Source organism: Lissotriton vulgaris, chromosome 7 (genome assembly GCF_964263255.1).
Source record: "Lissotriton vulgaris chromosome 7, aLisVul1.2, whole genome shotgun sequence".
Lineage (NCBI taxonomy): Eukaryota > Metazoa > Chordata > Amphibia > Caudata > Salamandridae > Lissotriton > Lissotriton vulgaris.
Genome location: NC_141695.1, coordinates 1,151,431,684 through 1,151,503,772, shown reverse-complemented (window position 1 = coordinate 1,151,503,772; position 72,089 = coordinate 1,151,431,684).

Here is a 72,089-nt window from a genome sequence, read left to right as displayed (position 1 = left end):
ATATTTACACAGAGCTGGGCTGTAGAACTTTTGCTAAATCTGAGCCTCAGCGTCTGATAAATGTAAGTGCTGTGGTAAATATTTGATTTACCGTCCTAATTTCTATGCAGGTAAGTACTTAATCAATAATAACTCAATCGGAAAGAAAGAGACAGAGTCCGTGGTGTTAGAGTTCTTTGGGGTTTTATTCCTTAAAAAGGAATGGTTCTAGAACCGGATATCATATTCCTGCCACCACAGGGGTGCAGGAAGGGATAGAGCCATATTTTATTAACAATACATAGCTTATATACTTAAACCGTATTATAGAAACCAATACAGTAGGCGTAACAGCTGAGAGAAACAAGATAAAACACACATGTGGTATTGATACGTAATTAGAAGGCGTGAACTAGGCGTGAACATAGAGGTGTGTGTTAGAAACGTCACATGTAGATGTCATAAGTGGGTGGCAACAAAAGCAGAATCTTGCAATGTCAGCAGAAATCTGAGGCCTGGATGCGCGCGCAGCTGCATGACGTGTGATTGACGTGAAGCTGGAGGGTGCAGGGGACTTGGCATTTACACTAACGGAAAGAGACAGAAGTCTGGCATGTCAGATCAACTTGTACCATTATCATATCTGATATCTGATGTTTAGGAACTATATTATCTGGACGGAAAAGGTCTCTGGGGCAGAAGCTATTCTATACTGACTGTGAGTGCGTGTATAAGCGTCTAAGTGTCTGCATGAGGAGCGTGGGGGCATGGGCCTTCCATGGTAACAGAGGCTATGAATTATATGCACGGAGACAGTGAGGCCGGGCCCTTTTGCTCTGCAGCTGGGGGGATGTTTACTTAAACTAGTAGGCAGGAATGCATTTTCGAGGAGCGGAACAGATAATTCGAAGGTTGAATTCAGTCTTGGCAGGCAGCAGGCTGAGCTAAACGCGGTGAGCCGCGCAAGGAGTAAGGCAGAGGTCACGGGTACAGAGACAGCCTGGGCTGAGGCTTTCAGAGTCAGAAGGCAGAAAAAAGGCTCGATGGCAGAATTCAGGGCCTACTTCGCCAGAGCTGAAAAACGTGTAAAGTACACCACAAAAAGACGGTGGCATAGCATACTTAGGAACTGAATATTCAACCCATTCAGGGTGGGTCTGAAAGAGGACATGTTGACGTTGGACGCAAATGTATTTGCGTCTTGATAACTGGCACAGGAGGGAAGTTACATGCACTTTAAACTCGTACATGGAGACGGTGGGGTACACGTTAGGGAACATAACTTGACCAAGAATTTATATTTCCTCATTCCCTCCTTGTTCCCTACGGACCCTTCATGATATATCGATCCTCATGAATCGATCAGTCTGTTCTTGTAACATCATTTGCTCTTCTTTCTTCCTTTGGCGGTTTGAGAGAAAACTGGAATGTTCAATGCACGATGTGGCGCACAGTCCACAAATCGCTGGCCCACACTGTAGGCACAGGCAGCAACTGAATACTATGACGAGGGCAATGCCTAGGAAGGATAGGATCTTCCATCCCCAAGCGGTCAACGTTGTCCAGAACCAACCGGACCAAGTCCAGGTGCCTGGATTCTGATGTATCAAACTTGCAATCTTATGAAGACGTGTAATAGCTTTGTATACAGTTGGCGCGTTTTCTGGAATGAAAACACAGCAACTTGACCCGATGACCTTACAAGCTCCACCTCTATCTGCCAAGATGACGTCAATAACAAGACGATTTTGAAGGACAACAATCCGCATAGCAGACTGCTCCTCTGTTAAGTTACCTAGAGCGGAGGCAGTTTCATTCACTACTGCCTCGAGTGTTCTGGTTAATCTTCGTATTAGTTTACTGTTTTGGACGGGGCCTGTGAAGAAAAAGAAGCCTTTATTGAAATCTGTGTATTGCTCCCATGCCGTTTCAGTATAGTCGACAATCGGGAGATCTCTTCTGAGTCTACTCTTTACTAGATTTGTATTTCTATGATAATCAGGAGGGGCTAGGAAAACAGGTGGCAGAAGGAAGGCAATGTAACAGGTACCATCCCAATCTGGAGGTAAGCGTATGTATGCGGTATGGCCACAAACAAAATAGGAATGTCGAGTAGCTCTAAAGGAAGACTTGCCATGATCACTGAATTCGACCACGGTAGTACATTTACTATGACCTAAGTGTACTGAACCCTTCTTTCTGACACATAAGTCACCTGTGACTGGTAATACTGACATAACAGGGAGAACTGGTGCAGCTTCGGATTCAACAGTAAGAATCATGAGGTTAATTGTATAATTACCTAATCCATATACTTCATTTTCTAGATCAGTTCCCGTCCTAATGGGAAGTCCCTTCTTGTCAGGGTAGCAGACGTTGAGCAGAACTAGGTTCAGGTTTCCCCAAATCCAATTCCCCTCGAAAACAGCAATATCAGAATCTAAGGAATTAATTAATCTAAACCATGCAGCACAGGAGCCATTGTGAGTGAACGGGTACGGGAAGAGAGGCAGAACTCCCTTGTATTTCTGATAGGGAGGGAGTCGACCACATATCCAGCAGTTTGTAGCATTGTTAGTCTGATGGGAGTGATGTAACATACTAATGAATGTGTTGTTGCGCAGCGCAAGTCTGTAGGACAGTTCGTGAGGCGGTAATTCACTGAAAGAATGTTCAGCAGAAACATTGTAAGCAGATTGTTCACGCTTGAAGATAGGGTAGTATATGGGAAGCAATATACTCGCAACAATAATCAGAAGACTTAGGAAAAACATAATCAATAACGTCACTATACAGTGACTGCGGAGTGATTTACAATATGTACGTTTCTTGAGTTGTCTCTCTCTCTCTCTATCTCGATCTAGGGGATACATGTCAGAAACTATTTAACCGATTCACCTAGGGGAGGACTTAAACAATTAAACTGTCTGACTTGCTAGATCGAAGCTTTGTGCGGTATTCCTCTTGAGGAGTTTTCTCTCGCTTAGGAATTTTACAGTCACTAGATTCGAGGCAGTCCTTGGAGGGGGTGGACCAGTCTGGTTCTGGCATCAGTTCATTGCATTTTTTAATATGACTCGTGTGGATCCACCCCTTTCTGCCTTCCACCTTGATCGCGGTCCTCGTTGTAAGAAGGACGGTCTTCGGCTCTTTCCAGCGGGGCTCCAGCGGGCTTTTCCTGTCGAAGTTCCTAATTAGGACCGTATCCCCAGGGCGGACATCGTGTGGCTTTACATCAGTGTTGTCAGGGAAGGCTGCGGCAACCTGTGAACGACATGATTGGAGTGCAGACATCAAGGAGGCAAGATAATCTGTCAGCATATTACAATCAACATCTGTAATTTTCTTAGGCATGGGCGTCCCCCACATATTCGGTGGTCTGCCAAAGACCACTTCGTACGGGGCTAGCCCTGATCTCGAATGAGGAACCATCCTCATATAGAACAATGCAACTGGCAGGGCGACTATCCAGTCGACCCCTTTCTCTTTACAGATCTTTGCAAGGCGTGTTTTCAGTGTCTGGTTGTGCCTTTCTACAAGGCCGGCGGCTTCGGGATGTCGGACACAATGGAATCTCCACTGATACCCTAGCAGCAGGGAAACCTGTTTCATGAGTTCGGATGAGAACGGCTGTCCGTTATCTGAGTACACGACACGAGGCAAGCCGTACTGTGGGAAGAATTCTCGAACCAGCTGCCTGGCAGCGGTCGGAGCAGTGTAATCTGGGACTGGATATGCTTCGGTCCAACGGGAAAGTGCACAAACAACTACGAGGACATATTTGAATCCTCGACAACGGTCCATCTGGATATAATCCATCTGGAGGACTTCAAAAGGGTGATCGGGAGGATGAAATCCACCTTGCTCTACAGGGACGCTTTTTCCTGGATTGAATTGACAACAGATCATGCAAGTACGCACTTTCTGTTTTGCTGCTCGTAAGTGTTTGTTGTACCAGAGATTCTGTAAACTGTCTAGCATAGCTTTCTCTCCTAGATGTGCCGGGCTATGTGCTGTATTTATCATGATTTGAACCATTGAGTCAGGGAGAAACCATGTAGATTTTCCCTTCGTCATCCATCCTTGGTCTGTCTGAATCCCTCCTAGTTCAGTCCATTTCTTTATTTCATCTGGAGTGGCATGCGTCTGGATATCGATTACATCTAGGGTGGGATCCCTAACTGACATACACTGTGTCGGTACTATTGTCTTTGTCACATCAGTAGTCTGGGTGTGAGTCAATGCTGTATGTTTTGCTGTCTGGTCTGCCAGGTCATTACCCTGGGAAACAGAATCCGTAACTTTAATATGTGCTTTACACTTCATGACGGATATGCCCGAGGGCAGATGTATTGCTTCTAACAGTGCTTGAATGAGGGGACCGTGTTGGATCTTGGCACCATGAGAGGTCAAAAAACCTCGTTCTTGCCATAACATTCCGAAGTCGTGTACGACTCCGAACGCATAACGGGAATCAGTGTATATGTTAACATTTCTGTTCTTGGCTAGTATACAGGCTCGGGTCAGAGCGATGAGCTCCGCCGCTTGAGCAGACAGTGTGTCAATACGATGTGTTTCTTTGACTTCAGTTTCAGTGGTCACTGCATACGCGGCCACTAATTCTCCTGTACTTGTTCTCATGCATGAACCATCCACGTAAAGTGTCAGGTCTGGATTTGTCAGTGGGACATCTGTTAAGTCTCGTCTAGGCTTTGTTACTGCATTAATGATCTCTATACAATCATGTGGGGCTGGATCTGTCATACTCAAAGGTAACAATGTTGCGGGGTTTAGGATGCTACAGCGTCGGATTTCTATGTGTGGCTGGAATAGTGTCAATTCATAACCTGTCAGTCGTGCTATAGTCAAGTGTTGAGTCTGAGTTCGGTTTAGAAGGACCTCTACAGAATGTGGAACTTGAACTGTTAATGGATGTCCTAAAACAATTGAGTCGCTCTGCCTGATTGCTAGGGCTGTCGCTGCAACTGACTTTAAGCACGCAGGGAGTGCCTGGGCTACTGAATCCAATGTACTTGAAAAATAAGCGCAAGGTTTATGTGAACCTGCTTGGTCTTGAGTGAGGACAGACAATGCTGTACCATCACGTTCTGTAACAAAAACTGTAAAAGGTTTGCTGTAACATGGAGTCGCTAAAACTGGTGCTTGGCATAAAGCTTTCTTTAATTCCTCAAAAACCTGTGTATGTTCCTGAGTCCAAGGAAGGGCAGTCGACGTCGCTGCCTCCTGTGTTGTTAACTGAATGAGTGGTTTAGCTAGAAATGCATACTGAGGAATCCGTTGTCTGCAGTACGAGGTGAGGCCTATGAAGGCCCGCACTTCCTTTTGTGTCTGGGGTTGTGGCATATTTACAATTAACTGAATGCGATCTGGAGTGAGCTGTCTCCCCACTTTGGACAGCAAGTGACCCAAGTACACAACTTGCTGAACACAGAATTGTAGCTTCGAAGGAGACACCTTGTGTCCCTTGTCGGCCAGAAAATGTAGAACCGTCAGTGATGCTTGCTCACATTCGGGCTCACTTCGTGCGGTGATCAGCAGATCATCGACGTATTGCAGTAAGGCGGTGTTAACTGGCATTTGGATACAATCAAGTTGTCTTTTCAGTGCTTGGCTATAGATGCTGGGGCTTTCTGTGAATCCTTGAGGTGCGCGTGAAAATTTGAAACTTCGTCCATTTAAACTGAATCCGAAGAGATATTGGCTCTCTGGATCAATGGGTACACTGAAGAAGGCGTTCTTGAGGTCAATTACAGTAAAGAACGTCGCTTCTGAATCAATAGCAGTCAATAGGGATGAGATATCGGGGACCACAGGGTACTGTGGAACAATGCATTTATTCAGCTCTCGTAAATCAATCACCAGCCGATATACTGGCGGTGCATTGGGATCAGTACGTTTAAGAATCGGAATGATAGGGGAATTACAGATATTGGAGTCGGTCTCTACGACCACTCCTTGGGCAATAAGCTCTTCAATGATTTCCAGTAAAGCCGCTACAGCATCGGGTGGTAACTTGTATTGTCTGATTCTGGGTAAAACAACACCTGGCTTGAGTGTAACACGATATGGTGTAATGTGCATGCAGCCTACATCGGTTGGGCCTTGTGCCCACAAGTGATCCGGTACATTTTTCAATCTGACATCAAACTCTCGTAATACATAGTGACCCTTGAAGTCCCGCAGGAAAAGTCTAACTCCTTCCGGAGAGCAGCAAATCACGGCTCCTAGAGCCTTCAGTGTTTTGATACCTAACAAGTTTTCTGGACATGATTTCGTTAGTAACAGGTCTGTAACACGTGATAAAGGACCTACTGCTAAGGGGACAGGTTTCGATACTTCATTTACAATAGGCTGTCCTGAAAAACCAAGGGAAACATTCTGTGAGCCTGAGAGGGGTGCCCCTGGGACTTCATTATGACTGATTGTTGTGCGGCTTGCCCCTGTGTCAATTAAAAACTTTCTGTCTTTTCCCAATACTTGACTGTGTACATAAGGACCCTCTTGATCTACAGGAATCTCAATAAGAGGCAAACCAAACTCCCTCTCTAGGCTGTTTCATGTGTAACGTGGATAATCGGGGTAATCAGATTGGGCATACTGGTACATCTGCTGTGATACTTGCTGAGTCGCGGCAATAGGCTGTGGCTGTGACTGTGGTACTGCTACGGTCTGTACTGAATGTGGCGATGCATGCATAGGCTGTGTATTCTGTGAAGTCTGCTGATGAACATGATCTTGTCTAGGCGGACGCGGTCTTTCTTTAGTTTTACCTGTTGCTATATTGTGTTTCAAGACTGGACATTCATGTACGTAGTGACCTGGCTGCTTGCAATAGTTGCATGTCCCTTTAACGGGAGCTGCTGAATTCTGGGTCTGGGTCGTACCCTTTCTCTGGCCGTCGGCTGGAACCGACTGGGCCACTAACATTTTCATTTTCGTGTCTTTCATGCGTTTCTTTTAAGCTTGAAATTTCACCTTTGCACAGTGGCACAACGCTTAGCTTCATCCTTAAACACCGCAAGGCTTATTTACAGGCTCCTTACGCTGGCGGCACGTCACTTTTTCCCATGTTAAAAGTGACGCACCTGCAGAGCAACGGCTTGTGAATAAGCCCCCGCTTCTTGCACAAGCGTGGCCAATTAAATCATCAATGCAAGACTCTTTGTGAATGTGTGCAGTCCTGTGTTATGTGAAGGGCAGCACTATATTTACACAGAGCTGGGCTGTAGAACTTTTGCTAAATCTGAGCCTCAGCGTCTGATAAATGTAAGTGCCACTGCGTTTTAACGGCATTACTAAAAAAAAGTTGCACGAAACCATTTGGCCTTGTATGTCATTTAACTAGCCAAATAAAATACTGATGAGCCCGCCTGACATGTTTGAAGAAAGACAATACTTTAAATATTATTCCATAATCGGTGTATACAGTCTCTCGTTGGCGGTGGGGTTGGGTGCAGACACGTAGCAGGGACTGCTGAAGATAAATATTATGATGTCTGGAGCCTGCAAACCTTTCCTTGACCATCCTTGGGAGTGTGAGCCTGACATGTTTCACCCCACCCTCTTCCTCTGTTAAGGAATTATAACAAAGCTAGCCAGAGTTGCTATTACAGATGCCAACGAGGTGTACCCCTTTTTGCGTGCTTCATTTGCGCCGGTGGCTGCTGCTGCCCTATTGTATTTTCATAAACAAGTGCACTGGCTCAGTGATGAACTGAGGGCCTGTTTTATGTGCTGTCACTGTCCAAGTTGGAGACATGGGTGAGCCAGTGAAGCATCCAGTCTGGTTCGAGATCAGATGCCCAGATCTGGCTCAGCCTGAGGGCGCCTGGAGTCTGTTCCGGATTACCAAATAGGCAAAGTAGGCACCGGCCTACGGGCCCAACTACATTCAGGGCCCTTCGACAACGGATTAAAATAATATTGATTTGATCTTGAAAGACAATTACAATCAAGCTTTCTTAAATATTGTTTCCAAAAGATAGAAAAAAATGAATCAACTCAAAGAAACGAAAACATTACATTGAAGACTCTAGGGTGAAAAAATGTATTAATGTAACACACCCATTAACAACTTAAAGTACATAAACCAGAGACATCAGATTCACATAACAGTTTAGGGCATATTTACAACTGAAGTGTCTGAGTGCGGCGTCAATCCAAGAAGGCTAGCCCTGCGCTCCATCACTTTAGAAACGCAGGGTTGAACCGCATTTACAACAATATGGTGCAGCCCTGCATTTCTCCCTGCGCTGATGCTCAATTTAGCTGCCTAGCGCCAACGCAGGCACCCTTGCACCATAGTGCAAGGGTGCCTGTGTTGTGGGAAATGATTGTTTATGTACAGGAAGGTGTCCCTTTCTGCACATATACAATCATAAATAGCGATTTGTGACCTCTATGTGTGCTGCTTGTGCAGCACACACAGAAGCTGCAGCTCGATATTTTTAGAATGATTGTTTATGTGCAGGAAGAGACACCTTCCTGCAAATAAACAATCATACATGGTGGTTTGCTGTTTCTATGTGTGCTGCACAATGCAGCACCCATAGAAACAGCAAAAAAGAGGAGAAGTAAAGCATTTCTCCTTGTTTTGCCTGTTTAAGACCAGGTCTTCCCTGGTGTAAATTTTGACGCTGCCCCATATTTATGCCACCGTTGTAAATACGGAGCAATGTCAAAATCAATCAGTTTTGCTGCAGAACGCCCACTACAGCATCCAATGCCCACCCCTTTCACGCTACGAATAGCCCCTTATTCATACTGTGGCATTAAGTTAAATGGCTCAATGCCGCCTTGTGAATAAGGCAAACCCATATTACTGCAGGAACATAGATAAAAGTGACGTTCCTGTGGTGATAGGGGCTTGTAAATATTCTGCTTTGTCTTTTAAAAGCTCATTGTCTGTTGGCAGTTAGTTTGTAAAAAATCTAGTGCATTGGGTATTAGGAGACAATTTGCGATATTGGGGGGTCGAAATTTCACCTGCCTAGGGACCTCCACAGGCACCCTCGTCTACCGACCCCCCGGACCCCGCCCCCAGTTCAGCAACTCCGTCGCCGCCTTCATCAGCACGCACGCCCTGACCTCCACTGACTACATCCTCCTCGGAGACCTGAACTTCCACCTTGACAACAACAACAACTACACAACCCTAATCGAGAACCTCGCCAACCTCGGACTGAAGCAACTCGTCTCAACGCCCACCCTCTCCGAAGGCCACACGCTCGACCCTGTCTTCTCCTCAAGCCCGCATGTCTCCATCAGCCACACCACTGAACTCCTCTGGACCGACCACTGATGCATCCATTTCACCTTCCTGAAACCCACCACACACCATCGCACCCAACAGATCCCCCGCCGCTGCTGGAGCAAATTCACCGAAGACCAACTACATGCAAACCTCGCCCTCAGCCCACCCACCGAACCCTCCAACACTGACAACGCTGCCCACAGCCTCAAACGCTGGATTGAGGACTGTGCAAACACCCTCGTCCCGCTGAAGAAACCCCCCCCACAGAGACACCAGCAAGAAGGCCAGCTGGTTCACCCCAGAACTCCTAGCCTCCAAGCAAGCCTGCCGGAAACTAGAAAAGAAATGGCACAGCAAACAAACTCCGGACAGCTGCTCAGCACACAAGGAAGCCATCCGAAACCACCACCATCTCATCAGGACTACCAAGAGAACCTCGTTCAAAGACCCCCTCGACAACAACGCACACAATAGCAAGGAGCTCTTCAACATCGTGAAGGAACTCTCCAACCCCAGCTCCAACACCAACAACATCCTGCCGTCGCAAGCCCTGTGCGTCTCCCTCGCCACCTTCTTACACCGCAAGATAGCAGACATCCACGACAGCTTCAACACCCAGACATCCCCAACAGACAGCAACACAACAGAACCTCTGCACACCATCCACCAACACCCCCTGCTAGCCTGGGCCAGCGTGAGCATCAATGACACCATCAAGACCATGACCACAATCCACACCGGCTCCCCGTCAGATCCCTTCCCACACCACGTCTTCAACAAAACAAGCAGCTCCATCGCACCCCACCTGCGCAACGTCATCAATCTCTACCTCGAGACCGTGATCTTCCCAGAGAGCTGGAAACACGCCGAGATCAACGCCCTACTGAAAAAACCCAAGGCAGACCCAAGAGACCTCAAGAACTTCCGGGCCATCTCCCTGCTCCCCTTCCCGGCCAAGGTCATCGAGAAAATCGTCAACAGACAGCTACCCCGATACCTCGAAGAAAACAGAATCCTGGACCCTTCCCAGTCAGGGTTCCGCAGCAACCACTGCACCAAGACTGCCCTCATCGCCGCCACCAACGACATCAGGACCCTGCTTGACAACGGCGAGATGGCAGCACTCATCCTCCTAGACCTCTCCGCCACCTTCGACACCGTCTGCCACCGCACACTATGGGCACGCCTCCACGCGGCAGGGATCCGAGCCAAGGCTCTGGAATGGACCACCTCCTTCCTCTCTGGCAGAACCCAGAGCGTCCGCCTTCCTCCTTTCCGGTCCAAAGCCTCAGAGATGATCTGCAGCGTACCCCAAGGATCCTCCCTCAGCCCGACACTGGTCAACATTTACATGGCCCGTTCACAAACATCGCCCGACAGCACGACCTCAACATAATCTCCTACACTGATGACACTTAACTGATCCTCTCCATCAACAAGGACCCCATCACTGCCAAAGCCAACCTCCACAAAGGAATGAAGGCCGTCGCTGACTGGATGAAGACCAGCCGTCTGAAGCTGAACTCGGACAAGACGGAGCTCCTCATCCTTGGCACCAACCCATCAACCTGGGACAACTCCTGGTGGCCGACGGCACTGGGAGCAGCCCGACACTCACCGACCACGCACGCAACCTGGGAACCATCCTCGACTCAACGCTCTCAATGACCAAGCAGGTCAACGCCGTATCCTCCTCCTGCTTCAACACCCTCCGCATGCTCAGCAAGATCTACAGATGGATCCCGACAGACACAAGAAAGACAGTCACCAAGACCCTCGTCAGCAGCAGACTTGAGTATGGAAACGCTCTCTACGTGGGAGCCCCGACCAAGCTCATCAAATGACTACAATGCATCCAAAACACCTCGGCACAACTGATCCTCGACGTTCCACGCCACAGCCACACCACCCCCCACCTGAGGGACCTGCACTGGCTCCCCGTCAGCAAGAGGATATCCTTCAAGCTCCTCATCCACGCACACAAGGCACTCCACAAGACCAGCCCAGCCTACCTCAACAGTCGTCTCTCTTTCTACATCCCCAACCGCCAGATACGCTCCACCGACATCTCACTAGCCACAGTCCTGTGCATCCGAAGAACAACCACCGGCGGGAGATCCTTCTCCCACCTCGCCGCCAAAACATGGAACACCCTCCCACTGAGCCAATGACAGACCCAAGACCTGCTGACCTTCAGGAGGATGCTCAAGATCTGGCTGTTCGATCAGTAACGGCACGCGTCCCCCCCGCCCCCCCAGTGCCTTGAGACCTTCCCAGGTATGCAGAGCGCTTTACAAATGACTGATTGATTGATTAATTGATTGATTGACGCAACTCCAGCAATTCAATGGGAGGCCTATACTTAATGTGCTGCGTCACTCCTTACGCCTGCTACAAGGCGTAAGATTTTGACGCAGTGGCATCCTAGAAGTGGTGCACTGAAATCTACAACTTCTACGAGGCTTTCCTGAGTAGGAACGCCCACCCTGCATACAGGCCCGGACTGGCCGTTGAGGGCACCGGGCAATCCCCCGGTGGGCCGCATGGTTGGGGGCCGGTTTTGGGCCCCTGGGCCGTTTTTGTTACAGGGCCGTTATACTGCAAAAACGGCCCTGTAACAAAAACGGCCGACAACCGGCCCTGTCACAGACCTCTCCCCCTCCCCTCTCCTCCCGGAGGGGGGGAGGGGGGCCGGCCGAGCACTTTGCCAGGGCCGGTTGTGGTTCCCAGTCCGGCCCTGCCTGCATACATTCTACCTGACGCAGGTATAATGTAGTGCAGGGCTTTACAACTTGACGCATCTCCTAGATGTGTCACATTGTAAATGGGCCGCAACTTGGCACTCTGTATAAGCTGCCGCTGCGTCCCAAAAAGTGATGCAACTGCAGCGCAAAAGTGACACAAGGGGCTTTTAAATCTGCCCCTTAGTCTCTAAACAAAATCTCATCCATAAGGCTGATAGCTCTCCCAGTCTCTGATTTTAACGCACTTTGAGCACGCAGGGACGGGCAGTCATCTTGCAGGTTATGCGATCTCCACCTTGAGTCCAGGCTACAATTGCTGTGTTGCTGTCCCCACTTCGCCAACGATCGACGCCGACTCTAATTCCTCTCTGTAAAGGCATCAACCTCAGCCGTTGCAGGGAAGCATCCGACTCGTGCTTTACCAACAACACTGCACAAACTCTTGCAAGCCTAGGTAAACTCACCAACATCATTCGAGCCGCACTGTACACAGATCAGAACAGCGAGTAGAAAATGAACAGGAACAGTGACACCCTTGGGGAAGACTATCTAAATCCTGAGTAATCAGCCCAAGAAAGGAAATCCCTACAATCAGAACCATATGTGACTTCCTCCCAGTGTTCGCGCCCACGGGCTCCAAAACAAATCTGCTTGTTCTATCTACAACCCCCAACCATCTCTGCTGGTCTGTGGTGGAGCCAAGTCACCATCCAAGTCAACAGGAGGACCAGGATGCCCACAGCCTAGGACAGCGAGCAGAAAAAAGCACAGGAACTGTGACACCATAGGTGATGATTATAGAAGTCCTGATTAACTGCCCCTGAGAACGTAAACCCTAACTGAAAGTCCCACATACAAATTCCCCTCATCATCTGCACACTAGACCCCAGATTCATCAAAGTGCTGTTTTGGGAGTCCTTAATTGCGATTTTTAAGGAATCGCTATTAAAGACTCGCAAAACGGGATGCATGTAGAAATTGCAATATTTTTTGCGATTTCTACTGCTTCCCTATTTGCGATTCGGTAATTGCTAATCGCAAATAAGGAATGGCTTTCCCATTCATTCCTATGGGCCTAGGAAGGAATGGGGAGTCATTCCTTATTTGCGATTCGCAATTAGCGAATCACAAATAAGGAAGCGATTTCAAGGGTGCCAGGGTGTCCAAAGGACACCCTGTAGCACCCCTGAAATGCAAATGTACACTGGTGTTGCGCACACACATGTCCAAAGGACATGTGTGTGTGTAACATACAACTTAGAAAAATGCACTAAAGTGCATTTTTCTAAGTTTTCGCTATTTACCACAAAGTTACACTTCACGGTAAATAGCGGCCCCATATTGCGAATTCACAATTTTAAAAAGGTTCATGAATAGCATTTAAGGAATCTCTAATTGAGATTCCTTAAATGCGATTTTTCGCAATTTAGCGATTTCTCTAATTGCGATTTTTGCATTTGGGATGATGAATCCCAAATGCAAAAATAGCGCTCGCAAAGGGCCAGATTCTCAGAATCTGGCCCTTTGCGAGCCAATTTCAGCTTGATGAATCTGGCTGTAGGACTCTTTAATATTATTGCACTAAATTATTTACCATATTGAACCATCTTTGCAGGCCCATCGCGGCACCAAGGCCCTAGCTCAGTCTTAATACACATTCTAAGTACTTCCCAGTTAAGCATGTTGAGCCCCACAATCGCACAGGGTCTAACCAGTCTGCACTTTGCACTTTCCATTCTATCCCTCTAGTGACTCTGATGTATTTTTATAGCACAACTCACTAATATTTTATGGTTTAAAAAATATATATTATTGGATTCTAAAAAAATTATCTTAAACATTGTCGGGGTGAAGTGATTTAAAAAAAATACCATTGACTGTTTCCTATATTCTCTTATGCAGGTATTATTAAGAGTGTCGCCATTTTGTATGCATTGGTAACCGTCAAGCCTGGCCACGCACATGTAATGGTTTTAAGTAATCGGACATAAATAAACGACTTCTACTATATGAGCTGTTTGCGATTGTTCAAAAAAGCTGTTATTTGTAGAACTGTTTTTAGCCTATTGTTAACGAGGTTAAGTAGGCCTCAAATCCACTTTTGTAAACATTGCTGCTGACTTTACAATAGTCATTATGTGTTTACGTTTCTAATTGAGACCGTACGAAGCAACATGAGCACTGTTTGTAACGTGTTCTCGAAAACTCTTTGGAAGAAGCCTTTTGATACTTTCCAAGGCTCTTCCTATTAACTCACTGCATTAAAATCATTCAAGAGATTATCTTATTGTTTGTTCATGTAACTAGTTAGCTCAGACACCACCTGGTGACATTAGGTCAGAAGGGGCAAATCAATATCCATGTAATGGAATAGTGTTAGAATGGTAGGGTTATATGATATTTAATAATGCTGAAATGTGATTTGCCAATGCAATGATCCCTTTGCTCGCACTATGCTGACATATTTCTCATTGCTTTCTATTGTGAAATCAGGCCTTTACTTGGGCCCAGCTGGAGGTGAAATTAGAAGGGACTGCACTACCTGCAGTTTGCTGTTTGTAATAAAAGTAGACAATGTGTAGGTTCTGCTGTATGTGTCTTTCTGTGACCACATTTCACCAGGACCAGTTCAGCATAATTCACTGTTGCTAGGAGTGATCCGGCTCAATTGCTGCTGCATCCGGGATACAGCTGGATCCCCCTCAATTCCTGCATAGGTTTTACCTTATAAAATGATCACTTAGCAGCAAGGGGTATTTGTCCATGGTTTTATAGACACTGCTTAGCAAGGCACACTTTACTACTAAAGTTTGCTTTCTTAAAGCAAATGTGGGCCAAATTATGATACTGTGCTGGATAGACTTAAGTCTCCATGGTCCAATAACACAATTCTTCACACTATGTTTTAACTTAGATTTTTTAAACATTGTTTAACTAGAGACACAAGGACTTATTCAGCAAGGTTATACACAGAGAAAATGAATTGCTATAACTCAAATATGTCCACTGACCATCACAACCTATCCTCCTTCTGTCATGTTCATCCTTTCTGCAGGCATTGACTCACTCTTTGCTGTCATCAACCCCACACAGAATATTGTATTGTAATTGCATTTATATTAAGAGTATTGCCCCAGACTAGGTGTAGAAATGTTTTATCGTGGGGAATATGCTACCCTGTGGCCATAAATTAATTGTTAATCCAGTGGTTATTAATTATTGTAGTAGGTTTGTTGGTTATTCTGATAGTCACGCTATAAGGAAACTGAAGAATTTGCTCAATTCTCAATTGGTAATATATTACCTTGTGATAACTAAAGTGAGTTAATGTAAGTGGAAAAGTGGTGTGAAGGAACATGGTGAGAGGGATTAAATACAGGGCCAATGGAATTATGCGACAGGGGAGTACCAAATTATGCGAAAGGGTTGAGTAAATTTAGAAGCAAGAAAGGCAAATTATACTGCATAATGTGGCACTCTTTTATAGTATTGCTTCATTATTTTTTAATTCCTTCAGATGGTATTACTGTCTTGGCACATATTTCACCTCATTAGTGCCAGTTCAAACTAAATACAGAAATAAGTAACTGAAAGATGACCTTTAACCATTGCGAAGGGTCTTCCACTGCACACGTACACGTCACAACATTTTTAGTAACTATGGGGCACATGCATCAAGCATTTTACCAGTCGCAAATGGGCTGATTCACAAAATCGACCCGTTTGTGACTGGTAAAATGCAATTTGCGATGCCCAAAACAAAATGCAATTGCAAAATAGGTAATCGCAATTTTTTGCGATTACCTAAATTGCAAATGCATTTAGGGTATCGCAAATTGTGATTCCCTAAATGTGATGCATTATGCATTCGCAAATTGTGTTTTCGCAAATTGGAATCGCAAATTACCATCAACTTTAAGTTGATTGTAATTTGCAATTCCTTTGAAAAATGCAAATAAATGCATTTTTCAAAGTGCATTGTTGGGCACACACTTGCCCTTGGGGCATGTGTGTGCACCACACGTGCATACTTACCTTTTTTTGGGTGCATCAGGGTGGCCTTTTGGCCCCCTTGTACCCTTGAAATTGCATTGCCAAAATGTGAGTACCTATTTAGCACTCGCAAATTGCGAATGCAATCCCACTCATTCCTAAGGGCCTCTAGGCCCATAGGAATGAATGGAAAGCCATTCCTTACTTGCAACTCGCAATTTGCGATTCACATTTAAGGAATGTGTAGGAATCGCTAATATTTTAGCTAAACCTACATGCATAGGCAATTGCGATCCCTTAATAGAAATTCCTTAATAATCACTATTAAGGAATCGCAATTGCCTAGTTTGATGCATGTGCCCCTTTATCTGTTTGAGTTACACATTTTTGGAGGGTTGAAATCTTTAGATTATGAGGCAAATGATGGCTTATGTTGCAAATGCGGGAAACACCATAATTATTCCAAAAAAAGCAGTGGCCCTGAATATATATTGTGCTTGTAAAGGTTAAACCAAATGAAACGAGATTTATGGGAGTAAGAAGAGTAGAGGTGTTGGTGTTGCAGGTTAAGTTGCTCCTAAGGAAAGTTGATGCTTTCTAAGGAGGGATGTGGATATTTCATTGAAATTTAGTGAAGAGCAGTGGCGTCACTAGGGGGGTGTGGGGGGTGCGGACCGCACCGGGTGTCACCATCAAAAGGGGTGACACCATGGTCCGTGTCAACAATAATCTTGGTCGGCGGCCGGGTAAGGTTTGACAGACAGTAATATTATTTTGCATTTTGGTTTTACGGAGTCCGTGTCCGTGACACCAAAATGCAAAATAATATTTCTGTCTGTCGAACCTTACCCGGCCGCCGGCCAAAATTATTGTCCCAATTATTAGGCTATGACTTTTCAGCATCCGGACGTCAATGACGTTCGAAACGTCACTCACGTCGTGACGTAGCTCCCGGACCTGACGTTTTAAAAAGCTTCTTTACAAGTAACAGCACGGGCTGGCTGTTAATGCTCTCCAGAAGCCCGGCCGAGTCATGCCAGACAACGAGGGCTCCTGTTTCCTGATCCTGCCCTCCACATGCCTCCGCCATCTCACCTTGGATCCCGAGTCATGCACAACACCCTGCCTCCTCGTTGCCTCACCCCATTCACTTCTCGAAACTCCCTAATTTTCCTGCCTCAAACTTACCTCTTCTGCACTTCAGGATGCGTACCACCGGCACCGAGAACACCCTTTGCCCTGGCCCTCAACTATTGCATTTCTTCTATGCTCGTGCAATTCTAGCGCATCGGTGGGCTTCGAGGTGGCTGAGAGGTCACATGGGTGGCAACATTTAAACACAATGCATTACTTTGCGTCCCTCCCCACTAGATATCACTACCACAGTCACTCATGCGTTATCCAGCAACCCCTGCAGGAGGACACCTCTCGTGCCCCCGTGCCCACCGGTGCATCTGCTGCACATCCTCCTTCAGCGCCCCCTTACACGGCGGTGCCAGGCTCTGTACTCCGCGCTCACGGCATGCCACCCTCCTGCAATATCAAGCACTGGCCCCACTGCACGGAGGTCTCTGGCTGCTCTGGAATTGTAATTGCATTTATATATCGCTTACTACCCCTGACAGGGCATCGGAGCGCTTACTATGTACTGACTCTATGTCCAGTGCCCATTGCGCGCCTCCCATCCGCACAATGCAGTGGGCATCACCCCGTGGTTTCTGCACCACACAGTGCTTTCTGCACTATACGGCGCTCAGCTCACTACACATCCTCCCATACCCTCGCCACCCCGGGGGACATAACGCCCGTGCTCTCACTTTCCTGCCCTTGGCAATCGGAAGGGAGCACAGAGCAGCATATTTTTCTGGGAGGCGGAATGCTGAAGCAGAGGCAGCGCTGCCCATGCCTGTCTCCACAGTGATTGATGGCTTTCTCCTGCCTCTCCTAACGCTCCAGGGGAGAGACGTTCAGAGGGCCCCTCCGCCAACCCTTCCTGCAGTAGCCGATCCTCGAGCCCCAAAAAGTTTATTTATTGCTTTTTATATAGCGCGGACTTTACCCGAAGAGGCGTCAGAGCGCTTCACAATAGGAACTCTAATGATACATGATGATTAGAAAATAACAAGTGAACACATTACAAAAGCAAACATTAAGTTACTTGTGGCAAAAGTGACAATTGTGAGCAAACAAAATACATGAGGTTGGTAGCAAACGGTGCAATACAGGAGGAAAAAGTGACGTATGCAGGTTACAAGAGAAAACAGTACAATTAGAGGTATAATACTGCATAATATGGCATACACTCAAGCACAAGAACAAACGTTACGTAGGCAATGGTGGCACTTGTGCAAGTATCTAAAGCAAACAAAATGTGAGAGGTAGCAAACAGTGTGTTACAAGAGAAAAGTGGCTTTCCAAACACTCCAAGGCCTCAAAAATCTTACCTGACCCAACACCAAGAAAGGGAGGATGGATTCAGGCCCTGAGATTCTTGCGATGCGGGCAAGAGGAATAATTTCAGGAAAACCAAAGGAAAAAGAAGTCCCTGCAGGCTGAACTCTGGCTAACCGACCCGTGGAAGTGAACCAGGGTTTTGCAGCGCCAGGTGCATGCTTGTCTTCCTCTGCAGCTGGTAAGTGGCACCCCCATTCTTCCCTTCGCTGTGTTTGAAAGTATGCCCTTTGACGATTACAACCTGTGCTCCTTGTGTCTGAGCGTGCGATTTACCCAGTAAACTGCTTTGATCTGTAGTTGCGCTATTGTGTGCAAGTGTAACGTACTGCCCACTGACTATGAGTTGCACGTGGGTGTCATGTTTCCATATGTTACTGTGCGCCTCTTTCTGAGTCCGTGCAGATGTAACATGCTATGCCCAGAAACAGTGTAGCCCTGAACGGGCATGTAGGGTTCTTGTGCTGCCAGTAAACCTGTGTCTAACTGGGCAAGGGTAGATTGGTGCCATGCGTAGTGTGTGTGTCCTGTACTGTCCAGGACATGTGTGTAGCTGCACATGACACCCGGGTGCCATGTGCATTTTAGCCCCTGTGTAAAGCTGTGTAAGGGTATCTGGGGGGCATCATGGATTCATGATGTAAGTCATGAGGGGGTGACACCATGAGTTACCCGCACTGGGTGACACCAACCCTAGTGACGCCACTGGTGAAGAGTAAAGCGGTAGCCAGTAAACACAGAGGCACCAAGGCATACAGATGATGGAGTGTAAGCTGAATTCCATCCTAATAGGGAGGCCGGAGAGAGAAAAACCGATTGCTATAAATCAGGCTATTTTCATGCAAGGTTTTCTTGGAAGGATGAGGTAGGAAGCAATCTGAAGAAGTAGAAAAAGCAGAAAAACGGGCTGAAAGTTGATTAAGTATGAGCAGGTGATATAAATTGTTCTCTTTTACATTGTGCCACCCTACCCCAATGGCACCGGCACCATCCGTTCTCAATCAATCAATCAATTGGTACTTATATTGCATGCCTTCACCCCAGAGGGTGTTCTCAAGGCCGTGCACAAGTTTGCGCTGGCTTAGTTAAGCTAACCAATTCCCCTTCGCTGCCACAACATTCCTTTTAGTGGTGGCTCACACCGCAGGACCATAGCTACGAGGCCACATAAAGCTGTCCAGCGTGGCTTTTCATTGCCTTGTAGATATGGACTGAGGTAATGCAGCACAAGTCAAGTCACTGCATTGCATCACCTTGCCACAGGTAGGCGTGCCATGGGCATTATGGTGTGTGTTCCCAAGTAATAGCCATGGCATTTGACACATTCCCAGATTTATGAGATTTCGTAAACTTGGGAATGCGTCAAAAGGCTACGCCTCCCCAGGGGTGGCACAGGGGAGGAGCAACAAAGCAAAATAACATATTTCTCCTTGTTTTTTTCCTCTTTCAATGTGTGCTGCATTATGCAGCACACATAGAAAGAGGAAATTGTCTACATTGTTTTTGTGCAGGAAGGTGCCGTTCCTGCATAAAAAACAATCACCCCTAAAACGCAGACACCCTTGCACCACGGAACAAGGGTGCCTGCATTGGTGCATGGCAATCATTTGTGCACCAGTGCAGCGGGAAAGGACAGGTATGCGCTGTATTTGATAGATATGGCTAATTCCTGTCCTTTTCTTTTGATGCAGGGCAGCACAGCAGGAAGGCTTGCTGTGCTGCCCTACGTCAAAATATTGTGAAAGAGGTCCTCAGTTTTTTCCAGAATGAGGCAAGTGGGTTGACAGGTTGACTAAGCAAATTATAGAAAAGAGTACTGAGTTATCAAAAAACACTCTTGAACCATCTTCATTTAGTTGTTTTCATGCTACTTTCACAGGGCAAGTTTAGGAAAGGATGTCATACAACAGAGCAGATTTACAGCCATTGTCTCGAAATATCTGTAGCGCCCTCCATGCTGTCACCCAGACCATCTTGAGCAACTGCACCAATGTGATTCTTCATTGTGGGGGGCTCTTCCTCCTCGAAATGTCACTGGGAGCACTGCCTGAATCCTACTGCTCCCCATTCCTATGCCCAAGATGCACACAACAAATGGTTGACGTGGATACATGTTGTGGGACGCTGCATGTTTTTAAATAGGGGTGCACTGACTCAATACATGTTCATACTGGCCCGGTGCACAGAGCTCCAAGCTCAAAGGACCACAGAGAGTCAGGGAATGAACAGGCAGGTCAGATTAGGGCGAAGCACTCTATTCTTCCTCGCCTCGCACCTTTTCGCCCACCTGTCCTTCCCTGCAGCATTCTCTGAATATTTAGGCACTCTTAGCAGAGCCCATCTATTTACTAACCCCGCTCAGCGTCTCTCTCTATGATGGCTCAGTGACACGCATGAATAGGGGTCTGAGATGCTATAAGTGCCAGTAGTGGCCGGTACTGATCAGGGGGAAGGGGCCGGGGGTGAGGGGGAAAGGGTAAGGGGATTATAAAAAAAAATTTAAAAAAATACTAAAGATACTGTCACATCTCTCCGTCATCTCTCCTCAGGAATGGAACAGGAAGAAGGCAGCCAGGCTTCCCATACCAATCACAATGCTGCAATGCAGCGTTGTGACTGGTCTGAGCGCCGTGGTTCGGCGCTCAGCCAGGGACTGGGGACCAGGGCAAGTTCTCCACACAGGCGGTAATGCGGCCTGCATGGAGAACATGTGAAGTGAGTGCGCGTGACTGCTTGGCCAGCCAGAGATGACCGGCCGGCCAGTCATTGTGCACTTAGGAGGACGCTACCACTCCTCCCACTGCTCTGTGGGCAGAGCAGCCCTGCCCACCCCGTCACAAAGATGCTGCAGCAGGACAAAATACAAGAATAATAACGTTACGTTATTATCATTTTATTTGTCCTTTCTTTCACTGCTTCAAGATGCGGCCGCCGCTGGTAAGTGCAGTATTTTTTAAAATCCAGATGCAGTCAAAAACCTATCCAGAAAACCATAAAAAAGAGATGTTTAGACGATTTGGACACAATTGTCAAATATTAAAAAGTCTAACTACAGTAATCACGAAGTGAAAAGTGGCCAGTTAACTCTTGCCAGTGTTAGGAGCAGCATTAACCTAATGTGCAACTATCTTAATAACCTTTGAACCATTTGAATTAGAAAAAAACTTTTTTTTAAACCTGCAAACTATGCAGTAGATTGTGGTTTGTGTTATAAAAGGTGGCATATTCATATTTTTAGGACTTAACTCGCAGAAAACATTTTCCAATGTTCCTGACCATTGTCCACATTATTTAGAGCACCCAATCACAGGGGTGCACTGAACACAATGCTACCTCCCCTCGAAACACTGCCTTACAAGTCCAAAGACTTGGAAGATTGCAGAAGTACTCATAGTCAATAGTTCACCCTCTATAAAACACAACACAACTTCCTAAGAAATTGCCCCTAGCCATACATGTAAAACTGCAAGGGTGTTTGTTTCTTTAAAGGAATAGTATATTAGAGTGAAGCAGAGAAATAAACTCCATATAAACAATGTTCACAACCTTTCAAGTTCTTCCATCTAGTAACAGTGAGTAGTTCTCACACTGATTCAAAGAATTATGCGGCATATCCACTTAACATTGTTCAATTTTCAAACTTATTTTACAGTCACATATGAATTACATGAACACAAACTTAAGATGCAGGATCTCATTTTATATGAGGCCATTCCACCAGTTTACTAAATCCTCCAAATTAGCGGAGGAGTAATAGCCATGTTCAAGAGTTCCTACCTCCAGCTTCCAAGATTTCTTAACTGTAAAGTGTGAATTCAAACTCAACCAGTGTTCTTCTCCTCCACTCCCCTCATCATTCTTGCTGATCTACAGACCACTCCCCATAAGTCATCATTCTAAGTCCTCCCTCACACAGTCTAAGACATCACCCTCTACCACCCCAACCTACACATTGTGGGTGACCTCAACACTTAATTAAACAAACCGACCCAAACTGCCATAGATTAGATCACACATATGAAATATTAAGACTACCCCAACCCCATGGCAATTGATCTCCTGTTCCAACCAGACACACCTTCAGTTCAATATTCACCCCCCCCTTGATCCATAACCATGACAGAAAACCTGAAGATCATCCATCTCCTAGGGTGACCACAATTCCATCAACTTTAACATCAATCTTCCGACTGCTCTAAGTACACCAGTCTCATTGAACACCAAGACCCTAACAATGCCATGGAAGAAATTCTATTGCAATACCTACGTCTCTCAAAATCCTTTCCAAAAAACACTAGGCTAACCACATTTATACCACTGACTATCTGTAGAGTTGACAAAATGATGTGTCAAGAAAATGCAAATTATGTGGCATAATGAGACACCATCTGTGGTGGTATGATTTTATATGTTGTCATTTTAGCAACTATTAATTATGTTTGGGCATCATTGCACAGCTTTGTATCAATGTAGCACCGGAATACAGCAAGTGCAACTGAAAGGTCACTGTTTAACTTTTTTAAAGGAATTGTCACTGCATGTACCGAGATGTAGTGTGTTTTTGTTAGGAATATTTGAACCTTTTGAACTAAAATTCTTTTTGATGAATTATGCAAATTAGGCAGCAGAAGCTAGTTTATGAGGCATGTGCATCAAATCCATGGTTATGCAGGAAATGCTATAGCCACAGAAATGTATAATTCCATGAATTCTGGATATTTCTTGATATCTGACAGCAATTAGAAAACTTGCTCACACTTGCTAAATAAGAAATGGTAAAAGAAAAATTATCAGGCTGTTTATTCCTCAAGTGGATCTGTAGTGTGCGGGGACAGAGAACCCAATTTTACTAGACAAAAAGTCCTGTCAGTAAAATCGCTTTCGGAAAGATCTTCATTGCAGCCAGGATCCATTCCTTTGCCCCTGCCTGACCTTATAGATGCCACCGAGCTCTTTGCTGGGGCCGGTTTTCGGCCGATTTTGGTACAAGGGCGATTTTGCAGCCATGCTACAAAACGGCCCTGTAACTGTGAAATTTGACTAAAAAGCTCCCTTTTCTCTGGTGTCCCATCATGCACCCTATCCATCCTAACATCGACCAGGCAAGCCGATCCTCCTATTTTCAAGCATAAACCCCCTCTTGCCTGCTCTCTTTTTCGTAAAGCTGACACATGCCAAGAATAATGTCCAGCTACCATGTAACCTACGGGTTTCCGTCCCGTTCGATATTTTCCCTTAGACAAGAACAGAGTCAGTCGGATGGCTGACTCGAAAACCCCCCCTTCCCTAAACTCTGTCACCGAACGAGCAGCTCTCGCTCGTCAATGATTTCCTAGTTTGCGAGGACATCCACGGGTTGGGTTAAACAACCAAGGGGAGACATGATCAAACACACGAGACTGCCACGAAGAAGAATAGTTTACTACAGCCCATTTTCTTTCTTCCCCGCTGCACACACATACCATTGTGAAACATCACCACCCTTGTGTATGAAGTAAAGAACGCACAATGCCTCGTCCTCTTTACCTTTCCAACAGAAATGACCCTGTGACAATGCCTCGATTCTCTGTCCTCAGATACCAGCAACTCTGTAACTTGCCACCACAATCGCCCCGATGCAATATGTTTGTTTATATGCTATTCAGGTTATCCTTTAAACGAGAACAAGTATGCTATGTTTCTTGTATGATTACATCACGAATGATTGAATCGAGTGTAAGGGAAACTCCTTCTTTTTGATTGTACTCACATTGTATATAAGTGCTGTTATGTTTCAAGTAAAGTAGACTACTCCTGAACCCGCTTGGTGAAGGAGCTCTCCCTTAACTCGAGTTCTGGAATAAAACCCTTTCAACTCGAAGACCACGGACTCTGCTCCTCATTTTATGCATTACCATTTTCTTGGGTAATTATAGAAATTCTGACACGGCGTAAATAACTAGCTTTTTATTTACCACATTAATTGGCGCCTGAACAGGGACGCTCCCTCTTCCCTACGCGCCGGCGATGTAAGTCGGGTCCTTGTCCCTTCCATACTTTCGACGGACCTCAAGTGCACAACAGCGGGGTGTTCCCGCTAGCTCCCTCGAAACGAGGAGGAGGCAGACTGCGACTGATCATCCACACGAGGCGGTGAAGAAGATTGCGGAGCGTCCCAACCCAGAGCCTGACCAGTGAGAGTGCCGAGTCCGAGGTCTTTGGAGCCCCGAATTCCTGCGCAAGCGTCAAGAGTCCGATGACCAGGTCTTCAAGTTTTGCTTCTTGGTGAGTACCACTGAGATAGTATAAAGACGGGTTCCATTTTTGGAAAACGGTAAAGACGTGTTTCATTCGTGAAACCGGTATGGTTGCACTATATTCTAGTGTATAAAGTGTTCGTTTTGTTTTTTGTATATTCCAAGTCTTTTTAAATCGTAATTTGTTGAGTTTGAGAATGCCTCTGTTTTCCAAATTACGTGCAATTGGCACCAAAAAGAATCTGTTAGAAAAACCAGTTAAAGTTCCGCCTAGAGATACTCCTGGATATTTTATGTACAACAAACATGGGTTGAGTGCCATATTGTTTTTAGACCTTTGGGTAGATTATACCGAGAAATTAGAGATGGCGTATAGGTGGCCTGCCACAGGTACATGGGATGTAGAATGCATTATGAGAGTGGAGGAAGAGTTATGGAAAAGGAAGGCGAGGCCTTCACAGACAGAAGCCATTGAGTTATGGCGTAAGGAAGCGCATAGGAGGGCCCAGAAAGAACTAGGGCAAGTCGAGAAAAGTAAGAGAATGTCGGAACAGGCTAAAGAAAAGCAATTACAGGTAGAAGGTGAGAAAGTCTTAGCTGAACAGGTAGAAAGAGAGAGAAACGCCCTTGTTACTGGTATTTATCCCGTTTTGTCTGAAGAAATTGTAGAAGAAAACCCCAAGTCCCCGGTAAAAGTAATTCCCACTGCTCCCGAAAATTTCCTCCCTGCCTATCTGTCTGAACCACCCCCCGCTTATGTAAACATGCCTAGAACACGCCCGCCTGCACGTGCTCCTGAACTAGTAGCCGGTGGTTCTACCTCTGATTCAGGAGTGTCCGGGAACAGGGCTGAGGATAAAGACGATGTCCCGCCTCTTGAGTGCCCTTACGACCCCGAACCCGGTAGTGGCCCAATGGCCACGATATCAGAGAGATTAAGACTAGCCGCGGTTCAACTCCAAAAGGTCCCTGATAAAACGAAGCATTTGGATAGAGTTTACGAATTCATCCGGACAGGTGAAGGTCCGGATGCTCTGGTCCAGGTCATGAAGAACAGAAAAGTTCCCATCAGAGGACTGCTCTTGCGGTTCATCATAAATTGTCTGATCCGGGAACTAGACCCGGGTAATGGAAGCGTAGACTCCGAGTTAATAGATCTTAGCGATTAGATACACCGAGGAGCACACGGTCTGGGACATCAGATCGACAAAATAACTAAAAGATTGGTTAAGAAAATTGTCACTATTCACTCTGAGAAAGTCGCACAGGAGGACGACTCAGAGGAAGATGATAGCCCGACACTAGATAAAATGAATTTCCTGGGTGTAGCGCGACATTGTCCTGGCTCCAAGTGGCGAACCCCACGGACGTCGCTAAAAATTAAAAGATTAGATCCTTCTTCGGAAGATCTTTTTCAATCCACAGAAAGAGCCCTAGATGAATGGATGGACAATGAGCCTCCCCTTACACAGCAAGAAAAAGAATTGGCCCGGTCTGCCACCTGTTGGATATCACAGCACCGAGTATATGGCCCAGATATAGTGGCGCAAATGTTTTTGGCTCTTCCACGAGCAGAACAACGACTAGCAAGTATTTATATGGTCCAACACCTGGCTACCTTGTATGAGAATAACTCCCACCGACCAGACAAGCTATACAAATTGTTACAGGAAGTAGTGACAGACAAATGGAGGTCCCGGGGACCGGAATTGATCAACACCATTCTGGACCTGCGCCTCCGTTTCCTGCAACTTACTTTAGCTTCATCAGATCATGAACCTTACGGTATAGGCCAATATCCTTTACGAGAAGTTCACCCCATACCCCAGCCAGATGGTACACTGCAACGAGTACATGTTTATACTCCCTTAACCAAGTTAGAAATAATGGAAATGAAAAAGATGGTGCCCTCTCACGAAAAAGATCCCGGAGGATTTCATAGGGAACTGAAAGACATCCTCCAAATGGGTAGTTTTACATATCCAGATATCATAATTCTCCTTAAAGTAATTCTACCGACAGGCATATTCGACAAATTGAAGGAAAAGGATTGGGAGGTGGGTGGTAAAAAGATCACGTGGGCTGCCCTAGAACAAGAAGAGACAGACAGAAAACCAGGTGAAGGTTTAGGTGCGCGCGTAAGAGAACTGTCCAGTCTCCTCATACAGGTCTTGCCTCTGTTGTTGACAACGAAAAAGGAGGATTGGGATGCCATTTCTGCCTGTAAACAAAAGCCAGACGAGGATGCGGGTGATTACTACACTCGATTAGAAAAATGTTTTTCTATAAATAGTGGACTCGCGCATAGCAGTGAGGCATATCCCCATCTTTTTGTGTCCAAATTGGTGGACAACGCCTTACCTTCCATTAGGAATAGAGTGTTGAAAGTTGAGAGTACCTGGCAAGCAAATAGTCCTTCACAAATGTTGCAGATGTTACAGTACCACCGCAACAGAATAAGGGAAGAACAGGAACAGGAAAAGAAAAGAGTCAAAGACACAAAAATGAAGGTACTGGTTGCACAGACGGCACCAGTAAATACGGGCCCCAAAGGTAATGTAGGGGCCAATAGAGGTACCTGTAACTACTGCAAACAGCAGGGTCATTTTGTGAAAGAATGTCCAGTTCTGAAACATAACATAGCGACAGGAAGGACAAAAGAACGCCCACACACTCCTAGACCAGGTAACACTCAGCAGCTTCAAACCATTACGCCGCCGCAGGTTCAGAAGCCCGCTACTGCTACCACCCAGATGTACCAGTACGCCCAATCAGATTACCCCGAGTTTGAACCGTGTGCATGAGACAGCCTTGAGAGGGAAAGTGACTTGCCCCTTATTCCAGTTCCAGTAGATCAGAAAGGCCCATATGTACAAGCTCACCTACTGGGACAAGACAGAAAATTCCTCATAGACACGGGGGCAAGTAGGACTACCATAAGTCATAAGGAAGTCCCAGAGATTCCTCTCTCTGGCTCACATAATATATCTCTGGGCTTTTCAGGAAAACCGATCATAAACAAAGTATCTGAACAAGTGTCTTTAGGAGTGGGTCCTCTGACACGTACTACTGATTTGGTCCTTACAGAAACGTGCCCAGAGAATTTACTAGGTATCAAGACACTCAAAGAACTAGGAGCAGTAATATGCTGCTCACCGGAAGGTGTAAAATTGTTCCTACGAGACTTCAAAGGACATTACACAGTCAAAGAATTCGACCCCAGACTAAAAGACATTCCACCACATTTATGGGCGAAAAGCTCGACTGATGTCGGTTACATGGACATCACCCCACATCAAGTCACGCTCAAGGAAGGTGTAGTCTTACCCCGTCTACGACAATATAAGATTCCACCCGAGGCTGAACAAGCCTTACTAAAAATAATCCAAGAACTCATAGAGCATGGTGTGGTGATCGAGACTGATTCGAATGTTTGCAATTCTCCAGTTCTTCCGGTCCTCAAAAGGACTGATCCTCAGGCACCCCCGGTCTACCGACTGGTGGTTGATCTCTGAGAACTGAACAAATGTGTAATCCCACAATATCCGGTGGTCCCAGATATTTCTTCACTATTGACTGCCATAGATCCCGAAGCTGAATTTTTCACAGTCATCGACTTGAAGAATGCGTTTTTCAGCATTCCAATACATCCCGACAGTCAGTATCTGTTTGGATTCAGTTTAAAAGGACGAAGCTTCAGATTCACTAGAGCTCCCCAAGGCTTTACAGAAAGTCCAAGCATCTACAGCCAAGCACTAAAAAGACAGCTTGACAGTATCAATATGCCTGCCAACACAGCATTGATACAGTACGTAGACGACATCCTCGTCACTGCAAGGACAGAACCAGAATGTGAAAAAGCATCTCTCACAGTCCTACATTTCCTGACAGACAAAGGTCACAAGGTGTCTCCCTCAAAATTGCAGTTCTGCGCACAGCAAGTAGCTTACTTAGGACATTTGCTGTCGAAAGAGGGTAGGCAACTAACACAAGAACGAATCCAACTGATTTCGACAATTTCACAGCCAAAGTCACAGAAAGAAGTTCGCGCATTCATTGGTCTCACTTCATATTGCAGACAATGGATCCCTCAGTATGCCCACATAGTCAAGCCACTCATACAGTTAACTACAGTGGAAGCAGCCACTCATACAACTCTCCCTTGGACATCAGAACACTCCCAAGCATTTGAAACTCTGAAACTAGCTCTGTGTCAAGCACCAGTTCTGGCCACCCCGAACTATAGCAAGCTTTTTACCCTGTTCGTGACAGAACGTGACGGAACAGCACTATCCGTCCTCACACAAGACCAAGCAGGAAGAAACAGACCCTGTGTTTATTTTTCTAGCACATTGGATCCCGTAGCAGAAGCTTTGCCTGCATGTCTGAAATCTGTCGCGGCTACAGCCCTGGCCATAAAACAAAGTGACTCAATAGTGTTAGGACATCCCCTGATAGTACAAGTACCACATGCTGTGGAAGTCCTTCTGAACAGAACACAGACACAACACCTGACTGTAGCAAGACTGACAGGATACGAACTAACGCTCTTTCAGCCACACATAGAGATCAGACGATGCAATGTATTGAATCCTGCTACCCTTTTGCCCTCAAGCTCAGATGACACGACACAACATGACTGTGTAGAAATGATCGACGTAGTGACAAAACCAAGACAAGAACTAACAGATGTTGCACTCCCAGATCCTGATGTAACACTCTATGTGGATGGATCATGCATGAGAACAAGTTCTGGAGAGTTAGTAGCAGCCTATGCAGTAACAACGGACTGTAAAGTTATAGAGACCCAAAGAATTGACATTCTGTCAGCTCAAGCAGCGGAGCTCATCGCTCTGACGCAGGCCTGCATATGGGCAAAACAATTGAAAGTAAACATCTATACCGATTCCCAATATGCATTCGGTGTAGTTCACAATTTTGGAGTGTTATGGCAGGAAAGAGGTTTCCTTACCTCACATGGGGCCAAAATAGAACATGGTCCCCTGATTCAAGCCCTACTAGATGCCATACACCTACCTACAGCCATAGCTATTCTGAAATGCAAAGCACATACCAAAGCTACAGACACCATATCCAAAGGAAATGACTTAGCGGACCGGACTGCTAAACAGACAGCCCAGAGTCCAGTGAAAACATCAGACTCTCAGTTACCAACACAGACTGTCACTATGGTAGTAAGAGACCCCTTGAAAGATGTGCTAGACATACAGACACATGCCACCTCAGATGAAATAAAGAAATGGGCTGAACAAGGAGGGGTCCAGACAGATCAAGGTTGGATGACTAAAGACCGAACAGTGTGGTTTCTCCCTGATTCTATGGTACAAGTCATAATTGATACGGCCCATAGCCCCGCCCACCTAGGCGAGAAAGGTATGCTGGATAGTTTACGGAATATCTGGTTTAACAAACATCTAAGAGCTGCAGCCAAACAAAAAGTAAAAACTTGCATGATATGTTGCCAATTTAATCCTGGTAAAGGTGTATCAGTAGAACAAGGTAGATTCCAGCCTCCTGATCATCCCTTCGAAGTTCTCCAAATGGATTATATCCAGATGGACAGATGTAGAGGGTACAAATATGTGCTAGTGGTTGTGTGTACACTGACACGATGGACTGAAGCATATCCCGTCCCAGACTATGGTGCCCAGACAACAGCTAAACAATTAGTGAGAGAATTTTTCCCCAGATACGGGTTACCAAGGGTCATTTATTCGGACAATGGACAGCCTTTCTCCTCCAAACTGATGGAGGCTGTTTCCCTTTTATTGGGATATTCCTGGAGATTCCATTGTGTCCGACACCCTCAAGCAGCAGGCCTAGTTGAACGGCACAACCAGACCTTGAAAACAAAACTAGCCAAAATATGTGCAGAAAAAGGGATAGACTGGGTCACTGCCATCCCGGTCGCTCTCTTTTATATGCGAATGGTGGCACATTCCCGGACGGGACTGTCCCCTTTCGAAATAACATTCGGGAGACCTCCTAACATCTGGGGTGTCCCTTCTCCTAGAAAACTGACTGACGTTGATTCTAATATGTTGACAGATTACCTGGCTTCCTTGATGTCTGCACTCCAATCTTGTCGTTCACAGGTCACAGCAGCATTTCCAGACCTCACCACGCCTGGAGAACACGCGATCAGGCCCGGGGACTGGATTTTGATCCGCAATTTCGATCGCACCAGCCCCCTGGAGAAGAGATAGACAGCTCCTAAACTAGTCCTCTTGACAACGAGGACCGCCGTCAAAGTGGAAGGACGCAAAGGATGGCTCCACGCTAGCCACTGTCGAAAATTTTTTGGACCTACACCCACAGACACTGTGCCTTGTCCAACAACTACCAGTGCCCCGGATATAATTTCACCAATTCCAGAACTCACTCCTCAACAGGAATACCGATCGCGGCTGCGATCCCACCAAAAACAGACTAAAGACATTGCACCTGACCATAACGCACCGGTGGCTAATTAAGCCCAGGAACAAGCTCTTGCTGAAGCGGCTGCTGGGAGACGTTTTGATCTCGTGTCCAGAGACATCTTGATATTAAATCAATAGACATGATGAGGAGAAATGACGCGGTGCGTCAATGGAAAAAGACTAATTATGTAAAATTACTGCATAGCAGGTTCTCGATCTTTCTATTTACAATGTTGCTTGTTTGCTGTGTAGCAGCCTGTCTAGGATGGATCTTATGTACAGTTTTCCCTCCACATTCTTCCACACTTGTAAAGAATACCACTATGCATTCCTATGTTGATCTTCCCCCACACCTCGAGGACAGAAGAAAGGAATTTATAAATAATACATTTATTTCCACCCTCCACAAACACCAGCTCATAGTCAACAAGACCAACTGTTGGGTTTGTGGCTTGATGCCACATTCCGTGCATAAGGGAATGCCCTTTTTCTCCCTCCCGTTTGGTTATTCAGGATCCGCCTATGCCTTAGCCATGATATTCTCTGCCTCTGTCAGAAACATTCCCCCGACCAAATTGAAAAACGAAAGTAATTGGAACGAGGTAAAGACCAAAATAGTAAAGGCTGTTTCTAAGATGGTGGATCTCACTGTCACCTGGGGGAGGGCCGAAGATCACGAAAATATCAGTTATTCTCAGTTCCATGACATTGCTTCCTTCAGGGAAATGTTTTCCGTCGATCAAAGACGGACAGATCAAGGAGGTTCGGTAGTAACGCAAAACGGCCGGTTTTGCATAAGGGGGAAGGGAAAAGGAGAAGTAATGGGGAACCGCGAGTGTGACAGGACATACACACTGCCCGCTCCCGATTTTCCGACCATAGTAACTGCCCCAAACACCTATTTTATTTGTGGACCCCATGCACGCACCTGGTTGCCCCAAGGCTGGTCTGGAAAGTGCTACATCGCATTCCTATTACCACCTACTTACACAGCCCCTGCCAATTACCACCTGATTGACCCTCTGACCCAAGTTAGAAGACAACGAAGGGGGGTCATAGATGCAGAAGATACTACTGGACAAGAAGTAGGAGACTTCTTTAAAGGTTTTCTCCCTTTCTGGGGACCTATGGCAAATAGTCGCCACATCCGGCAACTAACCCGTGTAGTTCAGGCCACCATAGACGAAACAACTGGCGCCTTAAATAACATTACAGCTGAGGTCGCTGCAGACAGGCTCATGACAAAGCAGCACCGTATAGTTTTAGATGTCCTGTTAGCCGACCGTGGTGGTGTGTGTAAGGTAATAGGGTCCAGTTGTTGTGTATTTATTCCCGACAACGCCCCATCAGTTTATTCTGCTATCTCCCGCCTCCATGTTCTATCCGACAAATTGGATATGGACACCGGCACATGGTCCCTGCCCTGCTGGTTTTGGGACCTCCTGTCCACCTGGGGGTGGAAGGCACTAACAGTCCTGGGCCTCGTTTTGGCCACTATCTTCTCCTGTTGCCTCTGTGTCCAGTGTGGCCCCGCCCTTTGTGGACTGTGTGCCACTTCCTGTACTCCTCATCCACGAAACCGAGATAAGAAAAATGAAATGATCATGTTACAGGAGCAAGTATACGACCTGATGAACATAGAGATTGATTGAGAATTTCTGTAATAGGGTATCTATGGGACAAGGAGGGAATGTGGAATTTGACTAAAAAGCTCCCTTTTCTCTGGTGTCCCATCATGCACCCTATCCATCCTAACATCGACCAGGCAAGCCGATCCTCCTATTTTTAAGCACAAACCCCCTCTTGCCTGCTCTCTTTTTCGTAAAGCTGACACATGCCAAGAATAATGTCCAGCTACCATGTAACCTACGGGTTTCCGTCCCGTTCGATATTTTCCCTTAGACAAGAACAGAGTCAGTCGGATGGCTGACTCGAAAACCCCCCCTTCCCTAAACTCTGTCACCGAATGAGCAGCTCTCGCTCGTCAATGATTTCCTAGTTTGCGAGGACATCCACGGGTTGGGTTAAACAACCAAGGGGAGACATGATCAAACACACGAGACTGCCACGAAGAAGAATAGTTTACTACAGCCCATTCTCTTTCTTCCCCGCTGCACACACATACCATTGTGAAACATCACCACCCTTGTGTACGAAGTAAAGAACGCACAATGCCTCGTCCTCTTTACCTTTCCGAATGAAATGACCCTGTGACAATGCCTCGATTCTCTGTCCTCAGATACCAGCAACTCTGTAACTTGCCACCACAATCACCCCGATGCAATATGTTTGTTTATATTCTATTCAGGTTATCCTTTAAACGAGAACAAGTATGCTATGTTTCTTGTATGATTACATCACGAATGATTGAATCGAGTGTAAGGGTAACTCCTTCTTTTTGATTGTACTCACATTGTATATAAGTGCTGTTATGTTTCAAGTAAAGTAGACTACTCCTGAACCCGCTTGGTGAAGGAGCTCTCCCTTAACTCGAGTTCTGGAATAAAACCCTTTCAACTCGAAGACCACGGACTCTGCTCCTCATTTTATGCATTACCATTTTCTTGGGTAATTATAGAAATTCCGACACGGCGTAAATAACTAGCTTTTTATTTACCACATAACAAAAAAGGCCCCAGGGGCCCAAAACCAGCCCCCACACATGCGGCACACCGGGGGATTGCCCGGTGCCCGCTATGGCCATTCCGGCCCTGCCCAAAAGGGTAGAAAATTTACTCTAGGTCAGACATGGTATACCAAGCACAAGGAGTTTATTAGGTAGGCTTGTGTGCAATGATGGAATAATGGTATTGGCCAGTTTCTGCTCAAGGATAACTAGGGCAAGGATCTCACGAGGGATAGGCTTGAGTGCAGTAATGGGAAGTGTGCAATTTCTATTATAGATTTTGAGCCGTTAATTTAGATTCATGTTGGGCAAGATTCCGAATAGTAACTGATCAATTTCGAGCAATTTTGATTGAAGGTTTTCTTAGAGCACTCATGGATGGTAGGCTATGTGCAATTAGCGGAAGTGTGAAATTTTTACTGAAGGAAAACTAAAGCAAGGAAAATGTTTTGATAAGATCTGAATAAACTGAATTTTTGTGATAAAGGATATGTGTAAATAATTCGTTTGACATTGTTTTAAGGAGGTTTTTTAACGTTATACGGTGGGGGTGTTGGGAGGGCATGGGAGATGCATATTTTTTTAATGTAATGATTATAATTAATCAAAACATTTAATAAAATTCTAATTCAAATTCCAGCTCCACACATGGCCAACTACTGGTACAGCAACACCCTCCCATAGAAAACAAGCATTTGCAATGCAATTGATCTCACCTTTGGAACCTTTGATGGATTTAGCTATGCAGCACATTAACCTGGGTGCTGAAGCATCTACTGTTCTTTAACATGGAGGAAAAGTAAGCACCAAGCTGTGTGACATGCCAGGTATGGGAACACCTGGAGGGAAATATTGCCTTTCAGCATGAAATGGTACAGTCCAAACCTCTGTTTTTAATATAAAATCAGGGCCTTCCATGGTCATATCACTGAAAATACAAGATTTGAAAAAAATATTATTGTCTACAGGTGCTCGTGGAAGACAATTTCTATGGACTGGAATCTAGAGAATGCTAAAGTGATTCAGGTATTTTACTGACCTCTGCTGGTCGTTTTCTATCAAGAAAGTTAAATAGAGACAGTTGCCATAAAAATAAAAAAAAAGAAAGTCCCTCAGCAGAAAGCAATTCTGGTAATTCACGACCTCTACGGGTCGTTTTCTATCAAGACAGTTAAATAGAGGCAGTTGAATAGGAAAGGGTCCCTAAGTGGAAGCAATAAATACCTAGAGCCCACAAAGAAATAATGCTAAACGATATTACTTTATTTTGACGTGTTAAAAATATATATACATTTAATGTAATCTAAAAAAAAATCTAGATAAAAATAAATATTATTTTATACTAAAAGATTTTAATTTTTCAATGTAAAAATAAATGCAATTTTATTAAAAAAAACATTTTTTATTACTTTTGTACATACTGTTTTGTAATTTTGAATGCATAAGTAGATATCAACATTTAAGTGGGATTTTTTAAATAAATCTTAAAAACATAATTTTATTTAATCTTAATATATTCTAAATAATTATATTTTAAATTAAAATAATCACATCAATAAAAATATACACAAATAATGTTATTAATATTTAACTTATAAATATATTTGTTAGGTTTTTTGCTAGTTTTTTTTTCCGAGTTTAATAAACTTTTTAATTTCCATTTACTTACCGTAGGGATATTCTGCCCGAGTGGTGGAGAACTCTACCTAAATGTGAAAAGTTAGTAGTAATAATATTAATATTAATGGGTACAGGGGGTTGTCAGAAGTTAGGTGTGTGTGAGAAACTCGTGCTATAGAATAATTGACTCTTAAAGTGTTTGGAGAAGAGAGGATAAAAAGTGTCTAAGTTCCTTAGCGTAGACCCTAACTGATGAATGTGTAAATGTATAAGTTGCACTGAACTATTCACCCCAGAACCTCTGAGGGTTCCTAAAGGCTGTGACCAGGGGTCTCCAAATCAAAGGGGGTCTGCATGCAGGGGTGAAAAACTCTCCTTCCTCCCTCTGCAAAAACAGAATAAATGAGTCATTAAACTTTTCCTTACCCTTCTTACCTTTCTACCCCACACCCACGATGGGATAAGCTGTTGCACTAAACCGACCGCCAGTTAATTGAGTAGCTGGTTGTCAACGGGTGCATAGTAAGGAAATGGCACAAGAAAATCTAAAGTTGAAAGCCCCAGCTAAAGGGACTCCAGTCCTTCTGACGTACCACCAATACATAAAACACATTTGAAACTGTACTGAAGACTGGGTTAAGTGCACTAGCACTGAGAATAGAAAGTATTTTTCACAAGATGGTACCTTTGAAATGGAGTGCGTGAATACCATCCACAAGAAACAGAAACTACATTAAACAATTGAGGTATAGAGCTGGGCTTGTGCCCTCGCAGTACTAGATCCTATTTACATGTTCCCCAAATTTCATGAGACAACTCAGAAGCAGTAGAAGAAGATGAAGAGCATCTGTTAGGTGTTTTAAATTTCCCCAGCGGGGGGTGATGGGGTGCACCTCCCGGCATGCCTGGGATGGAGGGTGCTGCTCCAATTGGCCAGTAGGAGGGGCGTAGGCAAACCTGACACAGCGCAGTGTTAAGGGACAGCGTGATTGGTATCAGGGCAAGATGAGAAGCAGACAAGATAACTCCCATTTGCTACCTCAGATGTGGTCTCAGTCAGTACTCCACCTTTCCCCAGAGAAAGTAGTTCAACAATCCCTTGAGTAAGCCTAAGAAGGACCTCGGGTGAAGGACATGAGAGACTGAAACAACAGAGCAGCTAGAAAAAACATGCTTCCTTTAGGAGCGGGTAAGACGGTAGGACACCAGTGACATTGCCAATATCCAACCTGATGCCCTTCTGACCTTACATGAATACCCAGGCCCTGGGGTGGGAGGATTATCCATGTTTCAGAGTTCCCAGCCTACCTATAACCTACTAAACATCAATCACCAAATTCAACAATGTATGAGATAATCCTGAGAAGTTTCATGAAGAATGGCAAACTGTGTTTGAATGTTGCAAATCTAACCAGCTAATGTTAGTCACTTATTGTGTATATGTCATGTGAAATGAAGGTCACTTAGTAGAAAAAGCTAATTGGCTGCAACAAGCACCTGTTAATGTAGCTGCACTTATTGTTTATTGGTATTGGATGTTGTTAATTGTCTATGTCCTGTAAAAACTAATTTGACTAAGATTAATAACTGCTAGCACGACAAAGGTGAAACTCTGGCTGATGATCTTGATTGTTTAAATATTGTGTTTAATCATTATTCTGGTTTGTCTGATGCTGATAAAAATGTTCAAGAAGCTGTTGCTGCAGCAGTTGTTCAGGAACCATTACCTAAATTTAGGAGTCACATTTGAATATGGAGGTAGACTATTTGTTTGCTTGAGTAGGGTTCTATTGCAAATCATTGTGTTGCTGTGAATGAGAGAAAGAAAGAAAGAAAGAAAGAAAGAAAGAAAGAAAGAAAGAAAGAAAGAAAGAAAGAAAGAAAGAAAGAAAGAAAAAAAGAAAGAAAGAAAGGAAAAAAGAAAGAAAGAAAGAACGAACGAACAAGAGAATTTACTGAATCTAAGTTCATGCTTTTACAAAGGCAATCATTCCAATGAACGTTCAGACAAAGGAGCTAGGTTGAGACGGGAAGGCAAAATGACCACCGTGAACAGTGGCCCAGATAAACCCAGAAACAGGAAAGGGAGATTATGTGCTGCCTAGTGGTTATCATTTCTAAAACACTTACGCCAAAATGTATTTGGGATCGTGTATCTATCTCCTTAGTTCCTATCACTGATCGATATGGCTTCCTCTTTAGCCCTTCCTCACTTGCTAACCTTCTAGGGATGGATCTTTTGTGGTCTTCCTGTGAATGGATCTTTTCTGTAGTTGCCTAAACAGGTTCAGCCCCATGACACCGGTGCAGACTATAGTTTCAATTCCCCAACTATGTCCATACAGTTGGTAAATGCACTCAGGGCCTGATTACAAGTGAGACATTATGTATTGCCCCTGATAAATAACAATACCACAGGGTACATTATTTATCAGGTGCAATAAATAACACATATTACAAGTTTATGGAGAATAATATGTGGATTGTGTTTAACTCAACAAAATCCCCATACTACAGTAAATACCATATGTTTTCTCCTATTACATTTCAGCAGATTTAACCTGCTGAAATGTAATAGAGGTTGAGGTATTTAACTCATCCGATAATTATCGGATGCGAAAAATTATCGGATGCGTTAAATAAAACCAAACTCATAATTCTGTCCCATGCATGAAGGGGGTTTACACACAGGACAGAATTAACTGCCCAACTTGTAATCAGGTCCATAGACTTCGAATTATAAAAATTTCAAAGCATGTTAGCTCTGTCTGACTTAATCTGTAAGTCAAACTCCAGGCGGCCCTCCGCCCAAGTACTCCCCAGAGAACCATCCATCTTACCTTTGTGGCATCTGAGTTTGTCTTGTTGAGTCCGGTCCAGCTCTACTCCCCAAATCTGATGAAGCACATGCTAGTCCCAGCACCAGGTCTGTCAAAGAATATCTGCTCATATGCCAATTGACTAATGAAAAATTCAATACCTGGGAATAATATATTTGTGTGGCCAGAGGGTTTCCCGGAAAACAGTATTGGAGAGAACTCAGTAAGCATTGGCAAAGCACAAATTTACAGGATTCTACACAGAGACTTCCAATGGGGATAACACGACAATGATAATAAGCGGGTTGTGGTCAGACAAAAAACGGGGTGCGATATCGATAGTATAGCTATTGGTAAGTGAGGCTGAAATGAAAAAGTAGTCTAATCTGACTAGTAGTTGATGTGGGGCAGAAAAAAATGTATATCCGGGTTGAGTGGAGTTTTTTCTAGCCCAACCATGTACTAAACCGTGGGTCTGCGCGAGATTGACTAGGGCTTGGAAGATTAGGGGTTTCCTACCTTTGTACTTCCATTTTTTGTCAGTCTCCCAATTACAGGATAGATGTATGTTAAGATCGCAGCATAGTACAATGGGTGTAGGCCAGTGTGCTAATTCCCCAGAAACCTGGTTGAGAGCCCCGGGGTCATCGGTGTTGCTCCCATAAATTGAACAGAGGGTAACAGAGGAGTTGTTGTGGAGTAGAAATTCAGTAATAACCCATCTCCCTAATGGATCAGATTTGGTTCGGGGGTTGCTAGTAGAAAGTCTTCTTTCTGCCATGATTCCAACTCCCTTTGTTTTGGCCCCCTGTGTCTTGGCACCCACTACTTTAAACCCTAAAGTGTCTAGTAAGTGCTTTTGTGAGATTTCTACGTCAGTTTGTTGCAAGCATATGATGTTCCCCCCAAGGGACTGCAGTCCTTGAGCTACTTTCTGCCTTTTTGAAGAGTCGTTCAGTCCACAGATGTTAATTGAGACAATTCGTAGTGAGTCTACATTAGCCATCTGAGAATGGATGTGGGAACAGTAGGAAGCGATCATGTCCTTTGCTGTTTCTTTGTGCTGTTTGAGGTTTATAAATGTGCTTAAGAGTATAATTACGCGTGCGTGTAGGTGTTGTGGATAGGTTTTGCGCCTGAGTGATCTCTATGTGCCCCCTCCCCCCCAGCCCCCCTGCCCCCCCCCCCACCCACCCCTTAAATGAGGAATCAGGAAAAGCCTGAGTTATGGTGGTCAGTCATGAGTCTCGGCTGCTGGTCACGCCAGTTAAAAAAAAAAAATAGATCTAGGATCGCCCATTGGCCCTACCAAAGAAGATGCTGCGTGGGATAAGTGCTAAGATAAGTTTTTTTTATAAAGAGAAAAAAAAGAGTTTAAGGATCGAGATTCTCAGCAGAGAACAAAAGAAAACAGAAAGCAGCGTCCCCTTAGTTGTGATAGATTTTCGCTGTATAAGAAAAACTCGTTTTTTTTGTGGTTTTTTTTGGGGGGGTGAAATTATGATGTCTATTTCAGGTAGCCCAGCCAGTGCCTATGAAGACATTTAGCAGAAAAAGGGTAAGATAACTTGGTCATTTGTTGCCCTTCTTAGTTTTGGCTTCCTCCAGATACTCTCTGGCTTTGAATTCAGACAAGAAGACCTTGGTAGTGCCATTGAGGATGACCTTCAACCTCTCCGGGTTCATAAGGTATACCTCTGCTCCTTGTTGCTGGAAGGGAGAAATCAACTGCCTCAAATGCCATCTCCATTCCACGGTCTGGTGGCAGAAGTCTGGTTTGGCAAAAAATGTTATCCCGTTGGCCCCCTTCTTGGAGTTGGGACGGGCCTGGTCGTATACCATTTGTCTTAGGAGGAAATTGCCGAAGTACACAAGAAATACCCTAGGCTGGCCTCCAGTCGAGTTGCCGCTCTTATACTGCCGTTTCAGGAAGAATGGGAAGCGGTGCGCTCGCTGTACTTCTCGGTCCCAGTCCCAGCCTGGACGTTCCGGAAAGGAGTCTTGTAACAGTTTGACAATGAATCGTCTAGGATCCTCCCCCTCCTTCCCCTCCGGAAGGAGGGGAAGGAGGTTATTCCTGCGCTGGCGATTTTCTTGTTCTTCCATCTTAAGCATCAGGTCTGTAAGGCAAGCGGTATTGGACTCAATCAGTTGTTTAGAGGCCCCTGCTTCGGTTTCTAGATGCTCTGTTCTGGCTTCCACCATGCCCACCCGGTCGCTGATATCCGTGCAGGTCTTATTCAGTCTTCTTAGACCCCCCTGCATTTTTTTAGCTGCGTTCTTAGCTGTCCGATTATCAGCCCTCACCTCCTCCTGGAATTCCTTGATCGAGGCAAGTATAGCTGCAAGCGAGGCCGTCTCGACCGTTTCAGTTTGTAGGCTTCTCAGACTATGCCACTGAGGTTGGTTCAAACCGTCTTCCTCCAAAGGGTAGGACCTTTGTGAATTGGAGTAGTCCCACTTGATTTTACTTCTAGGTTTTTTGGGGCGAACAACAGTATCAATATTGTCACGTGAGACCTCACTATCGCCTTCACCAGCAACATGGTCATCATCATCCTCCTCGGTCCCCCTCCACCAGAGGAACTGAGTGTACTATCTGAGACCGAGTAGAAGTCCTCAGGGCCAGCTTCTGGGGTCCAGGGGTTCTGTGTTCCGAGAGGGACCTCCAGGCTTTGAATAACGAATTCAGTTCCCGCTGAGTGTGCTCTTGCGTCAGTGGTAGCAAGGGTTATACAAACACCATCGTTGCTTGCTCCCTTGTGTGGCTTCAGCTGTCCTCGAGTGGTGGGCAGAGCTTGCGAAGAAGTGTCTAGTGGGGTAATATTACCGGAGTTCTCACCGGGCTGGTCATGTTCGTGATCAGGCCCCCCGGGGGAGGTGTGTAGGGCATGAGCAGGCTCGAGCAAACTAGCTGAGGGGTCGCTAGCAATTATGCCTTTGGTTACACCGGTGCTAGTGGCTAGAGTCTCCTTAGGGCCTTCTTCGGCAGTAGCGCCTTCCTGCCGTGAATGGACTTTAAGTGAGGTAGGGGAGTGTCTCCCTATGTTGTTTTTGATACTGGTAGACTGGCTTTTGGCTGCCGTGAACTTTTGCGCAAGGGGGGGTGTGAAGATCCTGGGTCTTTAACCTCTTTACAGTCTCTTTGGGGGATCCCCCCCTGCCTTGCCCAAGTTAACCTTTTTCACCCCACTGACCTGATCATGTTTGGGTTTCCCGGCTCCTTTGCCTGCTGACGAGTCCTTGGCAATCACAGGCGTCTTTTGTTTGAGCCCCTTCCTTGCCCCACGAGCACTCATCTCGGAGCAAGTTCCGACGTCCGTAATAAATGTCAGCATAGGTCTTCCGATACTGAGGTGCGAGCCTGTGGCTTGTATGTGAGGATCAGCGCCGCAGCCGTGGCCACAGCCAAGGGAAACCAAGCGCTCTAACTCCAAACCAACTCCAAAGCCGCGTGGAAACGGCAAACTTTATGCCCCAGGGCAGCGGATCAGCAGGCAGGTTAGAGGGGGTCTTGTGAGACCCCTTGCTTTCAGATGCGGGTCCGATGAGTGAATATAGAGACTCAACCCGACCAGGAGACAGCTGAGGCATTTTCCGCTGCCTCAGCGTGACAGGCGATCTGTATGCACGGCAGCCCAGCATCTCCTTCACTGACGCAGGGCGGCTAGCCGATCATCTCCGCATCTGGCGTGGGCAACCGAGCAGCACAAGCACTCACGCTGACTCCATCTTGCTTATTATCAATATTAAGGGGCTTGGGCAACTGAAGGAGGTTACTAAATGAAGCTTCGAGAAAGCGATACTATATGACGCCAGATATCTAGCTCACATGGAGGGATGGATGCAGGAGTTCCTGGAAACAAACACTGGCTCTGCCTCCCACATGATTGTATGGGACACTCTAAAGGTGGGGATCAGAGGTGAGACCTTAAGGTTCTCAATCCAGAAAAACAAAAAAGAAAAAAGTAACTCAAATGATTCATGCAGGACAAGATAGCCAATCTGTCCAAAAAGAGGTAGTCCTGGCCAAAGCCGAGATAGGAGCTGTCTTTATGGGAAAAATTGCAGCAAAGTGGGCAGCTACAAGGGAAAAAAACTACGAGTGTAGCGACAGTATTGGGCACCACCTTGCCGTCAGGACTAGACAACAGGTAACCAGCAGTGAAATACATGCAATAAGACTCCCTTCCGGCACGGAGACCACAGTCCCCAGTTCCATACGGAGGGGATTTCAGGACTACTATGCCAAGCTGTACACCGAGGAAAACTGCCCTGCTGGTGACACTTTGGAAAGTGAGATCTCTAACTACCTCAGCGAGATCGAATTAAAGCAGCTTAGCCCAGAGGACAGTGAGCTATTAGATCTTACCCCAACCTGGGAGGAAATTCTGGAAGCCCTCACTAGTCTCCCGGATGGGAAGGCCTCTGGCCTTGATGGTATCCTCGTAGAATTTTATAAAAATTTTGCCCCACAAATTAAAGTTATCTTCACTGAGGTAGTTACATCCATCTTTGGCTGGGCTTCTCCCCCGGCCTCTTGGGCAAGCGCCAGAATTTCTATCTTCCCAAAAAAAGACAAATCCCCTCTTGGCATGAGTTCCTATAGGCCCATCACCCTTATCAACTGCAACTCCAAAATCTTTTCTAAGGTAATAGCCTCTAGAATTTCCCAAGTAGTCGAGTCTCTTGTCTCGGAATGGCAACACGGCTTCATTCCCAAGAAAGGGACTACTGAACATGTCAGGAGGGTGATTACCCTGCTTGACGTTGCACAGGCTGCCAGAGACCCGATGTCACTTACTTTACTTGACGCTAAAAAGGCTTTTGACCGAGTCTCCTGGCGATTCTTGTGGAGTGTTATGGGCAGGATGAATTAGGAGTTAAGCTTCTGCAGGCAGTACAGGCACTCTATTCTAAACCAACGGCTTGTGTTACTATAAACGGACAACTCACCAACCCCTTTAACATCTCTCGGGGCACCAGACAGGGTTGTCCCTGCTCCCCTCTGCTGTTTGCTCTCTACCTGGATCCCTTCATCAAACAGATTGAGAAAAATTATAACATCTCCCCAGCTAGCTACCAGCATAATATCTGTAAAATTCTGGCTTATGCTGACGATCTCGCCATCACTTCCCCAGATCCTGCTGGCACCATACTAGCATTAGAATGGGAGGCTCAGAAATTCGGGAGACTATCCGGATACGCCCTGAATAAAAATAAAACACAAATCTTAATAAATAGCAAAATTACTTGGACTGATGACAGGGTTATGCCCAAAGCTAAATATTTGGGGGTGCTTGTTTCACCTAAACTAGAAGAAATAGTAACAGACAACTTGGTAGCCCTTGCTGCCCAGACCAAGAAGGCGCTAAAACAGATTGACAACTTACATTTAACGCTAGTTGGTAAATGTAATGTTATAAAAATGGCATATTTCCCGAAACTGCTCTATTTTTTCCGCACTATACCTTTGGAATTTACCAAAGCTAACCTTCTTAAATTCCAGCAAATCTTCACCTAGTTTATCTGGGCTTACTCCCAACAACAACTATCACTCCCAAAAGAAAGAGGAGGCTGGTCCTTTCCCAACATTGTGTTATACTACTGGGCCTCAGTGCTACAGTATAGCTCAGAATTAGTAAGAGAACCTATTATCTATACAGCACCTGGGCTACCTTCACCCTTTCAACTTTTGCTGGGTGAACAACATTGGGGATGTTTGCTCCGCGAAATATCATATGGATACTACAAGCGCGTAAGGTTTAAGACTCTAATGAATTCTTATAAAGTTTTTCGCAAAATTTGGAGAATCTTTGGACTTGGCATATTTAATTATTATTCTCCCACTTGTAACAACAATAATTTACCAGCTATCTTTGGAACTTCCTACTTCTCCGACTGACACAGGGCTGGAGTAGTGAAACTTGGGGACTTGATTACCAGTGAGGGAATCAAATCTTTTGCAAGTTTACAGTCCAAATTTAACTTAAAAAATCAGATACTTTTAAATATCTATCCATTTATGACTATCTTTCCAGGAAGGTTGGGGGCACTGCTGGGTTTTCAGAGGTTGAACTTATACACACATTGCGCAACATCACAACCCCTCGCATTGGAAGTATATACAATATGCTTAACAGGCAAACCCCAGATGATCTCGAATCCATTTCTAATAAATGGCATACCAAACTTAACTCCTCCCATAGTATCTTCTATAACTCCTTAGCTCTATCACAACAGATCTTACTTTCCGCTAAACTACAAGTACAACATTTTAAAACTATTTTCTTTCTGTCTATGACACCTAGTAAAATCATCAAATGGGGAGTGGGTAAAGGGATGCTGTGCCCACGGTGCTCTGAAGTGGGGGCAGATTAAATACACATTTTAGCAACTTGCCCAAAACTCGCCCCTATACTACTCAGAGTACAGGATTTGGTTAGCGAAGTTGTTAACCAACCAATCTCTTTAAACCCCACAACCATTCTATTGGGGACCTAATCCGACTCACCGAGGATCAAAGAAGAAGGACTGGTTTTTATTGCAATGGCAGTATGGAGGATTGGTGTTTCCTCTGGCTGGCTAGGCACCGATCCCCCCTCCTTATCTCACTTTTTTGGATTTGGAGGTCTGGGAAAAATTGTCTTTTTGGATAGAACAACAGGGGCAACCTGGTTTGTAACCTGCCATAGGGGACCTTCTGCTGCATGTTGGACTCCTCACTGAGCCATGCTTTCTCTTTCTCTCTTTACTGCCTGTCCGTGCTGTTGCCAAACTTGACATTTCTTCCTCTTGTTTTTTGCTCTTCTTTCTCTCTCTCAACTTTTGCGACTGTTCCGTCTTTAAATATGGTCACGAGGGGTGGGGGGTGGGAGTTATAATTATTTGGATATCATCATGTATTATGGTTGTCAAAAAATATAACAATATTTTTTTTTTTTTTAAAGGGGATAACACGACATTGAAAAACAAAGGGAGTACACAGGTGCCTACATCTGACATCATGAGAAAGGAAGATAATCTTCTGTTATAAAGTCTTAAGAAGAATATATAAAAATTCGGCTGAGAAAGCTAATCAACATTTTGTTGTATTAGGAACCAAGCTGTGAAAGAGAGGCTCCAAAATGTTATACACAGGCACTAAAATTAAACTAAGAAAACATGGCAGTTATAGTCACAATAAGGCAGCAGTGCACATGAAGACTGTCTTGCCAGGATTCAAACTGGTGACCTTCAGATCAACACACTTGCCAGTGGCTCAATTTAGGTCAACCATGGAAGTAGAGAGATGTTCAGTAACACAGGTAGCTCACTGTCTATTTGGAATCCTTGAGATTAGGAAGGCTTGCACATTCCAAATAACGAGGTATGGGCACTAATTACAAAAGAATTTGATAAAAAAATTCTTAGGAATTAAAAGGAACTAGAATATGGATTTAAATTATTATTGGACGTTTTTCATTTAGTTAAATCGATTTAACCAGTAATGTTCATGTTTACTTTCCTTGTAGAAACGACTTGCTTATGTGGATACTTTTGAAATGTATCTGCTATCAGTCTCTCTCACTCCTAAGAGCTCATCCTTGCACCTGCAAATTAAAATTAGGTCTGGGCAGAATTTCAAATACGTCCAGCTCCATTAGAATCAGTTTGTGAGCCAAAGTTTCTTTTCTGCTAAGGTTCTTTCAGCCTCAGCCTGTTTGACTTCCCTCTCAGACTTTTTCTCCTCAGCCTCTATTTTTAGCTTGGCCATCTGCAGCTTGAATTCCCTCTCCCCCTTCATCTCCCTCCGTTCCGATGGGGATAGGCCAGCTCAAACGTCCTGGCTCTACTTGCAGACCAGCCAGAGACATGATGTTAAGGATGGATCAAAAAGGCAAAGCATGGAATAAAACAAAGAAAAACGAAAGGGTCTTGGATATGGATGGGTAGTGTACACGTAGCTATTGTATGGCACTACACAAACACAATTTGTATCCGCACAAATGTTAGAAAGTGGTCGCTAGTTGGCAGAGGTATGCACCCTGTCCAAGTGGGGACCACAATTCGAGTCGGGGTAAGTCACAACACAATCCCAAATTATCCTGTGCTTACCCCCGGTAGCTTGGCACAGAGCAGGCAGGCTTAACTAAGAAGGCAATGTGTAAAGTATTTGTGCAATAACTCATACAACAATGCAGTAAATGCACCATAAAATGGCTACACAGCAGGTTCAAAAATAGAGAACATTTATCTGAGTAGAAAAAGTCTAAAACGATCAAAATCCGTCAAGTAGAAGTTGAGTTATTGAATTTTGAAGAAATAAAAGCAATAAAGCGCCTAGAAGCAGGTAGCGCTAAGAAGGTTACTTCAGGAAACGAGGGACTGGTACAAATCCAGGGGCTTATTTAAAGCACATTGTACCACCGGTGCATCACTTTTTTTGACGCACTGGTAGCGAAATGGGTATGCCCATATTTATAAGGCTACGTAAAGTCACCCTGAATTACTTTTCATGGCCTTGTAAATGTGGGCCGCTTTCAAGCACTTCTCTGCTTGATAGGGGAGTTCCATGGGTGTTTTTGAGGATGTTCCCATGCAACATTCCCAGATTTACAACATTTTGTAAAACTGAGAATGAGTCCGGATCCTGTGCCTCCCCAGGGAAGGCGAGGAAATGGCGCAACAAGCATAAATACTGTTATTTCTCTTCATTTTGTCTTCTTTCTATGTGTGCCCCATTCTGCAGCATTCATAGAAAGAGGAAAATGCCATTAAGGATTTTTTTTTTGCTGGACGGCGTCCCTGAATGCACAAAAACAATCATCTCTGCAGTGCAGGTACCCTTCCAAAATGATGAAAGGGTGCCTACACCTGGGCATGACAACCAATTGTGCACCAGCACAGGGAAAAGCACAGGGATGTGTTGTATTTTTGTTAATGCAATGCATCCCTTTGCTTTGGAAATTGATGTAGCTTTGCGCAGCTGAATGGCACATTAATTTACGTGAGGATTAAGTAATCTGTCCAGAATCACAGGATGTTGAGCCGACTCCTTAACTCGAACCTGGTTCCTCAGGTCTGAAGTCAGCAGCTTTGACCATTTCACCACATCCTCTCCCAACTTTCATGGGGCCTCATTTATGAAAAGTGACGCATCGCTGCGTGAAAACAGCGATGCGTCACTTTTCACTGCGCACTCCTTGCGACACCAATGATGCGTCATATTTAATGTATGGCGCATCATGTCGCAAGGACTTACAGATACGTCAGTATTTCTGACGCATCTGTAAGCGCAAAAGTGACGCATTGCTGGAGTGTGTCACAAAAGTGATGCAACTCCAGCAATGCGTCCTTTCACATGGGGAAAGCCCCATGTGAAAGGGCTTGCGTCAGTCTTACGCCTGCTGTGAGGCAGGCGCAAGATTTTGACGCAACCGCATCCTAAAAGTGACGCAGTGAAATCTCATAGATTTCACTGCGTCACTATTACGAGGCTTTTTGCGGGGGAACGCCCCCTCTGCATACATTATACCTGACGCAGGTATAATGTGGCGCAGGGGTTTAAAAAGTGACGCATCTACCTAGATGCGTCACTTTTTAAATATGGCGCAACAAGGCGCATGTTTTACGCTGCCGATGCGTCACAAAAAGTGACGCATCCGCAGCGCAAAAGTGGCGCAAGGCCTCATAAATGAGGCCCATGGTTAGTAGCTGGTTCTGTTTTAGGCGGCGCTAACTGGAGAAATGGGCTGGTACAATACAAGCAAGATGCCTCCTGGCGAGAGCCCTGGCACTTATTTATTTACAAATTAACAAATGGGCCAAAGTTATTAGCAAACAAACAAAATGTTCTTTCTATGGAAAAGCATACCTAACTATAACTACCTAGTGCCGATCGCCATTAGGTGATATATATATATATAGGCACACATTTACAAGCCAAGGTTACACAACTTCAGCCTTTGTCCCCCCAAAAATTAAGAAAAATATCAGGACACCGAGAAAGAACTCTGAAACCGAGACTGTCTGGAGAAATCCGGGATGTATGCTCATCCTATCAATCAAGTGTCTTGTAATGAGTGACTACTCAAGGCGCTGGGGCTCCACTGCTGATCCGTCAAGGACACTGCGGTTCAGTGGAAGAGACCGGTCTTGAGCTCCTTCCCGAATTGAGACAGTGTTGGGGATTCACTGAGGTGGAGAGGCAGGGTGTTCCGCACTGCAAGGTAGGAGAAGGATCTTCCTCCAGCCGTGGTCTTGCGGATACGTGGAACGGTGGCCAGGTTAGGTGAAGCAGAGGTTACTGGTGGGTGCGTGGAATGAGAGGTGGTGGTTAAGGTATGCAGGTCCTGCGTTATGTAGGGCTTTGTAGGCGTGTGTGAGCCGCTTGAATGTGATTATTTTGTTGACTGGGAGCCAGTGGAGGTCTCTCAGGTGGCCGGTGAAGTGGCTGCGGCGTGGTGTGTTCAGGATGAGTCTGGTAGAGCCGTTCTGGATGTTCTGACATTTCATGAAGAGTTTCTATGCTGTATGGAAAACAGCGTCTGTAGTGAAACATGAATAATGAGAAAAAAAATATTTTCATGACAAAGAAGGAAAGATTATTTACAACCTCTTTGAATTACATTTAACTGTCCGGACTTTTTTCACATAGTAGACAAAACGTCTTTCGTAGTCCATGATTCACTTGCACCTTATACGTATACTTTAGTACCTCACTAAAACAATCAACAACTGAACGGCATTGATGCCGATTCACCAAACTACCAGGGGTAGAGGAAGTGACATCACATGCTATTTTTGACGTTTACTTCCACTCAGACACATACTTACAGTTACACACACATTCACGCACTCTCTCACATAAGCACACTCTCAGCCGCAAGTACATATACAACATGCATTTCAAAGCCTTTTCTATTTACCTCTGTTGTCAGATAGGGACATATTCCAGCTAACTGTACTCCATTTTATTACACTGATAGTAAATAATATTATTCACTATTTGTGTAATAACAAATTGATAGAAAACCAGGAAAGTGAAGCCCCAACCGACGTCCATTATGGCGAGCTGCCCCTGTGTACTACAGCTTTCCCCTCTGATGCAAGGGTTCTCATAGGCAGCTGCAGGGGTCGCAAGGGCACAGCCGGAAGTCACAGCTGCGACCTCTATGACGTCCATCCAGTTGAAAGGCGACTAGTTATCATTTGCATAGTGTCTACCGTGGCGCTGCCACACGTTGGTTGCTTTTTAATTTTATTATGAAGCAGTTTTATCGAGTGCTGTGTGCCTCCTTCTGGTTACTTCAAACCGCAGAACTAGATGTACAAGTGATTAATTTATGTGACACACAAAACATTAATATTGGGCGTGTTCCTTGTTTATGGTAGACTAGGACTCAGTGTTCGAAGGATTGGTTCCCACCAAAAACCCAGCAGCTTTTTTTGCTGCGCCAGACATCTTAAAATAAATCCTTGACTGTTCCGACCTGGGGAGGGGTGGTGGGGTGTGTAAATAAGGCGCAGAGCGAGGGAACCAATGGGGGAAAAAATACAACCACGAACGGCTGGGACCGAGGAAAGACAGAGCTGCGAACAGGATGCGAGGCCAGCCCCTGGAATGTGGGGCTCCGGGACGTGAGAAGAGGCAGACCGAAAGCTGGGAGTGGTTCTCACACCGCGTGGGCGGATGTGAACTGTGGGTCCTGAAAGCATGTTCAGATGGGAAATTAGATACCGAAACACCAAACTCAGAAGTTCCCCCGTGACCGCTCTCTATGACTGAAGGCTGTTCAACAGATGTGCGCAGGAATGAAGGGATATGTAGTCCTCTTTCTATAGCTGTCGAGCTTGCCTTTGTTTTTTGTGGACCATTCAGAAATCCTGTTTTTTTTTAGCCAATTTGCTCCTTGAATGCTGAAGCTTTTACATCGCACATATAATTGGTATTGAAATTACAAATTCAGGAATGCACAGGGCTACTGGATGGAAGCCCTTGACTGGCTGAAGTTGTCACCCATCATGACGCTGGTCTGCGTTAGTAACCATGCAGTCCTTTGGAAATGCTGTGGCCTGCACGTGCAAGTGTTGTAAACAACACTCCAGGCGATATAGGCGAGGTGGAGTTGTGTGAGTACTCTACGCAGGCACTGAACTCGTTTTTATTGAAATGTTTTTATTCGTTTTTCAAGTAAAAAAAATCATATATAAAAAAAGATGCCACTGAGGTATAATGACGTCTTTCCCTGCCTCCATTCAAGAAACCTCCCCCTTTAAAAACATTGATTATTCTCTTCATAATGGATTATTATAATGTATACAAACCTCAATCCTCATCATCTTGGAAAAATTAGCATTGGATGGGATCATGAGTACAGACAAGGGGTGTGTTTAGCAGGTACATTATCATTACTTGGATCTATCTGGTCGTTTAAGTATAACATCTCAATAGCATTATGAAGAAATTATTCTACTTAATTCATAATGCGACTTGGGCACCTCAAGACAAACAGAGTTAGCATTCTGGGGTTAAGGGTGGCTCTCTACTACACATGATGGCCTACATGTGATCAGATCCACCCTGTTTGAACGGCAGTAAGATTTTTAACTTCAACTCTGGGTTCAAACCTATAGGGTCCCTATTTGGGAGTTTGTGCCGATCGATAGCTTGGAGAATGAAAATCATCCATTATTAGACCAGCTCTTAACTGTGGCCTCCAAATCTAAAATGCGCTGCTAGAATAACAAATACACTGTTGATGCACACATCGCAGGCTTGGATATGCTAGGGAGACAGATGTAACAACAAATGTTTTTTTGGGGGAGGGGGGGGGAGTGCCCCATGCCATGCTTTTACTTTAATGGAGTGTTTAATTAACAAGGGAACCCAATTGTAATGGTGAGGGACCTTGGGTAGTAGTACGTTACAATTACAAAATAGTCCCTGACAGGGGAGATTCACACAGAAAACAATGAGAATAGCCCTGAAATCAGTGCTATATTAAAACTGTCCAGCCGTACAGAAAGTTTAATAATGTATCAAATCACATAAAACACAAGAATAAAATGGAACACAATCCTGCGTCCAACGCAACATATATAACAAAGACACAAATGAACAGAAATTCACAAATTCAGAAAAAGGCTCAGGATACAAAAAATACTTGTAACTTGTATAAAGAAATGCAACAAGCAAACAATATTTAGAGACACCGTTACACATCAGTAATTAATTCAATTGTGTTTATGGTGAATATAAGGTCGACGATGTTTCGATCCCTAGAAACAATATTGGTATCATCATCAGGACGTAAAAATTACATGCCTGAGGAAATTTTTGCCAAGCGTATTAACAGAGGCAAGCAATGAGGCAATTGCGAAAATGTCAGGAAGGGATTACTGCAGTCGCCGGAGGTACGTTAGATCACTCGAGCGTCTTGGCGCATAGCAAAGGAGGTAGGGTGGGATTGGTGCAATTCCCAATTGAGGCTACTGGTATGGAGAGGCGCGGTAACCTGATTACACGAATAGCGGCAACCAATCCAATTTGGTAATATATGAAAGGTGCTGTGAGTGACGCAACAATGATGCGAGTACTCCTGAGCTGGTACAATGACCTGTGTATCCTTCGGTAATGGAGGCCGCACCCCTTTCTTTAGACATGGCTTTCTGTAAGCTGAATACGGCTAGCAGCGTCTAAAGAAAGGGGCACGCCATCATTAAAGTGGCCTTGCACTCGTGATAGTTTGAGCTAATGCCATCTATTTATGTGTTGAATTTTATAACACATAAAAAAAGGCATTTTCATTTACAATACCAATAGCGTAAACACTTGCAAATGCGAGACCTATTGCATTGCAAATGCTTATTTGTATTAGCAACACTGATTATATCATGTGTGGTGTCCCATTTTAAATTATTTGTGCAAAACAACTCTACAGTTTTTCACGCCAGCCTCTATTTTGCGAAGGATAGTAATCCTGACCCTACTTTTATCTTTGAAAATATTGAGGATTGAAAGCTGTGTTTACTAAACTAGAAACAAAGGGAGGGGGTGGAGGGAGAGGTGGTAATGAGGTTGGGAATTTGAGAAAAGTGTTAAAGAGAGGCTTTATCCCTTAGAGGGCTAGAGTTAATGGATGAAGATCAGAAAATAAATAGCATCTTACAAGGCCCAGACCTTTAACCTCCATTTCTGCACTTTTCAGGTTTGCGTTTTCCCAAATATTTGCATTCAAAATCCCTAGAAAATAGAAGATACTAAGATGTACCGTAGCACCCACACTCACAGAGACATACACTTAGGAACTACTAATTATGTAGAGAGGGACGATAACAGATGTGCCAATGCACAACATGGACATGCACATTAACACAATACCCACAGGCGCATATTTAAATGGGAATTGTTCCACAGGAAAGTCACTTTTTTAACGTTCTGGTTCTGGAGGTGCAATGCCCTGCACCATTTACAAAGTGGCGGTAAGACACTTTTTGTGGCTTACCACCGCTTTGTAAAAAGGTACCCTTTTGCAGGTATCTGCGTGAAAGGGGCGTGCAATGGTTGTTGCCGTGGGAATTCCACTGCACCACCCATTGCTTTTTGATGCTGCCCCAGATTTACAAGGAAGTGCAAATCTATGGCGGCGCCAAAAACTAACACCATGAAATAGCAGACGTTAGAATGGAGCAACGAAGAGAAACACTTTTTTTCTCCTTGTTTCTGCTTTTTTTTGTCTGTGCTGCATCCTGAAGTACACATAAAAAGAACAAAATGCCATGAATGATTGTTTATTTGCAGGAAGGTGTCCCTTCCTGCACATAAACAATCATTAAAAAATGGCGATTTGCAACTTCCATGTGTGCTGCAGAATGAAGCTCACATAGGGGTAACAAATCGCCACTATTTATAGTTTTTGTGTAGGAAGGGGGGCATTCCTGAACATAAACAATCATTTCCCACAATGTAGGCACCCTTGCACTATGGCACAAGAGTGTCTGCGTTGGTGCTACGCAGCTATTTTTAGAACCAGCACTAGGGATAACACAGAGGTGAGCCGAATTGTAACTATGGTGCATCCCAGCGTTTTGGAAATGGCAGTGCTCTTGGCTTCATCATTTCCTTGTAAATATGCCCCACAGTCACTAATAGTTTGAAAAAAACACAAAAACACACATATGCACTATTGCATGGACAGACAAATAGCTCCTAATACAGGAAACCTAGATAATAATAGATGTATACAAACTCAAAGTGGCATATTTTCTAAGATTTGATAAAATGCAGCAACCAAAGTTGCTGCGCTTTGTTTGTCAAAGGGATAGAGGAGAACAACACCAAATCCACTAAGTTCTAGCTCCACCTCTCTATGCTCCTGCACTGGTGTACTTTTGGTTGTTTTGCCCCATGCACACACCCTTGCACCTTAATACAAGGGTTGTGCTTTGTGTCTAGCATTGGTTTTGTACCCTTCCAATGCAAAATACAATGCTTAGACGTAGCTTAAAACTTTTCCAGGTTTTTATACGACTACAGTAAGAAAGAGTATTATTATTTGGGGTGGGCAGTTACCCACTTTAAGGAATAATACTCATCACAGTAAGTCCTAAATCACTATATTAACTTGAGCTCAATCCCCTGGTAGTCATGGCACTGAGCAGACATCCTTTATGCAGTGCCTAAGAAATAATAAAGTCCAAATTTCAAACCATAAAAATACACAAACTAATTAGAAAAATATATTACATTTGAATTTAAAATTTACACCAACACTAAAGAAGTCCAATAAGGGGAACAAGAGATACGAATTTCTAAAGATTTAAGTGAAAATAGCACCAAAAAGCATGTTGCACCAATGAAAGACTATGGGAACCGTAGGCCAGGGCGAAGATGTGCTTTCAGGCCGACCATATTAGAGCACGGGTCGGATACACCAAGTGTTATGTTAAGGTGAGCTTATAGAGCGCTCTGTCACCGTGGGTTTCCTGGCGCTGTGGGTTCACCTTTGTCAAAGATTTTACTTTCTGCCTTAGTCTTGCAAATGGTGCTTAAAATTCTACAGCGGGGCAAGCCTGAAGTTTTATCTGATGAAGTGACATAAAAATTGGACACTTTCCTGCGAGGGACCGCTGATGCTTCAAAGGTTTCGGAAGTCCAAACATTTTCGAAGTCTCCACTTTGCAAGATTTGTGGAGTAGCTGCTCTAGGTTACTTCTAATGCACCCAGGACTTGAGAGAGACCAGTTGGTGCCAGGACTCACCCCAGTAGAGGCTACGAGCAGGGTCTTCTTTATCTGTACTGCTAACCCTGATGGACTCACTGAGTTTGTTTCATGGTTAAACCTTTGCAACACTAACATTGTCTTCACAGCAAATTGTAGCAGCAGCAATGTAGAATTGTTAGATGTAATGATCTAAGTAAATGAACAAAAATTGGTAGTTGACCTATATACAAAGCCTACTGCACGAAATACGCTGCTGCACTTCAACAGCTACCGCCCTAAGACACAAAAAGCAGTGTACCATTTGGCCAGTTCCTGCGACTACGCAGGAACTGCACAAATTTGACTGATTACGACACCAGGGCCATTGAAATGAAGGCCAAGTTTTTAATCAGAGGCTACCCGAGCAGATTAGTACTGGACTCCACAAAAGAGCACAATACTATGACAGACAACATTTGCTCACACCCAAGGAAACAAAAAAGAATGATCGCTTGGTGTTTGTCACACGTCACTCAACAATAAATGACAAGATCCGCCATATTGTAAACTCAAATTGACACATCTTGAATACAACCAGGGACAGAGCTATGCAAATTCCTAAACCCCTTTTTGTCCACTGCAAGAACAACAAGCATTGGAAATGCAATAGGTCTCAGATTTATTTGAGTTAGAGCTAATGGCATTGTAAATGGCAATGTCTTTTAGCCATGTGTTATGGAGTGTATGCATGTGGTGTCTAGTGGAATTATGTGGGTTGGATTGGAATTGTAGCAATGGTGGCATGCTGCGCTTTAGATGAATATGTTTAAAAGTAAAGTGCACCATACTGTGATTGCTACAATAGTTAATTGTGGATGTGTTAACAATTGATGTGTGCACTGATGGCTGGTGGTGTGTGTGCCTGTAGAAATCATGAACTGATGGCTGGTGGTGTGTGTGCCTGGTGGATGCATGCACTGCCGTCTGGAGGTGTGTGTGCCTGGTGAAAGTATGCACTGGCGGCTGGTGGTGTGTGTACCTGGTAAAAGCGTGCACTGACGGCTGGTGGTGTGTATGCCTGGTGAAAGCGTGCACTGACGGCTGGTGGTGTGTGTGCCTGGTGAAAGCATGCACTGACGGCTAGTGTTGTGTGTGCCTGGTGAAAGTGTGCACTGATGGCTGGTGGTGTGTGTGTGTGTGTTTGGTGAAAGCGTGCACTGACATCTGGTGGTGTGTGCCTGGTGAAAGTGTGCACTGACGGCTGGTGGTGTTTGTGCCAGATGAAAGCGTGCACTGACGGCTGGTGGTGTTTGTGCCCGGTGAAAGCGTGCACTGACGGCTGGTGGTGTGTGTGTGTGGTTGTGTGTGGTTGTGTGTGTGGTCGTGTGTGGTGGTGAGTGTGTGGTGGTGAGTGTGTGTGTGTGTGTGTAGTTTGTGTGGTGTGTGGTCTTATGTGTGTGGTGTTATGTGTGTGTGGTGAACTTAGTTCGAGTTTTCGTACCCTGCATACTCACACACTGCCCCTACACACTTACACACTGCACACCCTACACACTCACACACTATTCACCCTGCACACTCACACACTGTTCACCATGCACACTCACACACTGTTCACCCTGCACACTCACACACTGCTCACCCTGCACACTCACACACTGCTCACCCTACACACACTGCTCACACTACACACGCTCACACTACTCAGCCTGCACACTCACACACTGCTCACCCAACACACTCACACACTGCTCACCCTACACACTCACACAATGTTCACCCTGCACACACACACTGCTCACCCTACACACTCACACAATGTTCACCCTGCACGCTCACACACTGTTAACCCTGCATACTCACACACTGCTAACCCTGCATGCTCACACACGGCTCACCCTGCACACTCACACACTGCTCACCCTGCACACTCACACACTGCTCACCCTCCACACTCACACACTGCTCACCCTACACACTCACACACTGCTCACCCTACGTAATGCGAAAAGACCGAGCTCTGCCCTTTGGCCTGTGTTGTAATCGTACAGTAGGTTTTGAGTAGTTGCGCTTGATTGGTTGGGGCGTACCCTCCTTGCTGCTCCCCTCACAGAGGGCCGACTGCCTTCATGAAGCTCCCAAGACACGTGTTCAGCTGTTCTTTGTTTTAGCTCCTGTGTGTGTCAGTGCACCGTGTAAGCGCACAAGCATACCCTGCTCTCTCTGGAACACTCACACTGCTGAGTCTCTCTCACTCTACAGTCACTCTCACTCTGCAGTTACTCTCACTCTGCTGTCACTAATGCAGTCACTCTCACTCTGCTGTCCCTCATGCTGTCACTCTCACTCTGCAGTCACTCATGCTGTCACTCTCACTCTGCAGTCACTCTGCTGTCACTCATGCTGTCACTCTCACTCTGCTGTCACTCTCACTCTGCAGTCACTCACTCTGCAGTCACTCACTCTGCAGTCACTCTCACTCTGCGGTCACTCTCATGCAGTCACTCTCACTCTGCAGTCACTCACTCTGCAGTCACTCTCACTCTGCAGTCACTCACTCTGCAGTCACTCTCACTCTGCAGTCACTCTCATGCAGTCACTCTCACTCTGCAGTCACTCACTCTGCAGTCACTCTCACTCTGCAGTCACTCTCATGCTGTCACTCTCACTCTGTAGTAGCATTAGTACTGAGCGGTTGTTGGAATATTGGCCTGAAAATGAGCTACAATTTGCAGGAGACAGGCAGTGGGTACGATACAGATGAGGTGGCTTGTACTGGAAGTGCTTGTGTGCTCCTGGAAGCTCCTGTGTGCCTGACATATCCCCCAGCTATCTCACACTGTCTCTTTTCTGCTTTGGATTACAAGTTTGCATTTTTGCAAGCCAGCATCAAAGCACTCCACCAAAAAAATGAGGAACCCCTTCTGTCCTTTCCCCTGTATGTAGTTTTAATGTTTTACATAGCTTTCGCAATCACTTTCAGTGCTGCTTTATTTCTTTTTTTGGTATTTTATATACACATAAAACACATCCACCCCCACCCCAAAAATACTAAAAGTAAGCCTTACCACTAAAATTCTAATCCACCGCTACAACCACCCTAAAACCACTATCCCTAGACTAGCACTACACTAACTAACCTAAACGCTGACGTTTACTTGCTTCGCCCTGAAATGGATGCAAAAAAAAGCAAGCGAGCATATGTCTTCAATTATCGAGGTCTGACGGCCGTGATAATTGAAGATATATGGCCTCTGGTGCACGTAACAGACACCACTAGGCCATAGGTGGAGCTACGCGACCGCATATGGCCTATTGCGTGTTCTGTTAAAAAACAGCACGCATGCAAAGGCCAATGAAAATGGACCTTGGAAATAACACGCACGAGCTGCATGGAATTTCCAGGTCCATTTTCAAATGCCCGGGAAAAGGACTCTTGCTGCTCGACACTGCATGCACATTGTACGCTAGGCCCGAGCCCTAATAAAAGACTTAATCACACGCTCACGCATGACAAATACAGTGAAAGAACCCACACAAACCACACTTGGTGGAGCTACTACCCTGGTAGGGAACTACAAATGTATGTCATGTGTGGCATGTCAATTCGCCATAGAAACTAAGAAATACTTAGTAAATGGAATGAGCGTTAGTCTCCAATCTCTAACCAACTGTAAAACCACCAACATAACTTAGTCTGTCTAATTACATGCCCCTGCAAACAGGGATATGTGGGGGAAACCTCACGTTCCATAGCAACACGTCTCACTGAACACAGGTCCGCTATTAGGACCAAAAAAATCAACACACCTCTGGTCCAACATTATATGGAGGCGAACCACACAACAACGGATATTCAATGGCTTATTCTTGAGAATATCCAAACTAATGGCCCGCAGGTACAGAAATCCCAAAACGCAGGGAGGTCTTTTGGATTTTTACTCTGGACACGTATAAAAGAGGCTTCAACAGTGAAATTCCCTGGAGCCAGGCAATAAGATTCAACAATATAGGAGTATGTGAATCAGTTACAGTACCTTTATAATAGGCACATCTGCCTTTATAGCACACAGAAGTCCGGAAGGTCCACATCAGTCACTCATATGTAGATGTAGACAGACCTTACCGTTATGTAGGTTCAGCATGCGAGCAAAAAAGTTCTGTTAACTTTATTACTCTCTCTTCAGTAGAGGTCTAGTGGCAGACTGTAGCACAACTTGCGTTATTTATTTATTTTTTGTTCAAAATTATTTTCTATTGCAACTCAATCTTCACATGCCGCCATTTTATGCCGTATGGATTTTAGCTAAATAGACGATAAGCATTATACCCTCTAAATCATTCTACCAAGATGGCGCCCATGCATGCATTCCTAATTTACAGCGCTTCCTAGCAGCGTGCATTACCGCTTAGGACCGCACATGCGCGGCACACCACCTCCTCCCGTAAATCGAGCACTATTTGGCGCGCAGACTTTTTACATCGCACAATAAAGACACTCCACACATTTCTGTTCATAGCATAAAAGGTCACTTTATTACTAGGACAGCCAAAGACAGACTCTGCACCTTACATTTATTAAAACACCAACCTTTGTACCTTTTTTCCCAAAACCTTTTCCACAACTGTTTTTCATAACCATTCCCCAATGATTTCCTAATTTTTTCCAAAACTCCAAAACTGTATATATATCCCAAACAATGTTTTCCTTCCAATTTTCTTTACCCTTAACCACCTACCCTCCTCCCACCCCCAGAGAGAAAGAATATGTCCGCTCTAGACTCTCCTATTCCCCAAAACACGGAACCCAGGAAGACCTCCAGTGTTTTCCTGCCCCACCCAAAATCCCGCCCTTAAAAACAACTTCAAACTGTTTTTTTTTTAAACTTCTTTGTGAGAACACCACAGATCAACCCCCCACAGTTTTGCCAGCACATCCCCCAGCTCCATTAGGTAATAACTTTGACCCATCTGCGACAGGTGTACTCCATCACACCTGAATAAATGGAGCATTTTGCTTGAAAAATGCTTGTGTACCAATACCGTGATACCCATTGCCTTGCAGAATACTGACATTGCTCTGTTCAATTTATGACGGGCTTTTTCCACCGCTGAGTGTAGCCTCGCCCCTCTCCATTGGTGCCTGTAAACAAAACCAGTCCACGCAACCCTTGTTCCAACCCAATTTTGTTTCAGCACTGCCAGGTCCAACTTCATTTGTTTTATCAAGGTGAGGCCTGACAATTCCACCAAATCGTTCTCTCCCAGGTGTATAATGTGAAGGTCCGGAATTCCCCACTCGGCAGCCAATTTTGACAGTAACGGGAAAAGGTCTTTCCACCTCATGCCACCCACACCCTTCTACAAAACTTTGTGATCTTTTCCATACAAACCCAAACCCCTTCCACAGATTTGCTGTTCTGCAAAAACTGATGCCCATTTAATCAATGAATGGCCCACAATCCATGTCCGTTTTTTCCTCGGGAATTCCAAAACTCGACCTATGATGAAAAACCCACAATTACTAAAATACTAGACAGAACTGCATGTTATAAACAAACATATCTGTAACAACAATTGAACTTCCACCTCCAGATGCGCTGTATCTCCTCCCTCCCCCAGCCCAATCTGGCCGCTTCCGTAGCCGCACCTATCCTAAAGGAATGTGTCCCAAAAACTTGAGGATTAACTCCCACCAATGAAAGCCCTTTTCTTAGCACTGATAATAACTGAAAACCAGTCAACTGTTCCCCTTGCTCATGGCAAAAGTTAACCCCAGCACGGAACACTCCAGACTTAAAGAAGGAATCCCACTCCCCCACCGGGCAACAACCCGCAACCCCACTTGTTTTCAAATTGATCCAAGTTCCCACCCCTCTTTGGTCTGTCTTTGACTGTCTCAACCTGATCTGTAAAACTTTCCCATTCCCGATGTCTGAATCCCAAGTTGGTTCCTTAAACCCAACATTTCTGAAATCCGGAAAGCCCCGAAGAACATCCAGATCATACACAGCTTGAACCTAGTTAGTTCCCATTCATTATAGCAGCAGCTAGGCAAAACACTTAGGATCCTTCATAACAAATCAAAAGTAATAGGTTCTCTCAAAGAATTAACAGCACCCCTAGTACGCCCAAACCCCTTCAGCAATCTCCTCAACAAAAACCCAACCTGAACTTCCCTACCCAGCAATAATTGACTATAAAAGGTAATTCCAGCCAACTTGCCGTAAATCGTGGTATGGGACAAACCTTTATCGTACCAATGCAATGCAAATTTTTACAGAAACTGTTAATTTTGAACTGCTGAGCCATCCTGTTTGTGTGCCAAAGCATAACTGACAAATCCGAACACGCTTGTTGGTAACTCCTGCGCATGGATTTAGCAATAGACTGCTCCACCAGTGTCAAAATCCTCACTCCCCCAGCTCCCAGATGTTCGGAGGAATCGCCGTCTTGCTTCTGTCTGCTTTTGCCGCCAAAGACCGGAACTTCTGCCAATTGCAACGAGACAGAGCATCGGCGATTGAGTTGTAAAACCAATATTCAGCTTGAGGATTTGCAACAATAAAGCTCTCAATAATTGAAGCACTCTCACATCTCTTGCTTTCTGCCAATTGACCAAACTTACCACTGCCATGTTGTCGATGTGAAACAACACGCAACGGTCCTTGAATTCCTCTCCCCACACCAGCAACGCCACTAGTAGCGGAAAGAATTCCAAGAAGGCTATACTGCGTCCTTGTTCCAACCAATGTTGTGGCCAACTCTCAGCGCACCAACGCCCTTCCCAAAACAGCCCAAAGCCTTGAGCCCCTGCCGCGTCAGAAAAAATCTGGACTTGCCACACAGTGTCGTGCTTCATAAAATTAATTGACACACCATTGAATTCGTCCAAGAACCTCAGCCAAATGATCAAATCCTCTTTCACCTTGTTGGACAATCTAACGTGGTGATGCGGCAAAGAAGCCCCCGACATCGCAAGACCGAGACGTCTGCAAAAGGTTCTCCCTGCTCTCACCACCCTGCATGCAAAATTGAGGTACCCCAAAAGCCGCTGAACCTGTCTGAGTTGCAACTTCTTTTCACCCAGAACTTCTCTCAAAAACAACCTGATCTCCTGCACCTTAGCCAAAGGCAGCCTAGCCATCATAGCCTCCGTATCAATCTCTATTCCTACGAAGACTAACTGTCACACAGGGCCTTCCGTTTTGTCTGGGGCCAACGGCACACCAAAATTGCCTGCCATCTCTTGGAAACATGCCAACACTCTAGCGCATTGCCCACTCCCAGCTTGACCAATAAACAGAAAATCATCCAGGTAGTGGCAAATAGCTTCATGCCCAGACTTTCATCTCACACACCATTCCAGAAAAGTGCTGAACATCTCAAAAAGAGAACAGGAGATGGAACATCCCATGGGCAATACGCGATCCACATAAAACTTCTCCTCAAAATACATGCCCAGCAGCTCAAAGTCCAACGGGTGTATGGGCAACAACCTAAAAGCCGCCTGAATGTCACACTTGGCCAGTTGGGCACCCACACCAGCCAGACATACCAAACGCAAGGCTTCATCTACTGAAGCATATGACACCGCCGTGTCATCCGCAGAGATGAAATCATTTACAGAATGTCCTTCAGGCCAGGAGAGATGGTGAATAAGACGAAACTCACCCTGTGTTTTGTTTGGAATGATTCCCAAAGGAGAGACCATCAGGTTGGACAATGGACAACTACAAAAGGGACCTGCTATCCTGCCCAGCTCCAACTCCTTAACCAGCTTAGCTCTAACTACCTGAGGTAATTCTTTTGCAGATTTTAGATTATCCGCCCAACGCTGCAACCGAGGACCTTGGTATCCAATACTGAAAGCCACCCGAAATCCCCAAAGTAGTTTAACTGCTGCTGGCCTATCTGGGTATTCTTCCAACCAATCCTTCATAGCCTGAAGTTTAACTGGAGTATGCGCCTTTTGGTATAAGAGGTGGAATGGATCCCCTGCCTCTCTGCCAGTGTCTCACAATACCCGCCTGGAGGCTGCATCGGAGGCGGCGGCATTGGAAGGTTCCCCCGGCTGCCCTCCACAGATTCACTCCACGGACCCGCCAGCGCTTAGGAGAGGAAGAGGCGGAGTAACTACTAATAATTGCCCCACGGGTCCTGCAGTAGCGAACTTGTTCCGTCGGGCGAAGGACGTGCAAAATGAAGCAGACGCGGCTGTTCGGCTGTACCTGTATCGATGTCAAGTACCAGCAATGGAATTACTCAAAGCGGCAATGAGGTGAGCCTAGAGAGTGTCTGAAATGTGTCACAGGTTGGCTTGGCTGCCGGTAATAACAACATTAATGGTATAGCTATGCAAGCTCAGGCGCAAGCAGATTTGACTGCAGGCTCCCCAGCTGAAAAGCAAGGCGATAATAATGGTGAGAACATATTAGTGTTAACGCCAATACAGATAAGCTCAGGGAGAGCAGAGGAAACTCCCTTACCAGAATATTCGGCTAATGTGGAACTGCCTGGAATCCAAAGTGGTATCATTAGCGATAATGGTAGCGCTAAGATAATGAAGGACAGAAAGAAACAGGGTGAATTAGAAACGAGCCAGGAAAAAGATGTTTACAGTAGTGAACACCCCAGAGTTGCCACCAATGCATCTATTGAAGTTAATAAAGGGATTGATGTACCTGTTATATCTGATCTAAACAAGGTTGATGTAGATAAGGACAAAGATCCCAGTGATTGCTTCTTCTCTGTGTAAGAAGGTGCAGAATAGTCCGATGACATGCTGAGTTCATCTCAGTTCGGCAGCAGCCTAGAATCCGATCCTTAAGATAGTGATGAAAATATGCCATCCACCACTAAAAAAACTAAAAAGACGGCTATACAGGCTGGTATTCAGAACAAGGAGAGGAAGGATTTGAGATGGGATTACTCGTCAGCTCTCCCACTTTCCGGTACGCCTCTGGGGAAATCACCACTGGTGGAAATGGAGGGGTCTCCCACATTAGATACAATCCATCAAGCTGTACTTGGCCACAGGGAAGAATCACGGCAAGACAGTAGGAAAACCCAGGCGGGGATGAGAAAGATGCAGGGGGTTATGAGAAAACTGTCTAAAGTCTTTGCAAGTATGGGGGATAGGGTGACAAACCTGGAAGAAAGAATCGGGGCGACGGAACTTGATGCAACAAATGCGGTGGCCCAGGTAGTCACAGGGGACACAAATAAAGGATATCCAATGGAAACTTGAAGAGTTCGAAAATCAACAGAGAAGAAATAATCTTAGAGTATTGGGGATTCAGGAGGGGGTGGAGGGGTCTGACACCAGGTCGTACATAATTGAACTCTTCAAGGAGGCTTTCCCAGAACTGAATGGATGGAATTGGTCAAAAGAGATACAAAGGGCCCACTGTATGCGGTTCAAATTATGATCACCAGCAAAAGAAGGTGATAAGCCCTGGGTCATACTTGTGTTTTTTGGGAACTTTTTAAAGGTGGGGGGATTATCACTGGGGAAAGGGGAAAAAGGGAGAAAAAAAATAGAGTACTTGGTATGATATTCTATGCACTTTGACTGAAGAAATGTTTCGGAGATATTTGAATTGGCGGAAAATAAGGACAGGGGATAAATCATCAAGCTATAATGGGGAAGCTTAAGATCTGCTCTATCAATATTGGGGGCCTGAATGACTGGGGTAAAAGACAGAGGATGGACCACTTTGTTAGATCAAATCAAATTGACATGATCTGTATACAAGAGACCCACTTACCATGGGCCAAGAAGCATTTGCTTAATATTAGAGGGTATGATTTTTTTGGCATGCTCCACACAAACATCAAATATCAGGGGAGTGGCTATAACGGCCAAGTCGTGTTTAGGGGGGCCAGACGTCATCTGGCAGATGTACACGGTCAGTGCGTATTGGTTAAACTAGAGATGGGCTTTACACTATGCACTATTTATGGATCCAATCAGGATGACCCGGAGGTTTTTGATAATATGGAGTTGGAACTGGTGAATTGGCCTAGTCCCCTTGTAGTCTGTGGGGATTTTAATATCGCAACAGACTTTACAGAGACAGGTATAAATATCCCATATCAGACTAGGGTATTTCAAGCTGTGAGTTCATTGACTAAAACCCATGGGTTGATTGATGTGTGGGGGAAAAGGAGCCTAACAACCCTGGGTTTCAGTATTTTTCTTGTCCCTTTTAAAAAATTCTCCTAATTGGATTATTTTTTTATTTCAGCTTTGGAGGCAAGTAGAATAGAAATTAGGAAGCTACCGAAAGTCATCTCTGACCATAATCCGTGAATCCTACAATATGATATTGATAGTGTACCGAGACCCCCTTTAAGGTGGACCTTTGAAAGGAGACTGTTAGTCGATAGTAAATTTATTGAACACTTAAAGATATGGGCACAAAACCTTTTTGATACTAATCGCTACAGTGCATCCCGAAATACGGTATGGGATTTGTTCAATACAACCTTGAGAGGGGAGGTAATTAGCTATTCTACCAGGCTGAGAAGGGAAGCTAAGGCCCAGAATGAGAACCTCCTGACCCAACTGGCAGAGGCAGAAGAATTACATGTTAGAGGCATAGCCGAGGCAGGAGGCAGCTGAGAGCCAGCAGAAAGTCTTGGTTATTAAAGCAGAGTTAAACAAATTGATAGCTCAAAAAGCAGCTGATGAATATCAAATACATAGGGGAGTGATGTATGAAACGGGGGAGCATTCTGGAAAACTCTTGGCTCTAAGGATCAAGCAGCAGGGTAGTAGGAATGCTATCAAAAGCATTCGTGAGGGGGGCCAGGATTATTCAGATCCAGAGGAGATTCGAGACGTTTTTAAGAATTATTATCAGGTTTTATATAAAGAAGAGCCTAGGACAGACTTCTCTAGTTCAGTTTATGACGATCTGTGCCCCAAATTGACTGAGCAGGGTAGACTGGCACTAGATGATGATCTATCACAGGAGGAAATAGTTGAAGCAATACAGGCTCCAGCATCAGGGAAAGCCGTAGGACCAGCTGGTATACCACTAGAATTATATAGGTGCTTACAGGATATTATAGCACCTATGATGGTAGACCTGTTCAACGGCATAATATATACCAAGGACACCCCACACTCATGGAAAGGCCCTAAAGCCCTAAAGACTATCTTATTTAGAGAAGCGCTGAGTCCAGTATAGTCTCTATCCGGTCCCTGTTGCTGATTAGGTTGTTATGTTTTGTGGTCAAAAGCGCCCTGAGACCTGCCGGTGAATTGGCGCTATATAAACTGACAATAACAATAACAACAAACATTGTTATGTTTCGCAAAAAGGGGAAGCCCAAGGAGGACCCCGGAGCTTACTGGCCAATATCCCTCATAAATTCAGATACAAGGATATATGCTAAGGAGGGGTCATTGCCGTGTTGGTCTCTCCATGGCAGAATGGGTTTATCCCAGGTTGAGGAACAACGGACCATATCAGACGGGTTATTACTCTATTTGATTTCCATGCTGCTGCGGGGAGACGGATGGCAATGATCCTTCTGGATGCTGAAAAGGCCTTTGACCGTGTGACATGGAATTTTTTATGGGGGATATTGGATCGGAGGGGCTATGGCCCCAAGATAATGAGAGCTATCAAAGCTATTTATGTTGAACCTAGGGCTAGGATCCAGCTGATGGGGGGCAGTTCAGAAGAAATGTTAATCTCTTGTGGGACTAGGCAGGGCTGCCCCTGCTCCCCAATTTTTTTTTCCCTCTACATCGACCCGCTGATTCGTTGGATTTTAGGCTGCGAGGCTATCAAACCGGTAGTGTGTAAAGGCCATGAGACCAAACTGTTGGCCTATGCCGATGATCTGGCTATAATCACCACAGATCCATCGGCGGCAATGAAGGTTCTCACCTGTATGGCTAGGGATTATGGTAGCTATTCGGGTTATCGCCTGAACGAGAACAAAACCCAAATGGTGTGCACTGACAATGTGGAAAGACAGGATGGGAGCTATGTTGACTCGGCAATTTATCTAGGTGTTAGGATAACACGGGTATTTGATCTAATTATTGAAGAGAATTTTGCCCCACTAGTTGCGTCTATTGTGCAGGAGTTAAAGAGAATAGATACCATCCATCTATCTATAATAGGTCGAGCCAACGTTTTGAAGATAACTATGCTTCCCAAAATTCTATATCTGTTTCGGTCAATCCCTCTTGTGAAGGACAGGGGCGGATAAGGAATATAGAATCAGTTTTTGCTAATTTTATCTGGCGCTATGGTAAAATTAGAAGATCTATGAGGTATATGGTGCTTCCACAAGAAAGAGGAGGGCTAGCAGCCCCCAACATTAGATTTTACCATTGGGCCTGTTTACTGAGCCAGATAGCTATATTAGTTGATCCTGTTATAAATTCAGCAGAGTCTTCTTCTGTGAGGGGTAATCCCCCATCCATTTTTGAACTGCTCGTTGGTGGAGAGGCCTATGGTTTGTTGCTACGTAGAACAGGGAGATGTTACTACAGTAAAACTCGGTATAAGGTAATGGATGGAATCTGGAGAGTATGGAAAGCTGCCCAGAAAGTATTGGGAATTGCGAAAATTAATTTTTATACGTCATTGTGGAATTCCAGCAGTTTTCCGCAGTTTAGCAATGATAGGATGGGGAATATGTGGGAGCAACGAGGAATTAAAACAGTAGACAATATTTATGATATGAATATGGATAGCTTAATGAGTTTTACTGCTATCCAATGTAAATTTGGTATCCCATCCAATCATGGGTTTAAATACCTCCAGATCCACCAAACACTTCTGGGCATTAGACCTCGTATTCACCCAGGGGGGCAGAATAAATGTGATTGATTATTTATTAGAAGAAGGAGCTAGAATCAAAGTGATTTATAAATCTTTAATCAATCAGGAACAAGATGATATGGATAAATGTGAGACTTCTTGGATGGGGAAACTGGGGGATCCCGATTTTGATTTAGATAAGGTATTACAACTTGCGGGCAAATTGTTTCGCTCCACGAATTTAAGAGCACAACAGTATAAAGTTCTCTTCAATCTGTACTTTACACCTTCTAAGTTATTTCAATGGGGTAAAAGGGAGGATGGCAAATGCCCAAGGTGCCAGGAAGGGCCAGCTAACTTGATCCACATGTTTTATCACTGTGAGAAACTAAAGTGAATTTGTGCTGAGATTGAGAAGTTTTGGGAGGGGCTGCTAGGTATTCAGATCATCCTATCCCCTACCCTTATGATATCAGGTTGTGATAGTAATTTAGCCCTAGAAAGTGATAAGGAGGCCTTTGTGTGCATATGTGTGGCAGTCCTTCAGATTATGGTGGCAGCAGGATGGAAGGATAGTGTAGCACCCACTTTCTAGATGTGGTTAGCTAGGCTTTTGGGTATCTATAATATTGAGACCTCTTTATATAATCGAAGAGGTAGGAGGATCAGGGAGATGGGCTTCTGTATCTGGGCTCCCCTCACTGTCTGGAGAGAGACCTTCAATTAGGGTACCCAAGTTTGTGTATATATATATATATATATATATGAATTTGCTCTCCTGATTTTATTCTATCTGATCTTATCCTATCATTTTAATCAGATATTTATGTATTATGTATTTCCGCCGATTCTCTAATGTTCAAATATGTGTATACCATTGCATTGGTTATATAAAGTTTTTTTTATATTCTATTGATGTATTTATTGTAACATACCAGGTATATTCAATAAGAAAAAAAAAGGAAGGAGCTTGTGTTCCAGTCAGGAGTGTGTTCAGGCAAATGAGAAGTTCCCTCCAAACTGGTTCTATGGGCTGCTCCCCCTCTTCTTGGGATTGAGACAGACAGATTACTACGTATCTGGGGATCAGAGAGTTTCCCCCTCCTAGGCCTCTCTGCACAATAAACTATGAATAGACAGGCTTCACTCCGGCCCCTTTAAAGTTAATTAAGTTCCTGAACCCTCTTCAGGAGCCCTTCCTGACCTAATAGTGATCAAATGCCCCATAACCATCCCATTCTGGCACTAGGTCTGTACCATTCATTGTTCTACTCTGAGAGGAGTTTTCAAGACTACTTATAGTCAAGCACTGGATCGGTAGCTGCTGGCAGACTAATGCAAATGAGCTACTAAGAGCTTAAGCCAGGGAAAAGATAACTTTGTAGAAATTATTTTTCACAAAAATGTATAAAAAATCTAACTTCACAAATTAATTGGATTTTTAATAAACATGAAAATTAGACTTTGAATGACCACTCTAGCTGCTTTCTATGAAATATTACATATTAAAGTTAGTAATCTGTACTCTAAAATTTTCCAGGATTCAGCTGCAGCCCTGCCTTTGAAAATAGCTTTTGAAGGCTAGTTATTGAGGAAACATGAAACTTTGACTCCTAAAATGTTTCACTTTTAACCCCTTCGCCGCGGGGCTAATTCCCCCACGGTGCGGGGGGGGGAGGGGGCCGCGCACGGCGCCACGGTGCTGATGACGAGCCCAGGCTCGTCATGCAGCACGGTGCTCGTGTGCTGGTGACGAGCCTGGGCTCGTCATGAACCCGCCCGCGCAATGGAACGCTCAGCACAGTGGGGGAATTAGCCCCGCGTGTGAGCGTTCCACGGCTCATGACAAGCCCAGGCTCGTCACCAGCACACGAGCACCGTGCTGCATGATGAGCCTGGCTCGTTATTAGCACAGAAGGGGTTAAAGCAAGGTTTCCTAGCTGTCAAATGGTTGTTTTGACAGATTTGTCAGCAAGATGTGAGGCTGTTACATTCAGGATCTACATGGTAGACCTGAAGTAATGCTTTACAGGACAACCCTGTGAATGAACAATAGGTGCTGCAGTCCAAAGGTGGCATTTTACTTCCAGGCCCTGGGTGCATTTTCTGCACCTTATACTAGGGACATGTATGCAGTTAAATATGTAAATAAGGGGTAAACCAATTTAACCATGTTTAAAGTCAGAGAACAGGCAACATACTCCTCTTTAGCACGGATACATTGCACAGAGTTGTATTCCAGAAAAATAGATAGGGTATATATTGGGGAGAGGGGGTCGTAGTATCCTACACCAATCGATTTTTATATGGCAATATCAGAGGCAGGGGCTAAGCCATCTGACTAGTGGTATCAACAGTGCCGCCTCTACATTGTAATTGACAGCTGGGTGGTGGCTGGTAGTATCTTGGTGGGTAGAGCGTATAGCCTTCCTCTGCCAGGTATACAATTGAGGACACAGACACTAACACTAGGCTAAAACATATAGAGATACATACATGGCTACAAGTACACTGACGCTAATATACAATTATAAATGCACACTCTGATTGTATTCAAATGGTTAGATGTTCAGTGAATAGTTGGGTCTTATTACCTTAGGTTTGTGACTTTCTCATGAATTGACAGGAGTAAGATACACTTACTTAGGGAAACAAACAGTGGTAAAACTAATAGGTTTCACCTTTCAAGGATGTTACTCAACCTTTTGACTTTGCCAATTCTTTTTACGGATTCTATTTTGTATTGGCTAACAAAATATATGGAACAGCATCAGCAAAAGCAAAACAAAAGCCACTGATGGGTAATAAAACATATGCATGCATGTATCACCATGCATATGCAGATATCTGTTATGGCACAGTGGCAATGTCAGGCTAATCTAATTTCCCTTTCCAAGATGGAGAGGCACAATAAAAAATAATTCACAAACGCAAACCTAAGAAAAGAAGCAGCCCGGTGGCAAAATGCAGCTGTCCGGTGCTCACAAAAAGAAAAAATAATAATTTTAAAAGAGAGAATGCGAGGGGATGGTGGAGCAATGGATTAGTGTGTGGGCAGGAACAGAGGAGAAATGGAAGGTGGGATTATTTTAAAATTAAAAAAGTAGAAGGAAGACGGAAGTTGTGAAGGAACAATGCACAAGGGGGGGAGACAAGGAAACAGGAGTGCACAGGACACAGATTTGAGAGAGAAGCAGCACAGCACGATGGAGAGAACAAGACATATAAGTTCCTATGAAGTGCTGATAGAACAAGCATTTGCAATGCAACAGGTCTCGCATTAGGAAAGTTTGAGCTATTGGTCTTGTAAATGACAACATTTTTATTAATGTGTTGGTTTTGAAAATAGCGAAATTAATAGCTTTGCCATTTGCAATGCCAATACGTTTATCTTTTGCAAATGTGACACCTATAGCATTTGTAATGCAATATGTTTTGTATTTACGTGACTTAGATGTATTGATATTACAAATAACAAAGGCGTTTAATTTATTTAAATAATTAATACTTAAATAAAAGTTATTGTAATTTATAATGGCAATAGCTTAAACTTTTGTAAATAACTTTTGTGAAGATTATGTTCAGTGTATTTTATTGTGATGAAAATCCAAGAACAGAAGTGAAATATTAACATCTTTTTATGACATTTGTAATAAAGCTTGAAACATTGAGAGAAAATATTTGAACCAGTTATTGTTGAATGGTTGCACAGATTGATACTGTGGTGGCACTGAGTGATGCTGTGGCGTTCAGTGATGCTGTAGTAGCGCATAGTGATGTTGTGGTGTCCCTGAGTGATGCTGTGGTACTCCTGAGTGATGCTGTGGTGGTGCGATAGATAGAGTGAGGGCGATAGATAGCTAGAGGGAGGGCGAAAGATAGCTAGAGGGAGGGCGATAGATGTAATGTAATGTAAAAATCACTTATATAGCGCAAAATCTGTCATCCTACGGGTATCCTGGCGCTTTTAGAAATGGTGATGGTCCGCACATTACCAGCCCGTAATAGGCAGTGAAAGAACTAGTTTTCCATCTTAGGAAACAACCAGGTTTTCAGATTCTTTCTGAAACAGGTCCATGAACTGGCCTGTCTGATGGTCTGGGGCAGCTAGAGGGAGGGCGAAAGATAGATAGAGTGAGGGCGAAAGATAGATAGAGTGAGGGCGAAAGATAGATAGAGTAAGGGCGAAAGATAGATAGAGTAAGGGCGATAGATAGATAGTGTGAGGGCGATAGATAGATAGCGTGAGGGCGATAGATAGATAGCGTGAGGGCGATAGATAGATGTGTGTAGTTGTGTGTGGTTGTGTGTGTGTGTGGTGTGTGGCTGAGCGTGTGTGGGGTGATGTTTGTGTGTGGGGTGATGTTTGTGTGTGGGGTGATGTTTGTGTGTGGTTACAGAAGATGTATGTGGAAGAGAGCAGCAGATCAGCACAGGAGAAAAGAACAGAGTTAAAGAAGGAGGCGGGGTGGAAGAGAGCAGCAGATCAGCACAGGTGAAGAGAACATGGATATAAAGAAGGACGTGGGGCGATAGAGTGAGGGCGATAGATAAGATAGAGGTAGGGCGGTAGAGTGGGTGAGGGCGATAGAGTGAGTGAGGGCGGTAGAGTGGGTGAGGGCGGTAGAGTGGGTGAGGGCGGTAGAGTGGGTGAGGGCGGTAGAGTGGGTGAGGGCGGTAGAGTGAGTGAGGGCGGTAGAGTGAGTGAGGGCGGTAGAGTGAGTGAGGGCGGTAGAGTGAGTGAGGGCGGTAGAGTGAGGGCGGTAGAGTGAGGGCGGTAGAGTGAGGGCGGTAGAGTGGTGATGGTGTGTGAGAGGGTGTGTGGGGGGTGTGTGAGGGTGAGGGTGTGAGTGAGGGTGAGTGAGGGGTGTGTGGGGGTGCGGGTGTGTGAGTGAGGGCATGTAAGGGTGAGGGGGTGTGAGGGAGAG